Source organism: Motacilla alba, chromosome Z (assembly GCF_015832195.1).
Source record: "Motacilla alba alba isolate MOTALB_02 chromosome Z, Motacilla_alba_V1.0_pri, whole genome shotgun sequence".
Taxonomy (NCBI): domain Eukaryota; kingdom Metazoa; phylum Chordata; class Aves; order Passeriformes; family Motacillidae; genus Motacilla; species Motacilla alba.
Window position 1 is genome coordinate 49,056,907 of NC_052046.1, and position 72,089 is coordinate 49,128,995.

The 72,089-nt window shown below is 37.9% G+C and overlaps 3 protein-coding genes across 4 annotated transcripts in view; all 3 read left to right on the top strand.

The window, feature by feature from the left end:
* The first annotated feature begins 735 nt into the window (after positions 1-735).
* LOC119695798 (cryptic protein-like) lies at positions 736-4,923 on the top strand. Its single transcript, XM_038124933.1, has 6 exons — positions 736-986; positions 1,145-1,194; positions 1,309-1,485; positions 2,350-2,464; positions 2,607-2,716; positions 4,504-4,923. The coding sequence occupies exons 1-6, from the start codon at positions 964-966 to the stop codon at positions 4,614-4,616; spliced, it is 588 nt and encodes a 195-aa protein (XP_037980861.1). The 5' UTR covers positions 736-963; the 3' UTR covers positions 4,617-4,923.
* Positions 4,924-21,939: 17,016 nt separating this feature from the next.
* On the top strand, positions 21,940-33,981 carry LOC119696190 (protein FAM240B-like). The gene is made up of 3 exons (XM_038125882.1): positions 21,940-22,083; positions 29,325-29,469; positions 30,835-33,981. Exons 2-3 carry the CDS (start codon positions 29,330-29,332, stop codon positions 30,911-30,913), a joined length of 219 nt encoding a protein of 72 aa, XP_037981810.1. The 5' UTR covers positions 21,940-22,083; positions 29,325-29,329; the 3' UTR covers positions 30,914-33,981.
* A 29,140-nt stretch (positions 33,982-63,121) lies between these two features.
* LOC119695719 (protein FAM240B-like) overlaps positions 63,122-72,089 on the top strand; it is a 17,425-nt gene continuing 8,457 nt past the window's right edge. The window contains exon 1 of one of the 2 annotated variants that reach the window (XM_038124726.1): positions 63,122-63,162. The gene's annotated coding sequence lies outside the window, so the exon portion shown is untranslated. Of the gene's footprint in view, positions 63,163-70,476; positions 70,728-72,089 lie in introns of those variants that run through there. The other variant, XM_038124724.1, reaches the window with a different exon arrangement.

Below are 72,089 nucleotides of genomic sequence, written 5' to 3' on the forward strand. Positions count from 1 at the left end.
CAACTTAAGGCCATGCGTACTCGGTGGTACAAAATGTGGAAATGTGATGAGAAAAGCCTGCCCAGAGCTGCTTTTTTAGCACTGCCCAGCTGCAGGTCTTTTTGCTCACAATACTGAGCCATGGCAAAGCCATATGAGTGGTCCTAACCCATTTCAGTACACACAGGAAATTGTATCTAGCTATCTGTTGATACTGCATAAACTCAGACTAGGAATACCCATTAATGGGCCTAATTGTACTAGCAGTAAAAATTTTCAGAAAATATTTCAAAAGGTTATTAACAGCTCTGGTGAGACAACAATCCTCCCTCAAGGACCTTATACAGCTTTTTCCAGTACTTTTTGTAGAAATCTCAAAAGGTTTTAGGGATCTCCATCGCAAAGTAGTCTCATAAAGCAGATCCCTGGTGGAAAACCCTGGCAGAGACAAGGCGTGTAGGTAGAGCTGAGGCTTTTTAACCTTCCTTATGTATACCTGCTCCAGTTTATGATATACCTATTGCAATTCTGTATAATGTTGGCGGTTTTGTTTATTTGTTTTTCCTATGCACTATATGGTGGTACAAAGTTTTCTGTCTTGAGAAATACACTGGACCTGAGATCTTCCTGCCTTGGGCTTTTAGCTATGCTCATGGGCTCTTAAGTCTCCTCCCAGCATAGGTGTCCCCACCTTGCTCCACCCTTCAGCAGTGCATGTAAATCGGGGGCTGGCCAAGGAGTCCCAGCCCGGAGGGATAATCCCGGCGTCCGGCCAGGGCTCAGCCAGCGGTACGGCTGGCGACTAAGCCTTGCTGTAAACTGGGCAGCCGGAGGAAAGTTTCGTCAGTCCCGCTTTCTCTGTCCACCAGTGTCTGCGGTGTGGGGACTGCTGCGTGCAACAGCCTGAAGTGGAGGGCTCTGGACATCTTCCTTCTGGCTCAAACTCTCCCGGAGGACCTCAGGGCTATTTCAGACTGCAGAAAAATGCACTGGGGAAATCATCTTAGGTAAGTTTGCTTGAGATATGGGAGACCTTCTCTAGCCAGGGATGCTTATTCCTTTTAAAAGTTCACACACTCACCATTCGTTTCAGTGTTTGTGTCTTATTAGCACAAATTTATTTCTGGTTTGATTTTTTTTTTCTCTCTTTTTTATTTTTTTACAGAATTCTTTTCACTGTGACTCTGGTCTGGCAGGCTGTTCATTTAGAAAAAGGTAAGTGAAACTTCATGTTTCTCCCCACCCCGCTGTGTTTTTCTTCTACATTGACAGTATGCACTTCTTCATTGCAAACTACCCTTCCCTTACATATTTGCACTTCTTGTCCAGGCGCTGAAAAAGAAGAACGGAAAGAAGTTGTAAAAAGTCTCAATGCTACAGCACAAAAGCAGCAGCCCAAGAACGAAGGGACTTTTACAAATGCGCTCAGTGATATGAATCAGAGTTACGAAAGTAGAAAACAACAGAGTTCCAGGTCTTTAGTACCTTTCACTGGAATTACAGAGAGTAAGTAACATTATTTTTGTAAACCATGACATTAGATTACTTTTTAAAAATTTAATATAGTAACGCTTTAACTGTTGTCCTGGAAGATTCCAGCCTGTTGGTTTTCTGTGACCACCCATTTCAATTATACCCATGGACACTTAGCAAATAGTGATAACAATTTAAAGTAGAACGGAAGATCTCTCACTTGCAAAATTGTTAAGGAAAAACAAGGGAGAATACTAAGAATGAAGTGTTTGGCACTTCGTATTTAGAAGAGCATCTGTAAAATTTTATAACATTCTGTTCATTTTTTAGAATTCACGATATTTAATGACCATAAAAATGTTATGTTTATTAAAAAAGTTTGAGCAACCTGAAAGTAACAGTACTAACAGGGAAAAAAAAATTCTGTTTCCTCCCATATATATGAAGTTTTAGGTTGGTGCTCAAGCTCAGGACTCTGAGAAAGGCTTAAGGGAGCATTCCCCCCCACCTCAAAACCAAGAAATTTCCCAGTTTTTATTCAAAAATAAGTATCACTTCCCAATAAAAATGCTCCATTTCTTAGTGTGATTGAAACGTGCATCTGTCAAAGTGAAATATTTCACTTGGACACATCCTGCTGTTACAGAATTTGCCAGGCGTTGCTTCTTCACCAACCTGTAATCCCTAGTAGCTTGTTTCTAATCCTTAACTAAACAAACTGGGTTTAGCTGAACAAACACTCCTAACGGGCATATAATTTTATTGTCTCTAAAGACAATAAAACTAGATATCCTTAAGAGACTTTGGGAACTGGAAAGACCTTAAAGAACAAGTGAGGAAAAGGTGAGGTTCAGAGCCCCTGAGATGCTTGTTAACCTCTGTAATACTGTCTTGCAGGTAAAAAACTGAACAGACGCTGCTGCCAGAATGGAGGGACTTGTATCCTGGGGACCTTCTGTGCCTGCCTAAAGCACTTCACTGGCAGATACTGTGAATATGATGAGCGGCAAGGGTAAAAAAAAAAAAAAAAAAAAAAAAAAAAAAAAAAAAAAAAAAAACAGTCCAAAATCAAAGGAAATTAATGTGGTGTTCTGGATGGTAATTTTCTGTGGTCGAGTTAGGGATGTACCAAATGTCTCCCTTGTCGTTGACAGAAACTGCGGCAGCATTCCCCACGGCGTCTGGGTGCTGAAGGACTGTTGGCTTTGTAGGTGTGGCTATGGTACGCTGCACTGTCTCACAGAAATAACACAGAGTCACTGCGGTAAGAAATGGCATTAAATCAAACATTTGTATCCCGTGGGTGACAGAATTGCCTTCTGCAGTGGTGGGGTACTTGGAGAGCGCAGTATGTGCACTAGTTGGACTTCTACAGTGGGTTGCTTTGCTTTAGAAAATGCATTAGTGAGACAGTAAAAAGCACTGCTCTTGATTGTATAGTACAGCACATAAGACACTTTCAGATATTCATCATTCTGTACAGTAGGAAGCTTCCCACCGTTCTAGTTGAAGATTACAGAGGTTAAATGCTTCTCTGTTCTGCCAAATCTGTATGTTTATGACTTCCCACTTAACCAGGACAATTTCTACAATTAAACTAAATCCAAGCACAAAACATGTTTCTTAGGTAAAGACAAAAAGCAGTAGTATATACTGGTGTGAAGAAAGTAGAAAGTGGTATTTCACTAGAGAAAAAAGTTGTGTCTACTTAATACACAGAATCATCAATCATCAATCATCATGCTTACATGACATAAAACTAATCTGAATCTTTTTTTAAAGATCTGTATCTCAATCTTCAGAATATTGTATGGGGTTTAAGTCCAAACACATACCTCACTAAAAAATACGTAACCATTATCCTGATCGGTGTAAAGTAATGCTACCTAGTCTCCTCAGAAGCGCTATATCATTTTAAGTGAAGTCTTGCTATATCAGCCCTGAAATTCCCTGAATAAATGGTTGAATATTTTTGAAAACAGTATCAACTAGCATAAGGATTTAAAGAATTGCTATGCTGGTATTATTTTCCATGGAGAACTGACTGATCCAGACCGTTCTCAATACTCTTGAGATCATTAATAAGGATTTAATAATATTTTCTCTTCAGTGGCAAAATCACTGCAAAATATTCTTGGCCTTTCCATCCATAATATCTCAATCCCATCTTATGCTTTCCTTCAGTTGTGCCAACATCACTCCTTAGCAGGGTAGGAAAACAACAGACCTAAACGGTTTCAAGACTCATTTGCACCCCAAGCAGTCTCTTGTTTCCTGACCAGATTCCTACCTGAGTAGCAGTGCCTTGAAGCTGTGATTTCTGAGTTGTAGCACCAACTCAGATGTAAATCAAAACATTAAAAAGGTGGCATTCCTACCTTTGTAACCCTAGACAGGAAAAAAAAAATCCACCAGAACCACTTTTTCCTTGAAGTCTTCTGTACTGAGCAGTTACATGTGTCATACAATTTGCTTATTAAGCTCTTCACGTTTAGCATTGAATCAGCCCTATTGTTCCTTATTACTGAAGCAAAAGATATAATGGGTCTCCCTATGCTCTGCAAAAGCAGTCAACTGCTTACTACTTTTAAACTCAGGTTAATAAAGACAATAAAGGTCTTACGGAGAATCCTCTGAGCAGAGACTCCGTGGCTTTCACGTACAAGAGGGTATGGCTTCTCTGCTTTTGCTAAAAGCTAAATCCCTTGTTAAAGGAAGGGTTAAAAGCTGACATTCAGGCTTGAGTGCTTACCTCTTGTGAGGTTCTTCCTCTTGCTTTTGCTTGGTATTTACTTTTGATTATTCTGAGATTAATGCCTGCAAGAGCTGATAAGTGCTATCACTTGCTCCTCAAACGATCATTGATGGGACATCTATTTACATCTCTCCCCTGAGAATAGTCCCTTTGATTGGCTTTAACAGCTGATACCTTTAACTTAAGTACCTGTGAGATGTCAGAGGACTTTTCAAGTATGTTGAAAAACCTTATGTTTTCAAATTTACATATTTACTCATTAACCATTTTATTTTCTTGATTTTATTTCTTTTAAGAACTGACATCGGAAACAGAGGAAATTATCAGACTGTATTCTAATGGCTTAAGATTACAGCAAACAGTGTTTTCAGTCACTTGCCTGCTCACCATCCTCCTGGAGTTCTGCTAGCTGGCAGTTGAGAAACTGGACAAGGGGAAATACTCAGGGTTGATATAATCGTCACAATGAATCAAACATTTATTCTATGAGCTGCAGAAGACTCTTCTACCTGCATGTTGGAGGCAGATTAACATGTATTAGTAGATGTTGAAATACCTGGGTTATTATAAATTCAGATTATATGAATATGAAGTATTTATTATTATATTATTATATTAATACTGCTACCAATGTCTGATTCTAACGATTCTTTATTTTCAAAATACTGCTCTTCCAGTGGAAGCAAACCCCCCCAGTATTCTATGCCTGAAGTATTGTAAGTTATAGTAATTTCTTTTGTACACAGTACAACTCTTATAACAAATAAAACTGATTTAATTTCTGAAAACCTTTTGTTTAACTTTATTTAAACTTGAAAATTCTTATCTACCACTTGTCTTTTTTTATATTTTATCTTGTAAGAAAAGCTCAGGGTAGAATGAACAAACAGTAATTTGACACCATAAAGAGGGGTTTCAGAGTAGATAACTTTCAAGCCCTAGTATAGAGAATTGTAAAAGTTACATAGTCTTATTTATTACAAAAATTGTAAATTTACTATAAAAATTGTATATATGCATAATCTGCATGGCAGGAATCATGTCTATTAAGAACATGTAAGTGATGGTTATTTGTCTCTTGGGAGGTTACTTCATATCCTAGAAATACGAGTGTCTCTTTTTTAAAAATGACTGCAAAGAGCAACTTTGTTTAACATTTTCTACAGCAATGTTGTCTTGATTTATATATGATTTAAAAATTAGTATATCTAGGCTGTAAAATACAAAATTTTTGTAAGTGCATTTTAATGCAAGTTTATTAAGCAGAAACGGATTTGTTTTGAAAAAAATTGCAAAGATAAACCTAAAATGTATCTTCATCCTTTTGGAATGGAGGTACCACATAAAAACAATCAGATTCATAATTTTATTGACTAAAAATGCATTACTGATAAAGAAAATTCTTAATGTCTTTTAAAAATTCAATATATTTAATCCTTAAAATCTTCTCATTCTTCACAGAATATACACTACACTAGAAATGGTCCTTTCCACATTATTTCACACAAACTGGTCTATACCCATCAGCCTGTGTTTCCACAGACCATCTTAATTAAATTAGACCATAATTAAATATCAAAGACAACAGCTGGAGAAAAAGAACTGTGCCTTTATTTAACAGATGCTGAAATTTCAGGAATGCCATTGTGAAATCATCTTGGCTTGCCATAAAGCATATCTGAGAAGTCTGTAAGCAATACAGCTTGTAATGTCCTTCAAATAGTCTTTACTTTTTTAAGGAAAAATACACAGTACAGTAAAAATGCATCTGAAGTAATATTTATTTTTAATCCCCATAGAAAATATACAGAGCCATTAAAGATTGCAATTAACTAAAGAAAAAAGTGTTTTAATACTGGTTTTACAACAGAACAGCTATTTCTGTTTCTATAACACCCACAGCAGATTTAATAATGAAAAACTGAATTGGAATAACTCTGTATGTAGATGAGCCTATGTGCCTGCAAGAGTCACCCAGATTAAGCTATTCATTATTGCGTTGGGCTGATTTGCAGAATTAGACCAACTGAAATGTCTAGCAAAAAAATATTTTCCTGCCATACCAAAACATTAGTACAGGATATCAGATTAGATGCACACTTCTGTTTCTACAGTCTCAAAGCATTGCATGGGGAACTTGGATGCATAAGTAGTTTAATCATGTCAGTGCAATTTGTTAATGACTCAGAATGCCAGAATTTGAACATTTTCTCTGGATGAAAAAACAAAGTTTTTGTTTGATATTAAGGTAACAGTTCCCTTTCTCTCTTTTATCCTGTTGCATTCTGTTACTGGAAAATCTGAAAATTTTGCTTAAGGATGGTTTTATATCAACCATACTATGGCAAAACTACTCCCTAATGTCAGTTGTGGATGATATTCATCTTGTCTTTGTGTCAGAGCTCTGTAAGTTGGTGAGGCGTAGGTAGAAGTTCAGTCTGTGTTCCTCAGTTCTGAAGCAGAGGCAGCCACAGGGGTGGAGTTAGAAGAAAAACCTATCTCCTTAAGTAAAATAAAAACAAGAAGAGTTGAAAAAGAAAAAGCATGCAGAAGTTGTCCCATGCATAGTCTCATTTGCAAATAAAAATGTAACTTAGAGGGAAGAAAACAGAAAGCACTGGGGAACAAAGGAAAGAATACAGTCACAATCTTTGCTTATGTTAAAACTGACTCCGCTTTTATCTGTCTCCAGCTGTCTGCAAGAACAGATAAAAGAAAGCATTATATTCCTCCCCTGTTACCATCTAGGCCTGGCCAACCTTCTAACAATGCAATTACAGGCACTTTGCTAAGGTTTGTTTGTAGCAAACAGCAATGCTTACTCTTCAGCCTCATGCTAACTCACAGACCACGCTGTCAAACATGGCACATCCCAGCAAAGTAGTCGTCTGTCGCTGCAAGTTCATGCATGTGCCTTCTCTAGATGCAGCCACATTTGGGCAGGGGGAAGACCCTCAAAGAGAAGAATTTATCGGATGATCCACGGGGCCCCAGAGCCCAAGATCTTTTCCTCCTCACAGTTGACTCCAGAACTAAAACAAATGGTGCTCCCTGCAGCTGGCCTCAGTGGCTTCACCCTTGCAATTGCCCCAGCTTCCATCACTCCTAGGGGTATGCCACAGCTGATAAGAAACCAAACTGGGTAAGAATGTGGTGGAGAGGCTGCCTTCTCTGCGGCCAAGAGCCCTGGAGCTAGAGCTCTGCTGCTAGGCACAGACCTGCAGGGGGATGCTGTCATCTGCCCATAACAGGCTGCCCATTTAAAGCAAGGGATTCCTTTTGCATGAGGCCACGTGGTGCACACACAAAACCGTAAAAGCTAACTTTCAGGTACCAGATACTGAGGAAGTGTCACTTACGTGTCTTTCTGAGTATCTGATGGTTATCTCTTGAGATGACTTTATTCCCATCATGGAGATACTGGTTTATGTAGCCCCTGAGAAGTGTTAATGGTACCTGTAGGTGCCAATAGCCTTCTCTCACCTAGAAAGAAGCCAGCAGAAACAGAATTAGAAGCAATTTCCCACACTTGTTTATCCAGAGTTATTTGGGGGTCCTTTTTGTTTTTAATCGGCATATTTGAGATTGCTCAGGTTGTATTTTGCTATTCATCTTTCATTAACTCTCATAGTGTCAGGCTATACATCTCGATCATTACACCTACAATTTCATACACCTGAGCAAATATATACCAACTTTATATTTTGTCTTCCATCAGTTGGAAGGCTGGCTCACATGTTGAGCAGCCCTGTGAATTAGAATCACATAATAATAGAATATTCTGAGTTGGAAGGTACCCACAAAGATCATCAAGTCCAACTCCTGTATTCACACAGGAGAAGCTAAAAGTTACAGCATATATTTAGGAGCATTTTCCAAAGTTGTAGGTGTGTATCTCATGGAGGCCTATCTAGCTACCCGCAATCATCATCTGTAATTCACCATCTGCCTCATCTTTTACAGCACAGTCATGTACAGGCATGGGAGACTTAATGACAACACAGCAGCTGTATACTTGCCCTCTGCAAAATTACCCAGCTTTGTGAGTACTCCTTGTGATTGCAAAGCACCTTCTTGGCCAGAGAAGATATTAAAACCTGTAATTCCCTCTGCATTTGGCTGATTGACCTTGGCCTTGGCTTATGCTGCTGTGAGGGTGACCTCTTGATAAGGTCATGAAGCTGCCATATGTCACTGGAATAAAACCAGATGCCTTATGCGTGTTGGGTCTAGCATTTGTCTTCAGGTACCTGTGTGTACAGAAATAGCCTTCATTAGTAGCTGTCTTCATCTGCTGCAACCCAACCATATCTTTACAAAACTACAATTTATAATCCAACTGAAGTGAGGCTTCAGTTCAGATACTATTTGTTTGATAACATTTGGATGAAATGCTGGGAATGTACTATGAGGGCAGAAGCACTGGTAAAGTCTCAAAAGCAAACAACCAGAAAGGCACTGGCTTTACAGTTAAAGGAAGCATACTGTCCAGCTGAGCCTCCGGCAGCTGGTCCCAAGCACTGAGATCTCTTTCTCTGACAGCTGAGATATTTCTCTGAGCTGCACACTTTGTCTGGGGCATAGCTTGTCACCTTTCACTGGCTTTCTGTGAACAGAAATAGACATACAACCTGTGAGGCTCCAAATCAAAGAGTTAGGTCTGGCAGGACTGTTACAGTCATTTTCAACCCATCCACACAGAATTTTCTGCCACTGGACAGCAAACAGTGCTGAACATTAAATTCCTTTATAGCCATGGCACATAACATCCTGCATCTCTTGCCAGCAATGTGTCTTTCTGCCTGTTCTCTACAATACGATGTTTGTATCTTCCCAATAAACAGAAAGATTCCTGTGATCCATCCTAGTTATGAATCATTACAAAAGGTTATAAGCAAGAATAAATCTCATATACATATGAGAAAGAAACAAAAGAATAAAGAAACCTTTTTCTCACCAAAGAAACAAATAGCTCTGTCTCCTGTGCTGACATAAAAGCTCCTGTCAAATTCTATGAAGATTTGTGGGGAAAATTGTGCTTCATATTTTTGAATTACCAAGATTAAGTCCTTTAAAAAAGTATGAAAAGAAGTATTAGGAAAAAATTAATTAAAGATAAAGAAGTGGTATAATGCTGAAAAGACAATATTTGCAAGAGCATCTTTGTGCACAACAAGTAGAGAGTCAGGATCAAAAAGAAAAATTGGTGTAAAAGAACCTTCCCACCTCAGGCTGTACGTGAACTCTTTTAAAGAGTGTTTCTTGGACCAAAACTTTTAAAAACAAAAAAAACCCAAAAGATTATCAGACTTGTCAAGTCCTATGCTTACATGTCAGTCTTGTTCTTCCAGTCCCTACATTATGTTTCTTCACCTCAAATTGTTTAATACAGCACCAGTACTGAAGATACTTCTTGCACAACAAGGAAATCTCTCCTGGAAAACAATGTGCCTGTAAACCTAATTAGCTTTGAAGGTATGTTATGGAGGCCATGTAATGTTAAAATGGATTGAGCTCTGTTTTCCTGTCTGTTTGGCTCATGTCGGTTTGCTAAATCATGCCAATAAAATTTATGATGCATTTTGGTAACAGAGACAGAAATTTCTTATTGCTTTTAACGTCAGTCCTTAGTGGAAATAAGAAATACTGCAGCATGCTTCTTGTTCTGTATCTCTGCCTTCCACTGTTCTTCACAGAGGCTATACCCCAGCTCTCTCTGTGTGGACATTCTCTGTGTGGAAATAGACTTGTGCAGATACATTGTGCAGTATGTCTCCAGCAGTGCAATAACCTGAAACAAACCCAATTAAGTTTATTCTTATGTGAGTTCTTTTATCTGAGCACACATTATATGCCTGTCACTAGCTATGCTAATCAAAAACAACTGCAAAAGTTCAACTGTGCTAAAATATATGGAGGTCCAACTCCAGTCCAACAACCCAGGCAATCACTAAACAGGTTTTCACCCATGCAGGCAAAACTAAGTAGCAAATATGAATTCCAGGAGCCAAATATATATACCTAATGTTGCAACTTTCTTAAGTAGTTTGAGTAGACAACAAGACCACAGAGGCGTATGTCCACTGTCCTCTTTGTAGAAGCATCATCCACAGTCAGACACTCACTTATCCATCCAAAATGTTCTTTTCTAATTCTATTGGCTTAATTCCCAGATCCTTGCTGGCAGAAGGATGTAGCAGAGACATGGAGCAAAAGTGAAGGGGAGCCCACAGTTAGGCAAGCCAAAACTGGTTATGTAACCACTGTTCTAATGTTAACAGCTTAGTTAGAAAGACTGTCAGTCTTAACTTCAAAAGAAGACATCAACATGCAGAGACAATGTAAAAACTAAATGCCAATTGGCAAAAAATCTGTTCCTGAATTTCCATTATAGTATCTAAGCAGTACAAAATCCCATGGGAACAAGAGAAAAAGATCATTATTTACTTGGCAGTAGTGACACCATTAATGGAATATTACATAGCATTTTGTCATCTCTTTGTAAATGATACTGAAATGTGTAGAAGTTTCAGGAAACAACAATAGATAGGTATGATTTAACATATAAAAATAGGCACTCCAATGAAAAATGTAGCAAATTCAGTTAATTATGAAAACAAGAATTATTAGTAACTTGTTCTCCCAGAGGATCACATGGGAAGATATGAAGCTCATAAGCCATTTTTACTGTTTTACACAGAACTACCCCAGTGCAAACAGTGTAGCTTTCACTGGGAGACAAAAATGCCAGTGTTAACACCAGTGTTAAGAATTTAGATTCACTTAATATTTGCAGAAAGGCTGTTTGTTAAAAGTCTATCAAGCCAGTAAACTGGCACCGTGGCATGAATGTTGCAGGGTGTGTGTATGTGTCCAGCAAATGAGGGCAGCTCTGGAGCTGGCTTTGATGTCACAGTTGATGGAGGTTCCATAAGTGAAGAAAGAGAAATCCTGAAGAAAATGAGAGAAGAAGATGAGGCATTATTAGGTAGCTGTGGGCTGATTAATTGTAAACAGTAATATTAAAAGCCATGTACCTGAACTGCAACCAGCACCATTGTGTTAAAACACAGCCATATCATTTGCAGTATGTAGCCTCTAGTGTGCCTACAAGCCCTGACCACGGTTGAGATTTTTCTGTGCTGGGCACTGTACAAGTGCACAGGAAGAATGAACCTGTCCTCAGCAGCTGATGGATTTTTTTCTTGCAGATAACAGAGTAGCTGCCACTGCAGTCTAGCTCCATATTCCAAGACAAAATCCTTAGCGTGCAGATACACCTACTTCAGTCATGTTTCATGAGTCCTGTTGGTTTTACTGTTTATTTTCCATCTCCTCTATACTGCTCTTCAATAACAACATCAGCATAGGCACCAGTCACCAGGAGATGGCATCATTAGAAGTCAACAACATTCACTCTTTAAACTTTGCAGATGCAAGTCTGAGATTGAATATAGCACTAATGACTGAATTCCTGAGCCTCACAATACTGATAAAAACAAACACTCTCAAAGCAAACCATAGCGAGTATTCGAATGCAAGGTGTGGATTTCTCAAATATAATTTTCAAAAGAGGAAGCTGCTATATATCTGCTGCTATGTATCTGCTGCTTTGGCTACTAATCATGTATGTCTCTGTCTGAGCTAAGGCTGAACATATTGTCAACACTTAGCGAAGACTGTTCTTACTATGGAATCCATGAGAGACAGCTTTTCCTGGGCAATTAAGAAAAAGAAAAAACTTGGGCTGGTAAAAGTAGCATACAATTATACAAATGTTTTCACCGACAACATTTATAAAAGCTATGGAAAAGAATATATAATTGTTCAAGTGGTTTTCATATGATCATTCTACTCATGTTAAAGCAAACTTGCAGAAAGTGAATAAGCTTGATCTGACCTACTGCAGGGATGAGTAGTGATTCTTGCATCACTGTGCAAAGTCTTAGAGAAAGTGAAGTAATTGCCTTTAATGTTACTGTTCTTTCAAAGAGACTAAGGAACCCACTTGCTGGGTTAAGTGTGTCAGAAAGACAAATTATACCAGTTCTGTGTGCATGGAATCTGAGGTGTTGAATACTAATTTTGAAGGAATTTTATCAGATAGCCAGATGAAAAGAAGTAACAAGGACTTGTTACTTTTCAAGAGTATATGCTTTCCCTGGCTGCTGGCAATTAAAGTTTGACAGCTTTTCAAGATAAACATACAAAATAGGCTTGAAAATATTTGTTTGTAAAATATTCTGGTCTTAGGATATTTTATAGAGTGGAGGTAGAAAAAAAAAAACTATTGTATTTTGATAACATCATTTGGAGACACCATAAATAAGTACATGATGATAGCTTAATTAAAGTACTTCACAGAACTCAGTCTTATAGATTGATGATAAAGAGGAAAATGTGTCAGTGTGTGAAATAACATTCCCAAGAGATAAATTAGTTATCTGTGGCATTTATTGTTTTTCCTTAACATTCTCATGCACTGACCTTGATATTCTGTTTTTGTAATTATCTTAGATATAATAAAATATTTCTTCAATAATTCAAAATATACTGGAACAGGCACTGTCATATTGGCTGCCTGGTCTCTTTTACTGTATCTTTCTGCTCCTGAATACTGATGAGAACTGCTGCTAGGCAAACTAAAGGGTTGCTTTAGCCTTATAAAAAGCTATGAGTAAATAGCTCTGCCTGTGATAATACTTTCAGGAACTAAGAATAAAATAGACTAGTATGTCAGTTATGCCAGTGTATCTCAAATCACAGACTTATTAAGGTGAGGAAAAACAATATGATGCTCTGGGTGGCAAACTTTCTTTTAGTGAGTTGATGATAGGTCTGTACTGGATGTCCATTTTCCAACTTCATGCAATATCTTTAAGGGTTCAGCTAGGCTAACAGCATACCTGTACACCCATTTAGAAGCAGCACAAAAACCTTCAGGTTTTTATCTGTTCTTCCAAGAATCTTTCACATATTGGTATCATACAGTCTCACTACCTATTTGCTCTCTCCTTTTCACAGTCTACCTGCAAACCCACATACATCCCACAAGTGCTACCGATTCATTTACAAACAGCATAGTCAACTCATCTTCAATTTTGATAAGCAAAAGTGTTTTCTACCCAAAATGCATCCAGCTGTCACTAGAAGCTGGAGCTGACATGCTCACAGTCTGTGAAGGAACATCTCCCACAGAGTCTGTCCTCTCCTACAAATTTGGATTAAGCTCAAAAGATCCAAGATCTGATTTCTACTCCTTCAATGAAGAAAAGGCACCAAGAAGAGGCAAGGGAGCTGAGTTTCAGGAACAGCCTGAAGATAAAGTAGGCAAAGATCAGCTCTAAGAGCCAAAGAGCCAGCTCTAAGAATTGATCAAACAAGAAATTTGAGTAACTCTTCTTTGAAGGTCACATTTAAGAGGCAATTTAGGAAAGAAAAAGTGCAGAAGCAGTAATATACTTCTAAGCCTGGTAAGTGCTACTCCTCCTTATATCCTTACTCCTCATTACATCCTTAATCTAACCAACAGAAATGTAAAATAACAGAAAGGAATTTTTCAGTTATGGCTGAAAATTGCTACAGATTATTTTATAGATTGTGGGTAGGATGGATTCATTTTGGTTGAAAGGTCAATGCTCCCTCACAGACTGACTTGCAGGACATTTCTTTGGCCCCCTTTTTATTCTCCACCAGTGTTTATGTTTCAGGAAGGAATAACAACACAGAATATACAACTAATATGGTTTTAACCTTTTTTTGAGTAACCTGGTTAAAAAAATCACCCTAAATTTCTCTTTGCATAAGTGATTTTGGTGACCACTAGCGTGGAAATTCATTCCAAAGATAAATCTGGAAAGCAGAGGCCAGTTCCTTCACATGTACCTGGTACAAATAGTGTGTGGTGGAATACTGAAGCATTCCTTCTTCTTGTTTAGTGAAGCCTAAAAATACTGAGATATGTACAAAACACATAAAAATATAGGTACAGAGGTGAAGTCACAGGGAATAGAGCCTACGTTACTTGAAGAAGGAGTCATTAGCCTGTGTGTTAGGTTTGCACATTTTTTTAATTGCGTCATGGTCTTTTGCCTTGGTGCATGAAGTCACCTGCTGCAGCTAGTTAGAGGAGCTGCTCAAGGACACAGGCAGCTCCTCACAGGCTCACACAGCTGTTAGTAGGTAACTTCAGCCCCAGTTCATGGTGAAACCATGGCAGAAAAGGAGGAAGTGATCATATAAGAGTAGTCACTTTACAGATGTGTAATAGTAGCTAATCGTTGTAAAGAGGAGGTGCTGCCTTCCCCAAAAGGCTCAATGTCCTTGAAAATAAATGGTGAACTCTCTTAAAAATCTTAAAAAACTAAGTTTCAAAATAGTGACAGGACTACTGAAAAACAGCTACAAAGGATGAACATAAACAAGATCTGGTTTTATAATGAGAATCACAGATGTCTCCCAACTGCCTACACAAGATCATGAGTATGAAGTCAAATGGGGGAGTAGCAAGGGATTCAAGCTGCACTCTTGGAACTGGCAGCCTTCTTGTCAGGATCAGAGGAACCATTGGTACTGATTTCATGGGGCTTACTTTAGATTGAAGGAGGTTTCTATTTCAGGCCTATTTCTTTTATAGGGTTATTGGTTTATGTAGTTACCTTAACACCAGCATGTAAGAGGGATTTTTTGACTCTCTGCATCAACAGTCTCCTTGGTCCATATGGCTTTTCATTTTCAGAGCTGTTAAGCACTCGTGACTCACCAATGTGTGTTCTGGTTGCTGACCCCAAGGTCCCAAGAACATTTACACAACTTGTGGCACAATTTGGAAAAAGGGTAGACGCAACAGGAGAGCAACTTGCCTAAGGACTTCTCAGAGATTTCCACACTTTCTTGTTTTCACCCTACTAGTCCAAAACACTCAAGGTAATGCATTTCCACTAGGAATTTCTACAATTATTCAATACTTTCATCCATGAGGCAGCTCTCTGTCAAGAAATCAGTGACTGATTCAGATGCCTGAGATCTATATGAAAGACATGTACAGCATGTACAGAAAATGCCAGCATCAATGGTATTCCTAGCCAGAAGGCAACTGATACATAATACAGCCCAATAGGGTCAGGTTCTCTCATCCCATTAAAATAGGTATTTTCCCAGAAATTATTGATATGGTAAATTTTTATGTACATGTACAACGCAAGGGCTAGAAACTTTGAGCAGTCAGCCTATCGGAAGGACTAGAGAGAGGGAGGAAAAGAAAGAAAAACATACTTGCTTTGAACATAAAGTAGTACAGCAAACACATTTGCTGAGTGGTGAAGCCCCATGGGTACTGTGTTGTCCTGATCAGAACTGACAATGACACAAATACTGACAAGAATAATCTTCCCTTCAAGACAAAAAATTTCTAAACAGGGGTAGAAAGCAAAAAAAATATATTTCCTCCTGCTGCTTATAGGTCTTCTTTCAGACATTAAATGACCTTTAAATACTTAGAAGTTCCTAATTTTGCTGGTTCACACTTAAAGCTATTTATCATCTCATCTAGTTTGCATTAGCTGTATACATGAACACATAGGAAAATAAATAAAAACACCCCAGCGTTTCTATTGGCTTTCATCCCTCCTTAAAGTTTTCTGTTTCACACATGACAGATCTGTGTCTCCAAGCTGGTCGACTAAAGAAGCAGAACTTCAGCAGTGCTGGAGTTGCCAGAGTCTGCTACAGTGTAATGGCCCGGGCCACTCCTTGTTGTCATGCAGTTAAACGACCTTAATCTGTCATGATTTAGGTTTTGCTTAACACATACCTGGTGCCTTAGTAATCTTGCCACCAATCTTTGCTGGATGAGAACTGTATTAGCAAGAGACTTTTACAATGGAAACTTCTGGCAGCTAATGGTTGTTTTAGGTCTGTGTTTTAAAGAAACATTTTGGTGATAGCCTTTCATATCTGAATTGCTTTTCATTGCTGGATTGAGTGCAAGAGCTAAACCAGATTTCTTTCCAGGAAGCACACAAAAGGCAGAATGGGCCCTCAGATCCCACATTCATGCTCAAAATCTCAGGCCAACCAGAACAAAGTCTAGCTTGTTTTTTTAATGCAAATACAGTCTTAACTGGAGCCAAGAAGCAGCAAAAGATAGCCTGTTTATCATCTCGTTTAACTGACATGGTAAAGCTGTGAGACACAGATCTCTGATACATTGGTAGAAGCAAAGTAAGTACATCTGTGCTTGGTTCTGAATAGAGTTTGAGTTAAAACTGGAATTCAGCTGGTGCACAGCAAGGATACAGCTACACTATCCTTGAGGTATTCACAAAGAAACAGCAACCACAGATTTATCCACGACCATGAAAATCAGTTTTAAAAGCCTCTATAATCCTTCCTCTTAGCTTACCTTACCTTCTTCCCAAGTTAAATAGTTCAAACTCATCCAAAGATGGTTTGAGCTTCCATAGAGAAAATAGCAAAGTAGTATTTGCCTCTGTAAGAGGTACAGAGTGCTCAAATATTTAAGTTCTGTGGGATATTAAATGATAAAAAGTCATGCAATCAATACACTGCCCTAAATTTCTACTTCCCTATCATCAAAGTATCTGACATCATCACATGGAAATTAATACCAATAGCAAAATCCCTCTGAACCTTTGTTAATTTGTTAGCAGTAAGTTTGATGTCTTCAACAGCTCCAGTTCAACCCTTTCAAGTATTTCTAGCTGAAGCACCTAAAATTTGGCTGTATATGAACTATAACGCTATTAAAAAAAACCCCTTAAGATGCTGTTTACTCCACTGAGATTTGGTTTCTCACCACAATTTTTATGCCCCAACCCCAGCTCAAACAATACGTGCACTGGAACAGGATTTGTAGTGGCTGATTTTAACAGAGGATCAAAAATCTCTTTCCTACACTCATTAAACTGATGCCTGAGGGTGTCTAGAACAACTTTTTTCCTAACTCCCGTGTCATAGTAAGATGGAAAATCATCCATGTCAAAATTGCAGGGAAATTCAACACATCATAGCAGCATTTCTGGACAGGTCACTATAGAATTTCATTTGGACTGGAAGGTAGTGTCAAACACATAGAAATGCTAGGACAGAACAGGTGATGCCAGCAACCTTTTTCTTTCTTTGCAGTGAACTTCTCCCCTGCAGTGCACAGAGTCAGGCTAATTACACTTCCACAGGGAGCATCTGTGTATCTAGCAGCTCCAGTATCTAAATTTCAGCTTGATACAATTTAAACTGCTTGAAAACTTTACAATCCTGAAAAAAATAGAAGCGTGGAAAAGCTTCAGGTAGGCAACTAATAAGAGCATTACAAAAAGCCACTAGTGGATCTTACATATCTAATTTTTATGATTCCACAAAGGTAATATCATGATTACAATAAACACTAAGCAGCTTCAGTAAATGTTTCAGGTGTCATGTAAATGGTGCCAATAAGAAGTTTCATTCAGCTAATAAAACATGTAAGCTCTTCATTCTGCCACTTTACTGACCTTGAGATTATCCTATAAGAGGTATTTATAAAGAAAACAATTGTGTGTCATAGGCATGGATGATGTGGTGTATGCAGCATTGAGAATGCATTCAGAGGAAAAATTCTGTTTAGATGAAAGATATTATTGTATGCGAAGTGGAATTCCAGCTCCTACTTAATCCTGATTTTTCTGATGTTATTTAAAGTTCCAACCACCCAATCCAAGGCTAGACCCAAGAGATGAAAAATTAGTCTATAAACCCCAGTGAAATTAAGCGACATTTTCAGTTATCCAGTCATGACAATTTTTAGTCCAACACTGGGTGTCATACCCAGCAGGCAGAGCTGAAACCTTTTAAGCAGGTGTGTTTTCTCAAGATGTACTGTCAGAGATGCCAACACGACGTAGCAGGGTTCAAACCAATACATGTGCGAGAGGGGGACATGGAAACATCATGTCCCCAGCATGGTATTGACTACAGGGCAGTCTATCAATGATCATCACTCTGGAGTATTAGACCTGCTAAAGGACTAGTGGTGGTTTTCCACGGCAGGTTTTAATAAACTTACACTGCAAGTATTTACAGAAGTATGAAAATCAGTTAACAATCAGCTTTCTTGGGAAGGTACTGTGTTGGGTTTGTGTGGCCAGGTTTTAGTATCAGTGAGGGACACAAGGGTGGCTTCTATGAGAAATTCTTTACCCAGTAGAGCCAATCCCTGGCAGCTTCAAAGATGAATGTGTCACTGGCCAAAGCCGAGTCAATTAGAAATGGTGGTAACACCTCTGGAATAACATATTTAATGGAAAAAGAAGTTATTGTGCAGATGTAAGTGTGGCCAGAGAGGAGCAGAGTGAGAATACATAAGTGCAACCCTGTAGACATCAAGGTCAGCGCAGAAAAAGACAGAGGAGCTGCTCCAAGCACCACAGCTAAGATTCCCCTGCAGACCCTGGTGCAGCCCATGGTGAGGGAGCTGTGTCCCCGCAGCCCATGGAGGTCCATGGGGATGCTGCGATCCACCTGCAGCCTGTGAAGGAGACATATGTCAGGGCAGGTGGATGCCTGGGAGAAGGCTGTGAACCCTCAGGAGGCCCTTGCAGGAGCAGGCTTCTGGCAGACCTGTGGAGAGACCAGCTCAGACTGGAGCAGGTTTTCTGATAGGACCTGTGACCCTGTGGCCTGTCCTTGCAAGACTGCACCATGTGATTCAGGTTGGAGCAGTTTGTGGAGGACAGTTTCCCATGGAAGGAACTCATGTTGGAGAAGTTTGTGGAGACCTCTGTCCTGTGGTATGGACCCCACTCTGAAGCAGGGGAAGGACTACTCTCCCTGAACAGGGACACAAGCCTGTGATTAATTGACTGTAACCCCCATTGCCCATCTCCCCATGCTGCTGGAGGGGAGGAAGTAGAGTCCATGAAGAAGGGAGGAGTAGGGAAAAGGTGTTTATAAGATTTACTTTACTTCTCATTATCCTGCTCTGATTTTGTGGGTAATAAATTCAATTAATATCCCCTATTCAAGTTTGTTTTACCTGTGATGCTATTTGGTGAGTGATCTCTCCCAGTCTTTATCTCAGCTCATGAACCTTCATTATATTTTGTCTCCCCTGTCCTTTTGTGAAGGAGAGTGATAGAGAGGCTTTAATGGGTGTCTGGAATCCATACAGGGTCCAGCCACTAGTGAAAGGCACCTAAACTGATCAGACTCCTACTTTCCATTTAAGTAATCGGGTCCATTCTAGAACTTGTGAAGTTTGAAGAGGGCTGCTAAAATTTCTGTGACCTGTGCTGCTCCTGGATCAATGAAGACATAGTCTAGTAGTGACAGAAACACCTCTTCACAACTTTCTAGCTGCCATTGCATCAATCCAGAACAAGAAGGATGTGAATACCAGGTGCACAGTGAATACCAAAGGAAGCTACCCCAACAAAACAGTACAGTATCTGCTTAAAAATTTTACCTCTCCTGATTTTATTTCCTCTTGCATCAAAGAGAAAAGAAGCATGAGATGTTTACTTAATTGGCAAGATACTGTGAAATATCTTTTCCTTTCACCTCCTCTCCTTTAGCAATAGGTCTAAGAAGACCCATAGAGTGAAGGGTCCAGCGTGACAAAGTACAGACTAAATGTACCAGGATTACTTGTGCAAGAGTAAGAGCTGACTGCTTCTTTTATTTCCAACTCTCCCACACATGAACAACAGCACACAGTCAGAGCACTAAGAAAGGATTTGATTCATACAGATAAGTCACGCCTCAAGCATGCCAAAGGTCTACATTCCCTCCATTATTTTGTAGATTCTTCTGTGGTCTCTGCTAAGGACATTAAGCAGGTGCTTACAAGAACTTTTGCATACTAAAGATGAGAGCTGTTATCCAAGAAGTTTCTGGTAAGTAGCTGTGAGATATGCTTATGAAGTAAAAAAGGGCTGAGGTGCACAAACAGCCTGAATAGTTTTTGGGGTATATATAAAAGCTGCCCTGCTTTTGAGAGTGAGTCATGTTTTTCCAGTCACCTGTCACCTGAACTTTTTTCATATATGGGTAGCCCAGCAGAGTACTAGTTCTGTCCAGGATTTCTGGATGCACCATTTGTCTTTCACAAGAAGTCCCTGTGAATCCACAGATGAAATGTTCATTGTGAATACAATCAGCAAGTATAATAAACAATGTTCCTAATCTACTGCAGACGACCAGAGCATGTGCAATATCTTATCACATTTGGGCTGTCCTTTACACAGGGCATCTAAACTGCACAAATGTCCATGCTCCTAGAGAATATCTGATCAGAAACACATGTTCTGGTCTGATGAAGCCTGGACACTGCAGCTCCCCCCTGAAATTCGATCTTTGCAAATGTTTATGGAAGTTTTTGACTACATTATAACATTAGAAATGAAACAAACCATCAAATTAATTGCAAATTTAACAAGATGTGTTTAGCAAAAAGGAAATGTTACTCAAGCTCTGAGTCAAATGGCAAGGAAGTAGTTCTGTTGGTCTGCAGCACCTTGGTGGTTAGCACCACTTCTCCATCAAGCCTGGGCTTCAGCTTCTTTTTATAATGCCATATTATTTTAATATTCACCCAGCAGATTGCATTTGTTTGTGATTTCTAAAGCCAGCCAGAATTTGAGCTATTTTTCCAAAAATAGAGAAATCAGTGTTACCTATGATATGTTGTTGTTTTCTTTTTTCAATGCCACATATGTATAATGGTCCTAAAGCTCTGAGACCACACTACCATTGTTATCACATGTGTGGAGGGACAAGTTGATTTCTGTGTTCTCATATGATATGATGTGCAATTGGACACACTGGAGACAGCTAATAGGTACTGTTTCTTAGGAGTTAAATGTATTGACTGAGTTTTGGAAATAACTGAAATTTTCCTTTACAGAGAAAGGCTGTAGCTCCTAGGTTTTGCACAGGTGTTTTGTGCTGTAAAGGAAACTGCAGAAAAAGTAAATAAGTAAATATGAACTACAGAAAGCATCCATCTAATGGCTGCTGCTTTTGCCACTTGGGGTCTGAAAAATTACAACAAAGAAAGGTAAGGTTAAAATAATCAGCAGTTGTATAAGAACTACTTAAGCCAGTATCACATATGGTACATAAGCAATGTAGATGGATTTAATGAAAACTGAGATAAGTGCATGCATCTGTCATCAGCCAAACCTACAAAACCTTTTCCTCAGAAAATGAAATGTAATGATATGAGCATTCATCTGTAATAGGCTTATAACAACTCTAAATGGTAAAAGTAGTGCTGCTTTAATGCACTTCGTGAGCTAATGCTAAACATACAGACAATTCCTATGACAATTGCCTTGAAGAGAACAGATTTTATGATAGGTCATAGTCAAGCACACATCCTTAGATTAAGAAACACCAAGGTAGCGCATACTTCTGTAAGTCACCCTGTAATGCAAAACTGAGTGTGATTTGTCACACCATTTCAGCCTCCATTACAGCTTAGAAGGTAGTGTGGAATTTTTCAAGCTTCATAGGAAGATTATTAAAATGGATAACACTAGCAGGCATTTTAAAGAAAATTCTCATCACTTGCCAAGTCATGCTCTTTGAGGTATCTGCCAGTGTGGGAGGGATGCATGGTCTCAAGGGGGCCTGTGTTTCACAGTCATCTCAGGCAGGGGGCTGCAAAGTTCATTAAATGATCTTATCTCGCTGTTGGTTCTGTTCAAAATAGCCTTGATATGATGAAGGATTTATGTTACCCACACTTCAAATAAAAAGTACCGAGGGATGCATTTCATTACTGCCCTGTGACACTGGAGAAGCCACGGCTGCAGTGGTAATATTCCTCGTTTGTGTCACACAGAAAATTTATTTGCAAGAAGAGTTCTGCTCCAAAGGTAAGAAAGTATTTGTTTTTTGTAGTGAATTTTCCCTAATTATGTCCACATAAATGTGTTTGTTCTCTAACTTTAATTCTCACAAAAGTATATTCTAGGAAAGATGAGAGTGTGAGGAAAATGCCAGGGAAGAGTGCCCAGTTTAGCAGAATTCTAAGGAAGCTGAGTATCATTGATACAGAAAAAATATTTACAGATAATTTCCATGTCACAATCCTGAATAAAACACCAAGAGATATGGCTGTACGTTCTCAACTGATGGGCTAATGGTAGCCAAGGTTACACATGTACACGTACACACACACACACACACACACACACACATGCACTCACTCATCTCTCAAAGGTTTTTAACTGTGATCTGCTGCCTTGAGGCATTTTAATTCAATGGTAGACACCTTCACATGAATCAGGAAAGGTTTCTCTTGCATGTTTTCTCTGAACTGGATGATCTAATAAAGGACATGAGCCCTGGGCAAAATTTATCTTCTTTGATCCTGCACTGAGTCTTCCTGTACTCAAAAATAAAAAAACAAAGCAAAGTGTATTCAAGATCCTTGACCAATAAATATTAATTTATTCTATATGCTTGAAATTATTAATTCAGTAGTTTATAGGAGCAGGCTTCAAATGTATCCATATCCAGCAGTGGGGAAAGTCTAATGATCAGAAACAACATTTGATCTCATGAGCAAACCACAGCCACTTTAAATATGCTTTAGATACTTAAAATTAGAAGTCAATAAAAGTCAAATGAATATGTAGAAATCTCAGGAAAGGCACTTAGACATTTATTTATTGCATATCACTTTTGAATAACGTTTCACTTATTGCTCACCTCTATGCAACTGCCACCACAGCCTTGTTTGTGTGTGCTGGCGGCAGGATGTATGGGAACGCAGGCAACCACCACAGAGAGCCGGATATAGGGAGTAGAAAAACCTGGGTAGCAGAGGGATGAAGAAAAGGTTATCCAAGGATCATTTAGTAATACCTGCATGAGTGCAGTTTCAGGCATCACAATGTGAAAAATACATTAAATTATTAAAGAGCATCCAAAGGAGGGCAACAAGGATAGTGAAGGGTCTGAAGGAGAGGCAGCTGAGGTCACCTCATTTGTTCAGTTTGGAAAAGACACTGAGGACAGAATTCATTGCAGTTACAACTTCCTCATGAAGGGAGAAGGTGGGACAGACACTGATCTCTTCAGTCTTGCAACCAGTGACAGAACGCAAGAGAATGGTATGAAGCTGTGCCAGGAGAAGTTTAAATTGGGATCAGGAAAAGGTACTTTATACAGAGGGTGTTTGGGGACTGGAACAGGATCCCCGGGGAAGTGGTCAAAGTACCAGCCTGACAGAGTTAAAGAAGTATTTGTACAGTCCTCTCAGACACATGGTGTGACTCTTGGGGCTGGTCCTGTGCAGGGTTGGGAGTTGGACTTGATGATCCTTGTGCATCTCTTCCAACTCAACTTATTCTATCACTCTATCAAATGCAGCTCCAGCAAGAAGTGGAAAGAGATATTCCAGATGGAATAACAGAGGTGAAGAAACCAGCCAGAAAGGTGTTTGAAAGCACAGGTCCAAATCAGTCACGTTATGCAGGAGGTCTGGCATGCGAGGTGAAGAGGTTGTGACAAGGGACTCAATAGACATGATGCCAGAGAAGGGAAAATCAAAGGCACCTTTCACAGAATCCCTCAGCTGCAGGTTGAGGGAGAAGAGACAGTACAGAATGGAAGGCAGCAAGTAACAGAATATAAAAAAACCAGGCATGGGAGCAGAACTAGGATTGTAATAAATGAATGGGTTACCTGGAGGAAAATGAAAGTATTGATTCCTCAAATATTTTGTTCAAAATCTTTTAAGACTTTTAGTCTTCAGCCAGAGGACTGCTGAACCCTCTAGTACAGAAAATCAAGGCACAGAATCAGTTCCTTTCAGTTTGATAATTCCATTATTCAGGTGTCTGATATCCAGAGAAAAGTGAAAGCAGATGAAAAGAACAGAAGCCCATCAGATGAGAAGGACAGAATAAAACATAGTGCATGGCATTCAAAGGCATTGATATTGACACTGTGGCAGTATGAGATGCAAAACCCATGTAGCTACCACAAGTCTTGTCTTAATGTATGTATGTCCAAATTTTCTACAATTGTAAAACATTTGAAGAATAACTATTCTCGTTATTAAAAAAAATAGGCTCAGATCCATCACTTCTCACAGAAAAGCAATAAAGGATTGTGGGAATTAGGAGAAAGGATAATGTTTGAATAGAGATGGCTACATAGTACTTGAGTGAAAACATTTTCAAATATTAAAGCTGTTTAATGTATCTGTTAGAAATAATTTGCTAGATGCACACCTGTAACTCCTACTAGTATTGCTCAGTCATCTGTCAGTATGGTTGTTATTTTCATACACAGAAAATTCCCAATATAGGGAAAAATCCAATTAAATTGATTGAAATTTATACACGTAGAATAACTCCCTGACTGAACACACTCTGGTAAGAGCATGTATTTCAAACTCTGCCAAACTACGAAATACTGGTGACAGAATAAATAACTTACCTAGAATTCCCTCATTTCATAGCAAACTTCAGGCAATACTGTTTGCAAAGAAAAAGAACAGATTGGTAGTAATGATGAATTGCAAATGAATTGCAAGTGAAAATAAAATCATACAGTACACATGGAGTCACACATCTTTGCTGATGAGAAATACTGTGAATTTTTGGAAGACGCAGGGACAGTTAGGGACTTGTGTGCACTAGAAGACCATAGCAGCCTTCCCCATCCTCAGTCTGGTGCTCCAGATCATCTCATCCCATTACTGCTCATAAACAAGGCAGAAAGGAAGAGGAAGCTGTGAGAGCAAGCTGTGAGAAACCTCTCCCACAAGTTGCTCATGAGTGGCACTCATGAGAGAAACTGCACTGTGCTACATGCCACACAAACAAAAAGGTACAGGGCATTAAACTACAGGGGTCTCTTCTGTTTCTGAAGAGTTTTAACCAAGTTAGACTTGTAACCAGCATGCTTCCCTAGGCAGGATCTCAAAGGAAGCATCAGTCCGCCCTTTGAGATGTGAATTACTGCCAGCTGCAGAAACAGAAGATAAATGACATATCCTAGACCCAAGGAAAAAGAGAGGAATCATGAATATGATCACTAGTCCCCTTTTCCAAAATCAAAACAGATTTCTCATTGGTTTTACATCAAACAGTACCATTAGCATAGATGGTAGTCTCTCCTATATAAATAACCCAATTTTTATAATTCAATGAATATATAATAACCATAGTCACAAAGCATGATCCAAGTAAAGTCAGAACAATAAAATATTGTATTATTTCTAGGGAAATGCATAAGACCCTGAAAACTCTGACTGACTGTGCTTTGTAAGAAACACAAGAAGGAGGAAAAGTAGGTCTCCTGACTCATTAAAAGTTTTATAAATGTTAAAACTACATTTCATATAACAATGTGTTCTACTAGAGGAAGAAAATCCACACTTTTCTTTACATTCTTTCTTCTGCCTAAGAAACTTTTGACTCCCAATTCTCTACATGAAAAAGTGTTTCTGGCGGTGGTAGTATTTTCTCACAGAAACAGTGAATTTTACCCTCAAACTATTGATTTTTTTTTCTTTTACATAGAAGTCGAGATGTAATATCAAATTGATCTTCCATCCCTCTTTTGTTCTACCAATATAATTTCTGAGTTCCAGCTAATAGTACTAGTGTCACAGCTTCCCTAATTTTGTAAGACCTCCTTTGGCAAATTGAGGCTAGATAATACAACCTGCTCTAAAATTATTAAAACCAAAAATAAGCAGTCATCATTATCATGTGTTGGATAAAGCCTTCCTAGGGGTTATCATGTTATTCCTTTCATTTGAGAGTGCCTACATTTGTCCACTGTCTTGCAACCACACCTCTGTCAGATAAGATTACCAGAAAGAGCTTCTCATTATTGTTCTCTTGAAGGATTGTCACTAGAGGCTTAAAAAAGTTTATTTAGTCCTAGCTGTGGCAGGGCAGTTTAAGTCAGAACTAACTGCAAGGTCTATAAAAGTGCATCACAACTGCCTTTGTGCTTTAATAGTATATTTCTGCTCACTTGTCCCATCATACTGAGATTATTTGTTCAGGCTGCTTTGGAGGCTGCTTCCCTGAAATCTTTTCCATTCTTCTCTTTCCCTATTAAATGAGGCCCCTTATCCTAACTACTCTGAATGAGGCTTCAAGGCATGAAAATAAACTGTTTCCAGGTGATAAGTGCTGCTGCAAAGTCATGATACAGGCTTAAGTCCTGTTACACTCCTCTGAAAACAGCTGAAGTAGGAGAGAAAAATATGAGAGCTGGAGAAATAGTGATAGGCTAGGTCTGATATCCCTGACTGCTCACATGCACTGAAAGTTTATGGTTTATAAAATGGATGGCAGGGCAGAAGTGAAGTCAAACATCTATGCATGTGATGCATAAAGGCAAAAGAAACCATGTGAGTTATTTCAGTGGAGTTGTTGGGCAGTTCCTACAATCACCATGAACAGGCTGAAACAGATAATTCAAAATATGAGGTAATTTAGGATGAAGTGATTCTACAGTCCAGAGAAGCAAATGCTGGCATATTTACATCCTGTGCTTATCAACGACATATAAGGATTAGTAATGATGCAGAAATTCTGATGTGTTCAGTAACTTTGATCCTACTTGTATAGATTTGAGAGTTCTCCAGCCACAGGGGAAATGAAAACAAATATTAAGAACCAAGGAAGAGAAAATTTGGCGTCAAGATATCTGTATGTTAAGACAATATAAAAGGTTAGGAAAGAATGACTTGGACAATGGTGTGCCTGAGCAAACACACACAAAGAAAATACCACAGATCATAGGCAGAGAAAAGTACTAATTCCTGTTCCTGCCTCACCTCACAGACCGAAAAAAAAAAAAAAGGAAAAGAAAAAAAAATTTAAAAAAGGAAGAAAAAAGATGTCCCCAAAGCTGTAATGGGTAGTATTACACACACTTTGCAGTCTCAACAGAGTTCTAACATTCTTCTAAATACTGCCAGCACTAGAGGTAAAGTGAATAGCAATGGAAACTACTTCTGAATATCTCTTTTAGTGGCTTTAAATTTTTTCCTTGTGATTTTTTTTTTACTGTGGGGACAGGTGCTAGAAAGACACATCTACAAAATGCATTAAACCCAGTACCAAGAACATACACAATCAAATCAGGAGGCATAACATTAAAAACCAGTAAAGGACAAGTGCATTCTGAAACTATATGCTTGGGCTCATATAAATTATTTACTCATATATATATATATATATATATATATATATATATACACACATACATATACACATATATATATATACATATATATATATGTATATGTATATATGTGTATATATATATATATGTATGTATAAAAGATGCATCTGCAGTATATTAAAAAGGAATTCAGAATAACTCAGAAGGGTGAAGTTATTATGCTTTGCTATCTCATCTGACAAAGAAACCCGAAGACATTTTTTTCCCGGCAGTTTATGTTGGAGCCCCAGGTATATAGGGGAATTTTTTTTCCTGCACTTTAGAAAGAGTTATTCTTAGAGATTAACTCCTAGGGTGGAAAGTACATTAGTTTTACTTAGATGGCTTTTACCATATCTTTCTCATGCCTTTGAAGATTACTCTTAGTACACAAAAAGTTTAAAAGGGTAGTTACTGCTACCTGAGAAGAAATATTTGGGTTGGCATTGATATATATGTGGATATTTATAGAATACATAAATTTTATGAAAACATGCACATGTATTAAGTGAACTTTTTGACCTGAAATTGGTTATCCCCTAGCACAGCTGTAGCTGTTCAGCAATACTTGCAATTCACATTACAGACTAATGTCAACAGTTATACATCCAGCTATAATTTGTTCAGGACCAGAAAATATGCTCAGTAATTCTTTTTTTGCGAGAGTCAGGCTCAAGCATCACGCTTCTGTTATTTGAAAGCCATGAGCTGACATATGAAAGCTTTACAGGGAACCACAGGGGAGTTATAGGGAAATCCTAGCAAAAAGGGGACCTCTTCAAAAAGACTGATTTTGTCCTCTGCTCACAGAGTCTTCACAATGTGTCTGTCAATTTTTCACAAAACAGGCAATTATGTGAAGATTATCAGTTCCCAGTTTTGTGTTTTCTTATGATGCCTGGCAGGGGAATGGCAGGAGTTTCTTTAAGCTTTTCCAAGCTAGTCTTAAGGGGCTTGTTTACTATCTCTCTATGGCTCTGATTAAAATAAATTACAAATAATTTCCATGAATTCAAACAATGCATGAGAGGGCCCTAAATACTTGTTAAAAAATTAAATTATCTGGAAAATATTATAATGGCATGTTCACGCAAAAGCACATAGCAATTTGAAAGACAGCATGGATATACTAATTTCATATTTAATGAAGTTTTGAAAGTAAAGATACAATTTTCTGGCTGCAATGTGGCATACAAGGAATTTACTGTTAGTCCACAAAGAGTCATCCTGAGGCAAATGTTCTTTCCCTAGGATAAGATTCACTCCAGAATTTATTTTAAGATGACATTAACTAAAGCTGAAAATACAGAATCATTACAGATACAAGAATATATTCAATGAATTTGAATATATTTGAAGAAGAGGGGAAAATGATTAGTAAACAAGGTGGGTTTTGCAAGTCATCATCTTATTAAATTATGTACATACTTTTATATATATAAATTTTCTACATTTCCAAATAAAGCTAAGTGCGAGAACGATTAAAGGCAAATCATCAGAACATTAGTTACTTTAAAATTTTAGAGACATGAAAATAAAGGGGCCAAAAAATCCCCTTTGATATAGCAATTTTGTTTGTTTGTTTGTGAGTACAGTAAAAAGTATCCTAATTGGTAATTTACAGAGTACAAGTGCAGTGTGATCGTGAACATAAACATCACAGTCAGATGGAGGTGAGAGATATTTTAGGTGCACAAGTAAAAATTCAGATCACTGTAGACAGCATATCCTCAAGTGTCAGAGCTAGGAAAGAAAAGCTTAAATAATGAGTCATGCCCACATTTATCCTGATCCTACTAAAAAAAGGACTGTGTGACCCTAATGGTGAAAATCCAAAACAAGAATCTGCTTTAGCCATGAAAAGAGATGATGAACTAGTAACTTATCATACAGTTGTTTCAAATTTTTCCTTTAGAGAAAATGAATAGCCAATATATGCGTCATGAAGTGCGGGGTTGTGAAACCAGCGACCTGAGGAACTTCTGGGAAAAGACCATCGAACAACAAACTCAGTATCTGCAAAACGAAAAAGAACGTCAGCGAAGAAGTGCTCTGACAAAGTGGGTAATCTGCGTCCAGAAAGCTTACTTGAGTTTCCATTGTAATTTTTATTCTTTAAAAAGTAATACCAATATGTAAGTCATGCAATGAAATCTGAAAGTAATTTAGATTTACAGAAAATAATAAAGCTTCCCAAATTAGGATGTAATGTTTATGTGTTTAAGCTATGACTTCATAGGATAGGAGAATAATTTACTCTGGTTCAATAATGAGTCCAAAGCATAGAACTGTCTGAAATTACCAGGAGAATATTTAACAGTGCAGGCTTGTCTTGAACGTAAAGGCTTCTGTTCAGAGCAAAGCTAGCACAGATGTGTACCTGGCCCATATTCTTCCTCTGTAGCCTTGCTTTCACAAGCAAATAGTTTGAATGATTTAAGTTTGTTTAATTTGTGCACGGTAAATCCATTATAAAGCAGATGATCCAAGCATACTGACTGAGGCAACCACCATAGCCATAGCCATATCTACCTTATTCATCACATTCCCCTTGATCAGTCACTGTAAGAAAGAGCAGTCTGCAGCAAGATCAGCACAGTTTTACTTCACATCAACTCTCCATTAGTTGAAGGCATATGCAAAGATATACACTTTTGTTATTTATTATATTTTGTCTTGAGGTCATCCAGTGAGAAAGCAATTTTCCAAAGCCTTCCTCATAGCTCTTTTTGCATTGATACTTGAAAAATTAGGAGCAAGGACAGCCTTACATTAGTAACCTTGGATGATGGAACACTAGAATTAATCTCCCACGTTTTAACCATTTGTGACTAACCAAATCTCAGTGTTGCAACTCTTCAACTGGGAAATGCCTCTCTTTTCTGTTTGAGTAAGTCTTTCTGTGGTACCTAGATACTACCAAAAAGAAAATGAAGGGCCACATATTACTGAAAGCTAACTGTTACGTGTCTAACAGAAGCTTTAAGATGTGAAGTATCTCCAAGCTGAGCAGGACAGAGGAGGAAGGCTGGGGAAGTGCGAGGTGACGTGACCCAGGGAGGGAGGCTGGGGAAGTGCTGGGTGATGTAACCCAGGGTGAGAGGCTGGGGAAGTGCTGGGTGATGTGACCCAGCAGATGGCAGCAGGCAATCTCCAGTGCAGGTGACAAATCACTCTGGCAAACAGGCACTCGAGAGAGGGCACACTGGAGATGGAGATGAACCACAAAGCACAGGTGATCCCCCACTGGAATTTTAGAGCTTGTCCTGAAGTACCATCCATCAAAGAGTTCTAAAGTAGCAGGAAAATTTGCATGACAATTGGGAAAGAGCACCAAAGAATATCATCAGTGGAAAAGAAGAAGAGTATAAATCCATTCCGTGTCAAAATTATGGGGACAAGCTGATCCATATTTCTGTCCCTAGGCTCAGAAATGAATGGATGGAGAGGCTGGAAAAACGGATAAAGATGTTGAGGACCCAATCTGAAGACTCATCCAGCTGAAGAGCCCACACTCATTACACGTTTAGGTGGAAATAAATCTGTTTTGTAGGAAAGCATGATGTAAAATCTGAAGTCAGTTTTACTCTGTAGCTTAAATGAGCTATAATTAATTAGCTGTCATTGTTAGAAGTTTCATATGTGAAATGTCAATTGTTACTTTCAAGATTATGCATCTGTCCCTTCATTTGATAAATGGAGAATGTAGCACTCTGAAGTATTTAACCCTAATCAATCATGGTTCACTGAAATGTAGATGCCTGGAAAAAGAGTTTAGTTACACAGTTGTGCTCTGCAAAAGCATTTCCTCAATATTTTAAATTTCTGTATAGATTGACAGTAATATAATGAATTTAGATGGTTTAATGAACAGTAGAGATTTTAAGTTTTTACACAACACAGCCCAGTGTAGACTAAGGAATATAGGACATACACAATGCTGCCACATCCCACACCAGTAGTGAAGCCCAAACTGGTGGGAGCTACAGATCCTAGCTGCCATGTTGGAAGTCACCTGTTAACTTGCAACCATATATGTATTGATAAACAGCCTCTGTGAGACAACTACAAGAGCTGCCTGATTAACCCACATTAACTTAGTCAACCCATATTAGCTAATTTGAGACACTATATCAGCATTGGTAGAACAACTTAAAGCTCTGACACTGTTTCTGGTACATAATCTGGCTTGTCTAGAGGTGCATTGATACCTCTGTTTCACAGAATAGCTTGGTGCACTCTCACAGCTGTCTGTCATCATGAGAGACAAGCAGGTTTTTTCTTCTAGCACCTTTTCCTCTAAGACCCAATATTTATTCCTTAAAGACTCGTACTTTCAGAATTTATCCGTTTTCCTCTTCCATATTTGTCATTAGTCAAAAACGTTTCTTGTTCCCCTCCTAATGCTTCATTAGAAAATGTGGCATTTCTTCCAACAATATGAAAACATTTCAGTTGGCTGTCATAATCAAATCACTTCCTTTTTAAGGTGACTGCTTTGTTGCCACCAAATGATTAGGGTAATGTACTTCAAGACAGGTTGTTTTGAGCATGCTAGAAAACTCTTCCCTGAATCACTTAACCTTTTAGTCCCTTTTTATAAGACTTTTCATTACCACTCTGATAATTCGTATTGCTTCAAAGCAAAGATTATTTGAATTGCCAGTGAGGCAAGAAGAGAGCAATAGAAGGGCTTGGAGTTTTAAAATATGTAGAAAATCTGCTCTTCTTAAATCAAAACAAAAATTTGAAGTGTTATTTTTTCCGTCTTTATTTATCACCTTTTAAATCCATTTTTGTGCATCCCAAGGACAAAAAAAAAATTATTGTGTGAATTACAACATGTAAATAATGCTTAGAAAGCCTGAGGAAGAGTTAATAAAATCATGGAAAAAATTATGGCTTTGGAGCACTGATTCAGAAATCAAGGTGCCAGCAGGTATGTCCTCGAACTTAAGTGCAGAGTTTGCCAAACACCAGAGAAAAGCTGCTAAGCCCATGTTCTTTGGTTTATTTTTATTCTTAAGCAATTTTAAAAGTAACATCAACTGTGAATATGAAGGATCACAGCATAATTGCAATAAAGCCGTGCTTAAGAAAACAATCACCAGATAGCACCACAACTTAATATTGGGCTTTAGCAAAAAAGTCTCTTTGAGTTTCTTTAAAAATGTCAGTTAAGATGTTTCAATTCCCCCATCCCTTGTCTATGCCTATGTCTATGGTGCTTACTGAAGCTCTAGTCCAACTCCATCATTAAACAGTTTGGGGGTTTATATCATTTTGGCTGAAATTAGAGCTTGAACTGAGCTAAGGGAAACATTTCCCAGTCTCTCATTCATTGCGTAAGTTATGGCACAAACAGGAAGGTGCAAAATAGGGAGTCAGAGTTGGCATATTTTAAAAATTAAAGTCATAGCCCTGGAATAAGCTTTTGTTTGTGTCTCACATAGTTAAGATCCTTCTTACTATTCCTCTCATAAAGTAAATCAGAATGAGGAAAAACCACAGAGAGCTGGGAAGAAAATGTGCCAGGAAGTGACTTCCATCCCAGTTCCTCATTGTGTATGCATGGTTATGTGGTCACTTAAGAATGCTCTCGAGTAAGTCCCTATCAAGCTAGAACACCCTAAAATCATCTCTTTAAAAAGGCAAAAGGGGCCTTATTTTTTACAGAACACATCTATTCCAGCACAAAGCCAAGAGAAGTTCTGAAAATATGTTTCCAGAATTAAGCCACTTTCCTTTGAGCTATATAAATCGACCTCCAGCGTTTAATTATTTGAGGCTCAGTTTCCACAGTGCTAGATTCAGGGCTTTGGGCCATGGAATCTTCATTTATTTGAATAGTAACAACATGTTTTGATACAAAATCCACCAGGGTAATGCAGGGGTAATCTACTTAAGAATTTTGTAAGTTACCATACAAAAAATCATACATGTTCAGGAAATAAAGATAATCTAGATTTAATGAGCAAAAATAAAGAATGTGAAAGCATGGAAATTTAAATCTAAGTGTCAAGTAACAATCTTAGCAGAAGTTGGAGCAGACTCCAGGAAAAAAGTGATTCTGGCAATTTCAAAACAAAAATATTAATCTTTTCTCTACCTTGAAGTCACAAGAGAAATTAAAAGGAGGCAAAAAACAAAACAAAACAAAACCCCCCAAACCACTGTAACATCTGTGAGACACAGAAATAAGCCATGACATAATAAAAAGGACTAGAGAAACATTAATGTAGGACTGGAAAAGTCATCAACTGAAACCTGATAAAATCAGCTGGGTTTTATAAAATCATCATGGCTAGAGAGGATGCTTAGGTGCTTTTCAGACAATTTTCCACCAACATGCAATTTCAGAGCAGTGCATTATTCAACTAAACAGTTCAAATTTAACTCAAATGTTTATAAAATAGCTTCTTGAATACACACTTAATGTCTTTTGATTTTGTGGGTATTTTTTCTATCCAGATTTTCTCATTGCTTGAGTGTAACAGCAAGAAATTTTAAGTCATGCCAACCTGATTTTACTCGCTTTGCAATTAAAATGTGGTAGATATTTGCTTGTCTTCCTAGTTTTCATTATTTTGCCACTCCTTTGCCTCATCCTGACACTGAGTAGCAAGAAAATGCATGTCACTTTCTCATTACAAATGCATGATACAGAATATTTTGGTAAAGCTTGCAACAGTGACAAAAGTTAAATGTAGTAAAACTTTACCATTCTCTGAAGCAAACACTAAACACTCACCACCCAGTTCCCTTTAAATAGAATTTATGGTAAGTATGCTCCATGTTAGCACAAGAGTGACAGATGCTCCCTTTTAGTCATATTAATGATCCTCCTAGTGTATGGATAAGGGCTGACAGCTGTGAAGAATGACTCTGTCAGTAACTTAACAGACTTCTTTGCAGTTTAGCTCAAACTGAGATAGCTTAAATACAGTTCTTTATTCAGGAATCCTTTCTGCTCAATGTCTTTCCTTAACCACGGATCTCCTCTCTGTAGGTCTCTAATTAAGGAGCAAATAAGCATAACACAGCCACTGCAGCCAGATTTTGATTTTGAACAATTGTCACAGGATGGGCAAATGGGAGATGGTCCTGCAGACCAATGCAGTATCACCCAGCAGGCTGTCTTCAGCATGACACCCAAAGGTTTGGTGCTTCCTATTATACAGCCACTTCCCATCTGCGCAGCTGTGCTTCTTTGGGCTTCTAGCCACATTCATTAGAGAGGAAACTGATGTATTGGCCAGTTCTGAGGTGCCTGAAGTGACCAGCAGTAAAATAAATCCACCATACAATACCAAGTTCACCTCCAATGTTCTATGTTTAGTGTAAATTAATTTCAACCAAGCTGTTTTGCACTCTAGAAAAGTGGACAGGCTACCTCAGCCTTTGATCCTATACACAAGCAATGTGAAAGACAATCCCAGGCACATAGAGCTCACTGTGTAAACAGTACAGAAACAGTGGAGGGGGAGTGGAAAGATGGGTCAGAGCCAGGGGTCAGGAAAGAGCCATGGTACCTGTGTTGAGTACAAATTCAAGGCCCAGTTGCTCAACATAGATAACATGATCCACCATGCAGCACAGTAGCCCAGAGATTCAGCTAGAACTGAAAATCCATAGATAATTTCTTCTAAGAAACAGATCTGAAAAATAAAAGGAACCTTCACTGGTCCAGGAAAGGTGCCAGAGCTGTGGTAAAATATCATGCATGTCAAGAGAATCACTATTGATGTAACTGGATTCTCATCTCAAAAGTTTGGAGTAGCAAGATAACTTTGAGAAGGGAAGTTTAAGACTAAGAGGTAATGTCTTAAAACAAAGATTTTTGAGGAGAATTGGCTGTTGGCCTAATGTTGATTACAGCTCTTATTGCTTGGAATTCATCTCTCACTTTTCCAGGTTACACATGGAGCCTCTCCAGGCATGACTGCTGGTGTCAGCCAACCCATGTGCATGTTAACCACGCATGATCTGCAGTCACTGCTCCACAGAAGTTACTTTAGAGATGGGTCTGGACTCTTAAGTCAGAGCATTGTGTGAGTTTCCCTACACTCACACAAGACATTCCTGTATGATAAAAACTGCAGCCACCCTCTTCTTGCATGAAGACAACACAGTTTGGGTCAAAATGACTTACCAGCCTACATGCAGGACTGGTTAAGGAGTCCTGAAGTTTCAAGGCTGATGAGAAATACTCATATCCATTACAATATATGTCAAAATACAGATAGCTTTTTGAACAGCCTTCAGATTTATGGGTCTGACTTGAATGCCCCTTCAGATGAGAATCCCATCATTCTGAGAATAGACTTGTGTGTCAAGGCAATCCCTGCATCGATACAGGCTGGGCATTGTCATGCTTGAGAGAGGCCCTGCCAAGAGGAATTCCGGGATACTGGAGGATGGAAAAATGGACATGAGTCAGCAATGTGCATTTGCAATCCAGCAAGTCAGCTGTACCAAAAGCAGCATGGTCAGCAGGGTGACTGAGGGGATTCTGCCACTCTCCTCATTCTCCAGTGCGAGCCTACCTGGAACACTCCATCCAGGTCTGGGGCCCCAGTACAGGAAAATATGTTAGAGTGGGTCACAAAGATGGTCAGAGGAGAGGAGCACCTTTCCTATGAAAAGAGACTGAGAGAGTTGAGACTGTTCAGCCTGGAGAACACTCCAGAAAGAACATGTTAACAGCTTTTTAGTATTTAAAGGGGACTTACTTACGAGAAAGATGGAAGGATACTTCCTACCATGGTCTGTAGTGACAGGACAAGGGGCAACAGTATCAAACTGAAAGAAGATAGATTTGGATTGTACATGATAATGATTTTTTTTAGTGAGGGTCATGAGGTACTGAAACACATTGCCCAGAGTGGTAGTGGATACCCCATCACAGAAAGCATTCAAGGTTAGGTTAAACAGGGCTTTGAGTAAGTGGAAGATGTCCTGCCTGTGAGAAAGGGATTGGAGCAGATGATGCTTAGAGATAAATCCAGCCAATCTATGCATCTATGATTCTGTGATTTTCTGATTCTATAATTAGAGCAAAGACAGCCCAGTGCCCGCAGTAAGAAGGGAAAATCAAATTACAGTACCCAAAGACATGCTCTGTTGGTGAGCCTCCAGAAAAGACATCTGTGCTACACTTACCTCACAGCTCTTTATGTTTAAGCCCTGCATTTGCAGGGCCATTCTCTGTTGACAACCTGATGTGTATAGCTTCTGGTAGCCATTTGGAGAGTTAGCCCTTTACAGGAAGGGTTTATAAAATGCTGTCACAGGATACCCTACTTACATTTCGTAACTTACTCTTCTACCAATACAATTATTTTCTAATGAATAAGCATGATATCCTCAACCAACCCTACACAATTCACCCTAGAAAATTCATCCAACTTTTAGAATACATGTTACTAATGTGAGCTACTAGAGCATTATTCACAAGTGAAAAACTCCCTCAGCCTCTCGTCCTCCTCTTGTAACCATTTTCTTTTAGTGAACACAGTGCGCAAGATCTATGTAGCTGCATTGAACCTTTCCCAGAGGCTTGTTTTTATTCCCATCTTGCTCCTTGCACATATTCCTTTTTACAATCTCACCACTGTTCTGTGTCAGAGGATTCAGCACAGTAGCCCTGATGTCAGAGGTCACTGGTGAAGTTTACTCTGAGATTTGAGTGCTTTGTATTTGTGACCCTTTGTCCCTTCTCTGCTTCAGGAAGAATGAACAAATCCAGCAAGCAGACTAATAGCAGCCTGCCAACATTCACTGTAGGAAATAGAGCTGGTTTTGAATTGCAAAACTGATAGAGACTTTTCAGGCACTTGACTGACTGCTTTAAAATGCACATACTATCTCTAAAAGCAGGAAGCAGACACCAAGTGTTTAAACGCTTTTTTTCTTCTCTTTATCCCAGGATGAAAGTTTAATACCAGAACAAATTTTTATGGAGGAGTAATAAAATCTTTTGAAATGATAGGATTATAATAGAAATGCTGACTCAGCCTTACCTATGGACAGGAAAGAACACTGCTGGTGTAATTATTGAATGCAACCTATCATCTTCGCGGTGCTCTAAGTCAAAAGGAAAATGAGAGGTTTTGCATAATGCTGAAAATCTATATGGGCTTTGATGTTATTCTAATCCTACACTAACTAATAGTTCATTTAATGTCCAAGTGATGTAAATGAAACTTCATAAGGTGCTTAAGGTTATTATAATTAGGAAGTTGAGAGCAGAAGCCAGGTAGGAAAAAATGCTATCTCTATTTGACTTGATTTACCTAGATTAAATCCTGTTGACAGAATATTTAAGCAGTGTTTCATGATTTACATCATCTTTTAAAGTAGAGGTATGGGTAGTCTATTGAAAAAGAAATGTGAGCTGAAATCAGCCTATAAAATCCTCATATTGTTTGCAGGTTGTTAATAGGCAGTGCAACACTGAAGGACAAATCTTGGGATAATGTCTTTGCCCACAGTGGGCAGCTTCAAAGATGAGGATCAGCTGAGTCAAAAGCAAGAGCAGTGGGATTATGTGGATTGTGGAATGGTCCCATGAACTGTATCATCTGCTCTCCCCCAAAAAGGAACTCTGCAAAGGGCTCTTCAGTGTTCACTAGAGCTACACATGTACATGTTTGCATACTGAAATGGTAACAAAAGCCCTAGGCACCTGCATTTGCAATTCATATATAACACAACAGCCCAAAGTCTGTCAGATTAACAAGGATAGGTGAGTTAGAAATACAAAGGCTTTTTTACAGCTCTTGGGGACCTCTTGACCTGAGAGAGTACTGAGACTTTATATCCGAACCAATATACAGTGTGAAAAGGAGCTGGACTCATGAGGATGCTGCACAGCACAGCCCCTCAACAAGAGAGCCTATGTGCTCCATGAATGTCTCTCAATCCCCAGTCATTTGTTTATTGCAGGATTCTCAAGGAGAGCTTTGCTTTGATTCTTAAGGTTTCACTTCACTGAATGGAAATCTTGGAGAGCCAGAAGACCAGTCTTTTCCTGAAAATTCCTCAAAGCAAATTCACAGGGTGATCCATAGACTGCAATTTAACAAGTAAGTGAGCAGGCAACCACTACTTGACATGAGTCTTGCCCTCCCCTCTAGTCTATTCACTTCCCTCCTTGTGCTGGCAGAGCTGCTGAGGAGGCTGTGCACTGAAGCAAGCAACAGAACACATCCTGCTGAAACAAACAGATATATATATATATTTTTGCTCAGGGGGCTTATGACAGATCTGCTCCTTGATATTATTCTCTCCCTGGTCACACACTTGCACAGGAGACAAAAGCGTGCCAACAGCATGGCTGATGAAGACCAGAGCTGAAAAGGAAATCCTGGCTAGTCAACACAGACTCTGATCTGCCCATGCCCAAACTGTTTAATATGCTAACTCTCCAATCTGTCTCAATAAAAAGTACTTCACTAATAACTGTTTCAGATGCTCAAAAACAACCAAAAAAATCATGCTACCAAACAGTGACATGCCTATAGTTCAGATAGTGATTTGTAATTACGGGTCCCAAAGTATTTACAAATGAGAATTGTTACCTCATTCTTTCACTGACAGGGAAAATGAGGCAGGGAATAGTTGTGTTTTAGGGCACATGACCAGTCAGTGATGTAGCTTGGTTATAGTTGAAGCGCTGCACGGCACACTAGCCTTCTATCCACCAGGAAACAGAGACTGTTTGCTAAACACAATCAAAATGCATGCAAAATGGCCAAAACATTGCAAACTCATAGCAGGTGTGGCTTTGGCTCATTTCTAAATCACATGTCCCAGAACTACGGTTTACTCCTTTCATTGTTTCCCAGCAAATCTGTCCTGGACAAGTTCTTCAGTTCTCTTTAAACCCATGTTTCATTCCTATGATCAGATGGGGAAAAGCAGGATTTTCCCATTATTGCTTTTGCAATCTGAGCCCTCCAGATTTTGGGGAGCAAAACAACTAAAAAAAATAAAATCCAGTATATATACAACACAGAGCTAACAATCCTTTGTGAAAATTGATACAGGGTGAATTTTTTGAAGACTGTCCATAGAACAGCTTAGTTAGAAGCTCATAGTTTTGGGCACCTCTAAACGAAGCATTTATTCATCCAATATCTGCTCACAACAAAATTCAAGAAAGGAGACATCAAGTCACAGACTATTTTATTAAAACAAATAATCCTTCTTTACATAAAAGTTATGAACACCACAAATTACTTTTACTATTATGATGACATTGATCTCTTCTTCTATAATTTATTTTGGTTCAAGAGCAATATTTTTTCAAGAAAATGGAAATAAAGCTTCTCAACTTCACAGCAGAAATTATCTGAAATAGTCTTTGCTTTACCTGAGTAGATTGGCTCTCAGGAGCAAAAGATTGCCTCGTAGTGCAATATTGACGTAAGGGTTTTCTACTTTTGTAGCTTTAGCTGAGCTGGAAAAATGATTTAGCTAAGTATGGTGCTACTAGTTTTTCCTCAGAGCACCAAATGCTGAAACTCATCTTGGACTTGTGTCTCATTTAATTTGATCTTTTTTCTTCCAAAGGCTCAGGAGACCCAACATGCTGAACCAAAAAAGATTAGATTAAGACATGTGAGATCAAAACACAGCAGTTACATGACCTGAGATGTTTCCACGACCTCTGTCATTTTAGCCTAAGTGTTCCCCTAGATGTCCAAAGCACTTCTACTAGACTGCTCAAAACTGGCCTAGCCTAAGCCATCAGGCACTTCACTCATGCCTCAGTCAGGCATGAATATAGGCAATGCAGTAAACAGGACCAGCGTGGGCAGCATATTTCTGACAGGTGCCAGAAAGAGCCCCTCTCCTGAAGAATATAGTGGAAACACAATACCAGCTTGGACAGAAAGGATTATGAACAAACATACAAAGAAAAACCTGTCCATTTCATTAGTTGAGGGACTATGCCTAACAGTTATGGTGAATACTCAGATATGAGAAGATACAGATTTTTCTCAGCAGATTCCTGACTATCTCCCTGTGGGAAAAAAAAAAAACAACAAAGCTCAGCTGTTTCATGCCATTTAATTTCACTTTTGAAAAATTGATTTACTGCCATGAAACTGAGCATGAGTATATATGAGCAATATGTGAAAGGAAACAAGCTTTCCTAAACCAATCAGTTGCATTAAAAAATCTTTGCATACTAGGAAATCGATGGAAGAGGACTTCCAGGATCTCCTAGAAGTCTCACACCTTCATTTTGAAATGGGGTACAGCAGTTTTATGTCCCTTACAGGCAAGAATCCACCCTATCCTTCTTACCTTCCAAGCACAATCCTGCTGATGGTGGTATGACAAAATCCCAAAGAGAGGTTTAAGCTGTTTCAAAAGTCCAGGATGAGATCACAAAGTATTAGTATTAAGAATTTATGACTGCGGTGTCTCATGCTTCAGAGGCCATTTGCTTTAATTTTATCCCCTCTTCATACAAGCTTTCAGCTCACTAGTCAGAGCTGTTTTTCATTAATGGGTAAACAGCAACTTTTAATCAAACAATGAAGGTACAATGTACTACTCCCCATGATAGCTTAGTAATAAGGATGGCGACCCAGTGCAACGTTCTGACATAAATATCTTCCTTAGAAGACTCTAATCCACATTAATTGCCATGTTTAAAAATTACTCTAAACTCACTCTGAAGCAATTAGTAAAGAACACCACAAATGAATGGCTAGAATCTTCCTAATATTACTGTCCAAATTACACTAACATGCCACTACTATAAGTTTCTCCTCAGAGAAAGGACCTGTTTGTGATGGAGGATGAAGATTAAACTGATTAAACTGAAATGATGAACAAGATCCTGATTAATGCAAAAACAAGACAGAGAAATGTAAATGTGGCTTATGCATTTGAGTCATTGAGCCTCTTACCCCATTTCTTTTTGTGAGTTTCTGCACAGTTGTCTCCTTTAGCTCGTGACTACCTGGCCGTCCTTACTAAATCACAGTCCTTCTTTTTTTCATCTTCATGAGAGGTCATGGACCTAGTCCCATCTTTCAGCAAGTCTTTGAACAACAACTTTCTGAATTTGAGACAAAAATTACATGAAATCCTCACCAAGGTCAAGCTCACCCTGCCTCAGTCCTTTAGTGGCTATCCTCTCTCCTTTATACTTCTGAAAGTTTATACTGCGTACAGACAGGATGATGATTTACAAATCCGTTCAATACTGAGATAGTGTCATTAAGGCCATGGCTCCATGGCAATAGTATATAAATATACTTTCCTCACTTGAAGGAAATTATTGAATGATTAAGCATAGTAGCATCCACCATACCTTATCTTACTCTTACAAAGTGCTCCTAGTAAATTCTTCGCCTCTTTGAAGGTCTACCTTTGTTCGTATTAACTAGTTTGGACTACAGGCAGAATTCTCAGGTGAGAAAGCCATCTCTTACCATCTCTCTCCTCATGATTGTAGCACATCTACAAAAAAAATTAAAATTTTATGAGAAGTAAAACTAACATATTCCTCTGATTAGCTTCTTGGGATTCATTATTTTTCCAGTGCCATTTCTGCACAGCTTCTTTGGCAGCAAAGTCCCAGTTCTAGATGATGTAAATTTGACAATCTTTAATAAGAAACAGATGGTAAATGTATTTGCAGTGATGCAGGTGGCTGGCTTTGACTCAGCTCTTTCATAAGGATGCAGATGCTACTCTAACTCAACTAATGGAAGAAGAAGAGGAGCAGGGGATTTAAATTTAATATTTAGTTTGGCAAACTATATATCTGGATCAATCTAATTTGGAAAGTGACACATCAGAACACTGTCATCTAGAACCCATTTACACAAGAGGGTAGGGTAGTGATGAAGAGCTGGAAGAGCTGCAGAAACAGAAGAACTTCTAGGTTACAAAGGCCAAATGGAAACATACACCAGAGATGTAGCAGCAGGACACTTGTCATGAAACCTCTCCTTAAATGAAACAAACAGAAGGATAACCTTCTGCCTGTGAGTCAAAGTAGTGCAAACTGGCTGCAGCTGCGCTACAAAGAGCTCAGTCTCTTTGTCATGTACTGTTGGTCTTAAGATATAATAATTGTTGTAAGGTGGGGGATGGGAGGGAGGGATTGAGCCCCTCGTTTCTCTGTTAATGAGGGATAACTCCTAGCAGCCAATTGAAGGGAGGTTTTCCTCATTTGGTGGAACTCATGTCTTTGCATGCTCTGGATAGGGCATGAGAGTAGTGTGGGAGTATCTGGAGAACACAAAGTCTTTATGAATATTGCTGGAAAATTTTAACCTTAAAAGAGACAAATTTACAGACACCTTGTCAAAACATTGAAAAATCCTGAAGATGGATAAGATTGCTCTGAAAGAGTAGCAAGTGTCCTCAGTATGGGTAAGAAGAGCAGAAGAAATAGTGGCGGCATGTTCAGTCCCAAAGAAAAGATTTTCCTTTCACAGTTATGAAAATATAGACCACTGCTATCCGCATTTATAAGCAGAATTCCTTGACCATTTTTCAAAGCTGAAAATATCTGTAACGATATTGATTTCAGAATTTTTTCATGGAATATTAACCACTCTTAAACACTCTCTGCATTAGTGATATTTGGGTACTTTTGATGGCATTATTAGCATTTAAGATCTTTCTCTATGTCTGCATGTTCTTTAAAGATAATGCCGAGAGATATATTTCATTGTCAGGCCCACTAATACACATTTTCTGCACACAAGTGGTCAGGGATTCAGTGCATAGAGTGGAGGGGTCAGAACAGGAAAGACAAGAAAGAGCAAGCAAAGGCCGCAAGTATAAACAAGGCCAATTAAATATACTGGGGAAATAGGTATAAAACTTCAAGACAATGATGGAGATTCTACTGAGGTTTATACAGTGAGAATCAGACAAACGTTCTTACTTCCATCTCTTATAGCAGAGAATAATTAATCCCTGAAGGAAAAGTCTGAACACCTCGATTTTAGTTGAACTGTAAGATTGCAAAAAGCACTTGGAGGAAAAAGTTCCCACTGTAATACTTTCACACAGGCTGTTAGTGAGACCTTCTCTACATTCTCTTCTTTCAGAGTATGAGTAAGATTTTTGTGCATGATCACTGTGTCACATCCTATAGCCCTGGAAAGATACATTTACATGTTTCTGCCAGTCACCCTCACAGGCAGAGGTGAAGGTGGCAGCAGCTTATATTAGACATGTAGATATTCTTCTGCATTCTGCTGTGCTTCCTGTATATTTGTGAGAAAAGACACTGCTTAGGGAGGCAAAGGCTGTGCATCAGGAGGGGCCACTTACAGTGTGGAGCTGCAGAGAATGGGGTAGTGTCTGGATCTTTTCAGATTACCAATACAAACATTTGTGGGATCAAATGTTAACACAGATCACAGAAAAAAAATCTGTATTAAAACATTTTAAAAAAAGTCCTTTAATCTAAATTTTCAAATAACAAATTATTTGTTCTAGAAACAGCATGTGTGAGCACAAAAGACTTCAAAAAGAGGAATTCATTGACATTTCTGTGATAAAACATGACTGGATAGAGAAAAATCTTAACTGATTGCTCTTCACTCTCATCTGCTTCCACAGAGACATAATTGAGCCCTAAAGTTTTGTCTGTTTGACATTTTTGACAAGAAATTAACTCTCACTTTACTTGTATCAGTATCATGCATGACCTCTCCTTGAAATAGGAAGCTCTTGCAAAATAAGGCATTATATTCCCATTCTGAACGCGACCAGGAAATTGATTTTTCTAAACACCAGCTAGTAAGTTTCAACTCATATTTGTTTGAATGGACAATGCCATTAACCTACTGTAGTAGTGTACAAAATAAAGAAACATCTGGGTTTTACCTGCATTTAGAACAGATTTACTCCAAGAAGAAATCACAGAAGCACCCATGTTCAGTTTTACAAAGTGAGGCCATGTACAGGCTGAATGTATCAGTTCTTTTCATTGGATCTGTTCTTTGGTCTAATAATAAAATCCTGTTGGATCAAACAAAATGACTGGCTGAGCAATGTTGATAGAAACTTGCAATATGAGCCAAACCTGAAAAAGGTGTGAGATTCCTAAGTATGCACCAAAAGAATCTCTCCTTAATTAACCCCACTGAAGGGACATTTTTCCAGTTCATCTAAAAAAGTTTACAACAGGAAGTGTCATAAGAATATATCTAAAGTATTCGTAATTTCCACATACAATTTTACCTTTACCTGTCAATTTTAACCTTAACATTTTCGGGGTTTATTGTTATTTTCTTTTGCTTACCTTCACCATGAACTTACCCAGCACAAAGAACTTGCATTTAGACAACTCCAGCCTTATAGAATTTTTTCTTCTTCTTCTCTTGAGCCCCAAATGATTCCAGCATCCAAGGAGCCTACATTGCCTTCAAAAAACACATGTAGAAATGCCTAGATAATGGTGCCATTGGGCTGCACAAAATGCACTGCAGGTCTGTAAATTATCTCTAACCAAATGTAGAATATGAATTGGTATTTGACATCAGAGACACAGGTAAAATTTCCAGCTTATGGAAGAGAGAATTATGCATGATTTTTACAAGGCCCAGATGGACGCATTTTCCTGATATAATATGTGTATTAAAAAGATGAAAAACATAATACTAGCAACTGTTTTGAAAATGGTTTTATCCATTACGTAGCAGTCCTATTATCGTGAAGCCATTTATAACACTACTTTCTCAGCAATATGTTTGCGAACATCTTTATGTAACTCATCGTGTTTATGAATGAATATAGGTTCATAACATTTTTCTGTTGCAAGGGAACATTTTCATCTCTTTTTCATAAAAGGTGAACTGAACCACAGATAGAAGTACGGAACAACGTGCAGGTAAGAGAACATCAGCACTTTCTGAACTATGTATTTGGAAGAGGTGCAATTTACTAGCGTTTCTCACCTCACTTATGCTGTTGTGGTTAGAATGCAGCTGAGGGGTTTTAATCACTACTACACTACAGGAACACCAGATTTGGTCATACCCTTGGCATACAAATGCACCAACAGCAGAGAAGCTGCAAAATTCATGTAAGAATGAAGCAAGTTAAGGAAATTCGTGATTTATACGGATAAAACTGGAAAAATAATGTGTTTACCCTATGTTCTAAAGTTACAAATATTTAATCTATGGTCCTGAGAAACTATGCTGATGAAGCTCAAAATAAACTTTATTTTAAAATAAATCTTAATTGCACCTATCCAAAAGCATAGCCTTTCTATTTTGCCTTGCGGGAAAAATAAAAAACAATCAAAAGAGTGAGCAGGAAATAATTCTTTTTTATTTTAACATGAAATCAGAAAAAAAAATCTTTGAGATTTGCTGCTACTTTTTGTTTATGAAAAAAGAAAAAAAATTATAAAGAGTTTAAGATAGTGGTTAATATTTTGAAACAGTGTTCAATATCCTGATTTTACATTAAATTTTCTAAGAAAATAGCTGGTCAATACAAATTTCTTACTAACAGACTTTAGAAAAAAATCAAACTTAAAAGAAATTATAGATAGTAGAGAAAAATTTAATTCAATCAGTGTATCAAGGGCTTTGAACTTCTTCATAATGGCTGGTAACTACACAAGCTCATTTTGCACTTAGTATTCCTGTGGTATCCATAAACTCCTCAGGGCTCACTGCAACAACTGCATATTTATCCTAACTTTTAATTAAATATTAAAAATAGACAGATGTTGCAAAGAATCAAATAAAGGAAATTTAAGGGTTTGAAATTATTCGTCTATCAAACGCGCTGCCAGAATTTCCATCTTGAGAGGTGAAATGGTGAAACAGTAATTCACACAAGAGAAATGTGATAAGAGGACACTGAATCACTTTCAGGGATTATTCAAGGCATGCAAAAGGCCCTGGATTTCAGCCACAAATCCTGCTCATTTGCCTTGGAATAGGTGACGCTGTTCATCTAAACTACCGAGATGTACTGTTATGACTGGGGAGTTTTCAATGATAATGTGTTCAAATACCAACTACTAATTGTTATTGGCAATCATTGAACTAAATCAAAGTTGATAGAAATGACCACTATTTCAATTTGCAAGCCCTATTCTGTTTAAATTGTTCCAGGATGTTAAGGATGGTAATTGCTTCAAAGACCTTTGTATGTGAGTATGCAGAAGGTATGGTGTGAAGAGATAGCATCAGTTTTGGAGAGTAAACCCTTAGAGGAACAAGGAATTGCTCAGGGAGATTATTCCAGTAGAACAAAGATAGTTTGTGCTCATTATGTGTCTTAAATAGGTGGTCTTTCCCTGTTGAACTCCAACTGCAAAATCAAACAATCAGTAGGGCTGTTATCTCTGTAGGGTTCCCTCTGTGATCAAGTTTCTAGAGTCCATCCAAAAAGAATGTCTTTTTTACGTATTTCATAAAAACCTGTATGTAAAGCCCATGGGCCTTCTTCCTGGGTATGTCAATAGGCTGTTAATCTAAACTTCTGGTATCACACGGTGACGTAACAATCCTGTTCTTCACTGACTAATAATTCAGCGACTGGTTTTTCTGTGAGTACAGAGTAATATTTAGAAAAGTGAAAAAGAAAAGAAAAAAAAAAGCAGTATCAAGAATCAGAATTCAAACAAAGGTAAGATGGACGCTCAGGCCTCACTCAGCTGCTTGAAGAAGGTTTTTGGCTTCAGAAAGAGATTTTTCATTAATGCAGGTAACACATGAAAGACATGCACTTTGAGGCATGAAGCTATCCAGAAAGGTAACAGTTTTCATTGTGTTCCTATTCACAAAAACGTTCAGAGGCTTAGAGACATTTGTTTAGCAAAAGCATAGCAAGTCCTGGGACATATTAATGTCATTTTAATTTAGATTAGATCACAATAGACTAGGTTCAAAATTCCTTTTCAAATCTCCCAGGATAGTAATATTCAGACCCTAATTTTATCAAACAAAAACAAATGCATCTTAAAAATACTGCAGTAACATAAAAAAATATACTCTAAACCCAGAAGCCATAAGGAAAATAGAAATTTTCAAAATAGAACCTAGTGTAAAATATTACCTTTCAAATCGATTTATTATTTATTCTAGATATCATAGTACGTTGACCATCTAGCGATGTTATTAACCAGATCTGAGTCATGACAATGATATTACATTTTTAGACAAGAGAATACAAAAAAGGGAAGAAAGAAAAAGAGACTTTCACACGAGAAATTCAATTTACTTTAGGCTCTGTTGCCGCCAGAGACCAATTTGGAGCAGGTCCTGTGATAAATCCACCACCCAATGCCATTGCAAATTGCTGGGTTAATGAAGGGAGTTCAAGTAGGGAAATGAGAGGCGAGAGTAGCAAGGTGCTGATCATCTGTAAATTACTTGCCGCAGGGCGTACGATGTTAAAGCTCAGAGAATGAAACACACCATTTTTTTCTTAGATGATAAGCAAAGGATTTGCTTCACTTTCATTACTATATTTCACCAAAACTTCCCCGTCAAACTAATTCATTTTTGTGTACCCAGCAGTGTAAGGTTATGGCTGAAGAATTTTATGTGCAAAAAAGGAGTGAAATACAGGCAGATCAGAAAGAAAACATATGAAGCTTTTTAGGTAAGGAAATACTTTTCTAAGATAATGAAACTGCAGTTTTTGAAATGTTTGGTAATTTTTTTTAGTAAATGCTTGTATATTGTACCTTCACATTTCCTTTCCTAGTAGTAATTTAAAAATGAGGGAGGGAATCACTTTTCCCACAATACTTATGCCATCTATAGAGAATGGTTTACTTCCCTTCCCCAAGTGACCCAAAGAAATCAGAATTAAATTATCTTTCACCAACTTCATCAGGTAATTTCATAGGTTTTTGTGAATTCATTTTTCCTATAATTTTATCTTTGCAGTGTAGAGTTTTATAAAGTACACCAATATCTTTTCAAGTGCACCAATTTGAAAATAGTGAGACATAATCTTTATTTCTTTATTTGTTTTCGTGTAGGGGGGTAGTTTCTTTTGTTTGTTGTTGTTTTTTGTTACTGTTTTTCATAAGTGATAGTTCTATCAAACAAAGAAAATACTAAAGACTGTTCCTTCACCTCCTCTTAATATCAAGCATTAAATTTACTACTGTTTTATAGCCTCAACTTTCAGGCACCTTCATGAATTAACGCAGTTACTTTTGTGAATGGCATTACTCTCATGTTCATAGGGTTACTATTTTCTCTAATGTTGCTCTCTGAATTTTTCAGGGAGCCAAGCTCCTTCACATGAAGAAGGATGCAGGATTTCCACATTAAGCTTCAGAGTGAGCAGAATCTGTTTATGGCATCTCTCTGTTGCCTGTTTAGGACCCACAGTGTGTGCCTTGATCCCTTGAGACTCTTCTTGCAAACAAAAAAATGTAAGAATCTAAACGTTTCAGTGTTTTTTATTTTACCCTTCCACCTTCTGAACTAATATAACAGTGCTGGTTTGAATTGTGAAGCAGAAAGAAAAAAGTTAACATGAGAAATAAACAGCTATAAGCTTCTCTATCACTTTCTAAAATTTCAGCTTTGATGCTCATGACTTTTTGGAAATAGTTTTATATTGTCAGTTTTTCTAAGTAGTGTCATATGTGAATTTTGAGTCTTAGCTGTTCCCAAGAATGTTGCTGTACTCCTTTAATTCATATATTTAAAGGATGCAAAGGGAAAACTGTAACAATTCCCCAAACCAAGAAAATCAGAGCACACCTTTAAACAATCCTAAGGAAAATTCCTCTGTTCCAAGACGAAAAGAAGAAATCCTTCTGACATCTTACATTTTATTGAGTTAACCATAGTAAATTGTTCATCATATGAGTATATAAGTTGATTTTTCACGTCCACTGTGAACGTGTTTCTAGCAGGAGAAAAGGGCTTGAAGGCCACGATAGACTGGCGCTGGCATACTATATATCAGCTATATTAGCCAAAACTCAATAGGCAAAGACAAGCCATACACGTTTACGAAAGCATGCAGACCCCGTGCAAAGGACCTTGACACCACAGTGAGGCTTCTTTAGCAAATAGCAGAGAGCTCTTGAAGCCTGATAAGAGTGCAAGCCGCCATCGGCATCACAGTTAGCAAGTCCTTCCACGAACAGAAGGGCACTCTTCTGCGCCCTTGATGTCATTGCTAATGCCGGCTAAAGCATCCACCGAATTACTCGTAATGTCCTATGAAAAAGATAGGAGATGAAACGTCATTATTTTTTTATTTTTGAAAATTGGTGGAGAAAGTTAGAATAGGCTGACGATTTTGTTAAAAAACAGGATGCAAAAGCAGAGTTCAGAAACTTGTGCCAAATGCCCCCCCACTTCAACAGCTTCAGGTTGTACAGCCAACAAAACCTGATCAGAAAATATGTACCTGATCAAAAAACCACTTTTAACCTCTTGCATCTGATTTGAGATGTGAGGGCAGCTTCAGACTCAAGAGGCTGCTAAGGAACGATTGCTTGTGTTTCATACACAGGACCCAAAATGCCAGTTTCAGAAACCCCCTGGTAAGTGCCTATTGCCTGGGTAAGTGGGCCGGCAGGATTGATTATTGCCACCTATAAAATCTCCTCTTGCCCTCACCTGGAGAGAAGACAATTTCTAAAATTCTAAGGTTTTGATTCTAAATTTCCAGAGGAAAAGAGAAAATTGCATAGAGATTTTCCCATGCCTGCTCTCTGTACTATTACCATAGGTGAGCCCTTTACTTACCATTGGACTATGAAAGGATCGATGCTGAAAGCTATTGCCCTGCTTCAGAGAGAGCTATTTAATTTCATTTTTCCTAACATTTTGCCCAGCTCCCATGGAGAGTGTAAAGAACTGATGCTTTTATACCTGAAGTAAGATGTGTGTTATCAGCTTTAGTTGCACACCTATGTGCAGTGCCTGTTCCCTAGATGCATGTGACTTTTGTCTCTCTTCACTATCTGGAAGCATCTTCCAGAACATTTTTGAAAAGACACACTAGTGGAGTTGGTGTGACTTTTCTGCTAGCCCAGAATGAATATAACTGAGTGCTGTAGCCATCTGTTCAGACACCAGGGTTTGCATGTCTTTTCCAGACTTGGTAGCCAGAAAACTGGATCAAAGGAAGTAACACCTTCTGTGTTTTTAGAGAACATATGAAAGGTCAGGTCTTTGAATGAGTGCCTCTACAAGCTTTAATCCCTGATTAAGCACAGGAACAACAAAAGCCTGAAGGCAATTGTATTTCTTACTGAAAGATTAATTAAAACTTATCAGAATGCTGGTTAATTTAGTCTTTGACCTTTTGAATGTGCTAACAAGTCAGAATAACTGTGTAGAATCTTTGCAATAGACAACCAAAACAAATTGTAAAAGCATCAAGCTTAAATTGCTGGCATGTCTGTCTGCAGCTTAAGTGGGTACCTTATTTGCTTAGAAAATTTTCTGCAATAACTTCTGATTTTTGGCTGTAGCCCTTAAGCAAGGACTGCTGCCAAAATGCGGAAACCAGTTTCCTGGGGACTTTAAGCAAACGTCCAAAGTATTTTACTGGTAGTCATTGGGAACATAATAAATATTTGAAGTGAGCAAAATGTGGAGGTTTTTTTTTTTTTTTTCCTCAGAAATAGTATCAGGCTTACTTTCTAGACATGTAATTCCACTTCCTAGGCTGTTATTATTACTCTCATCTTCATTATTATTGTTATTGCTCTAACTTCTTAACTCTGTAGATTCTGGCATGATGAGGCTTGGGGAGTAGACCAAAGGCAGCTGCCTCCTCTGTAAGTGTGTCCGAGGGGTGTTTTCTGTTTTCTTCATAGTATGAGATATGGTCATGGTGAGAGACACAGAACACCCATGTATGATGGAAATTCTTAAACCAGCACCCAGCAGTCCATTCATATTATTCATGACTGAGTACCTCTGAGTCAATTTATCTGCCTAAAACAATGACAGACTGTTTGTGGAGATTTCTTCACATCAAAGCATTAAATGGCTTTAAACACCTTCTACCCCTACCCAATACCCAAGTGCCCCTGACACTGACAGGCAAAACAATGGAAAGCTATAATTCCTACAAAAGTGGCACTTACTTCTCCCCACAAAAGAGTGTGGATGTGGCCTGGGGCAAATTAGAGCAGGGCAGATGGGCTTTGGGGCTTTTGAGTGTGGGTGGCAGAGAGCTTCTCAAGGGTGTGAGGACAGGCTCTTCTAGCCAGCATCAGTCGCATTAAAGGCCAGCTTGTCACTAGTTACTTCAGGTTTTACAAGTTGCCAAAACTTTTCTACAATGAGCTTATTTGACCCATCACAGTAGTGTTGAGATTCTGAAAAACAAGGGCAATCTCTTCCACCCAACAGTGACCTCTTTAGACCCAGATTTGAGGCATATGCAGGACATTGATTATATAGTTCCTATTTATTGTGGCAATTTCAAAAGAAGTGGAGGTTTTGAGGATTTTTAGCAGATTGTTTCCACATTAAATTCACTGTGAAGTTTGAAAGGCTTGGGTAAATCATATCAAGAGTTTGCGGATTTGTCCAGAGTTTGAAACTTTTAATCCTTTGTTGGAAAGAAAGTGGAAAACACTTCCATTTTCCCATGTTCATTAGTGAATAATTCTAATTTATCTGGCCTAGCAGAAATTTAAGAATGAGATCTGATGAGTATATGTTTGTGTTCATACAAACACATATAAATATGAAAAAGAAACATACATATGCAGACACATGCATACAAAGTTAATTTGTATTGACTTCCATAGATAGTGTATATATATACACAATATACTGAAACACAAAACCACTGATTTACATCCCAACAGAGTGATGTTGAACAAATTTGATTCATGACCACCATGGTGAGCTTCTTTCAGAGGCTCTTCAATTTAAACAAAAGTCCTCTAAATGCATTAACTTATTGAAGTGTGACAAAGAGGGCTCTTTGTTGAACATTTACCATGTTAAGCTATTAATGCAAGAATTAAGCAAACAAAAAATCCCAACAACATTCCGATTACTAAATTTGCTATTTTTTTAATGGTTTTACCAGATTAATTGTATTTTGTTAATCTCTCTAGAATTAATTTTTCTATCCACGTTCCCTTGAGAATTTTCCTTGCAAAAGAAGAAAAATAGCCTGAGAGCTTTAGTACTCTGACATTTTTGTTTCACATTAAAACAAATTTCAGTCTCTAGAGGGAAGATTACCTCCAGCTACTTACTCCATATGCACTTGCAGAGAAAAATACGGCAGTACTTAAAATGCAACATTCTAGTGAATATCTGAGATTTACATATGAATACTCAGATATTTTCTCTCCTAAGCATCATAAAATCTCATCAGTCATTTCTAAAACGTTCTGAGTGCTGCTGTTTGCTGCTCTTTCAAAATTGTGAACACTGTGTTTAAGGACCCTCCATCACTGCCTGTTCTGCTGAAGTATTTTTTGTGAGGCCTGAAAGGAAGTCGTTTAGAGCAATGAAGAACTTGAAACAACACAGGCAAATCATTTGTGTTTCTGCTTAATTTAAGCTATTTAAATTGGGTTGGTTTTTTTTGTTTGTTTGTTTGTTTGTTTTTTGTTTGTTCAGGTCTCACAAAAAGAACCTTCTTGACTGGATGCAGGTTGGAAACAAGTCTGAAGGACTGAGCCTTCAGCAGAAAGCCTGTCTCCTGCTGCACCAACTCCCACCTCTTCGGCAGCCCCTCTAAGGAGGGACGGACAGAAACAGGACCCTGGCCCTTGACCTGCAGAACACTTTGTATACGGAGCCTCAGAGTGTTGGCTGGTCCAAACCTGACTGATTATCTGTCTGTGGTGGGAGGATTGCAGGACACGTCCACGTCCATCTGCGCACTAACGGCAGGGCGGCAATACCGGAGGGCGCGTTCCCTGGAAATTGAAAGAAAGGCGCAAACGGCAATGCCCACCCCCCCACCCCCCCCCCGCCCCCACTTCTGTGCGCCTTGAAATGGCCTTATTTCATCCAGCAGCTGGCATATTGTTCGGTATTGAAAGATCAGCTCTTCCAGTGGAAGTAAAAAATTTCACATACTATTTAATATACTACAAAATTTCACATACTAAAAAAAAATTCACTATTTGTTTTTATAATTTAGCTTTAACTGTTGCCTATTTCAGCCTCTGAAAAGATGAACTTGAAGATGTTTCCATAGTGTTAGTGTAAAGTTTTTGTTGTTAACGATTATTGGCTCCTTTAGTGGGGAGTTTTGTGGTTGATTTTTTAAATTTTATTTTCCCAGAGAAAACTTTTCTTTTGGGTCATGGTTTTTAAAGTTTGTATCTTAAATATTTGTCAGGGTTTTAGGTCTGTATTTCACCTTTCTAGTTACTTTTGACTTGTGCAAGGAAATTTTTAATTCAAAACTAATTCTAAGATTTAGCATATTCTATTTCTTAAAAATTAAAAGCATCATGTCCTTGTCAGAACATTTAAAATTCATTTTAAAAATGTGAATCATGGAAAAGCCCAGCTTGTTTAAGTAGACAATTCAGATTAGAGAGATTCTGAGCTACCAGAACTTTCTTTCAAAAACAAAAATATCATTATTGATTTTCTTGCCTTGAACATTTTTCTCTTGGGGTGTCTTCTCAGTAACACTTATTTTATTTCTTCAGAGCTAGAAAATTCACAAAATAAGTACTTACACCTTAAGATAAAGATGTATTTATTCTTACTGTGCACAAAGAGACTTTTCAGTTCTGGTAAGTAATTAAATTATCAAATTGTCTACCTTCTACCTTAAAGAGTTTCATTATCAAATAAAAACAGGACAGGAAGAATCACAAAATTAAATCTCATTTCCACTTTTTGTATTATTTTCATCTAGGGAAGAGTCAGTATTTATTGCAGAGTAGATTTATACCTATGCCCATCACAACAGAGCTAGCACATGATTGATGTCAAACGCTAAAATATATGCCCAATGACAGTATATTATAATTTAGTTATTAAGTCTGATGTCTTCAAAACTGGCACCAAGTGAATGAAAACCTGATCTTTCCATAAATCTTAGGAATGTGTCCTTGTTGACACATAGTTAGTATGTAGGATTCATAGTATTAATATTTATCTAGACCACGCACAATATCCTTGAGTCCTGGTTGTTTCATTAATTCTCAACATACTCAGTGACTGATTTATTTACTTCCAAGAGCAGACTTTTTTGGAGGTTGGGGTTTGTTGCTTTGGTGTTTTTTTTTTTTTTTTCTTTTTTTCCCAGAAAGGAATCAAAGAAATAATAAGATATCTTTGCCAATCCTAACAGAGATAGTTCAACGTACCTAAAACTGTACCGTATTCCTCAATACAACTTCTACACAAAATAGAGTCTCATATTTGACAGCCTCACAGTCAGTGAGGGAGGTATGTGAAAAACAGGTTATGCTCCTACTCAGGAGACATTGTTGCATAAACAATGGTTTCTCTTCCAAAACTCTTCCCTATATGCGAAGTTTAGTCATATAACTGCTCTTGTACAGACCACCAGTAACATAGGTACAGCCCACAGCTGGGAAAATGGATTCATGCAGAGTTCTATCAAGCACAGCAACAGTCCTAATGTGAACTATAGAAATCTTGTTTAAGAACCTGTTAGATGATCTTGATAGAGTCGATGTAAAGAAATGAGGTCACAGATATCTTAACCGACATTTTCATCAAAGGTTGTCGGCCTCCCCATAGGGCTTAAGAGTTTTTGTCTTTTCCTCCATTAAGGCAGTGGATTCAGAAATTGATTCTGTCCTCTCCAACCCAGCCTAATGTAAGATAAGTTTTGTGTTTTGCGGGACAAGTTCTGTTTTAAGCTTGATTTTCAGACACATATATACAGTTGCACTCAACTAACTTTGCCAACAGTTTCTGGCTCTACACTCCCCATCCCCAGCCACACAAACATGTAGCAATATTCTCAATCTTATGAATCTAATAACTGATTTACATTGCTTCAGGCTAAACAAAACAAGCCAGCACCACATGAGGCATCCCATAAAACCCCAGCTGTCCATCCACATCTTACCTTGTTATAAGATAGCAAACACTGACATGTACTTAATATAACAGCAGAAAGTTGTGTTAACCCTTTTTCCACCCTTTTCTCCCCATTCCTTCTAGTAAGGTTATATTTTATGTATATTTTTCCTCATTGTTGTATAAATAAGCCAAAATGTGAAAGGAACTAGAACAGTTAATTCTCCACCCATAGTTCATTAGGGTTCAAATTTGGGAAGGGCAGTTCAATGCAGTGCAGTGTCTGATATTTTTTCTCATCACAAACAGATAATCACAGTTACCAGAGAGAAAAAATGTTTTTTAACTTAGTCACAATTAAATTAATTTCTACACTGTACATTATACAATATTCCATCATGGAAGTGATCATTAGTTTTTATTAGACAACAGAAGGGGGTGGGACAGAAGTTCACAGGATTAGGGAAGTGTTAGTCAAAAGACAGGAATTAATGTACTTTGACTTTTCTCAAGAAATCTATTCATTACAACTGGTATTCCTTAACTTTTCTGTTACCAAGGCCATTTTCCTTATTCGTTTGAAATACACCTATTTTTCCATTCATTACCTTATTTAAGGTATTAGCTATATTGAAATAATGGGCCTTTTTCAATGTCTATTATTCTTGTATTTTTTTCTCTCTGTACTTCTCTCTTGACTGTGAGAAAAGGCAAATTTCACTACAACAGTCACAACAAAGGTTTGTGTCCTCAGCAGGAAACCCATCGTTCTATTCTTTCAGCGAAGCACAGAGCCCATTTTGTCTGTGCAGCTTATCATTCTCCTGCACAAGTTTAGAAAACTAACAGGCTCAGATCTGCGTTTACACCACAGAAACATCTGTGTGCGTCTTGCCAACCACACAGACTTATGCCAGCTCTTGCATTCTCTAGCAGAGAATGTTACCCTAATATTTGGCCACAAAGGTATCCCAAAGCTCCTGGTTTGCTCAGTGAGCCTGGAACAGACACATCAATAAATTAATCTGTGATTTTACAGAATTTAGAAGACACCAAATAGCCCTGCTCAGTGTTGTCTGCTGAGACAGCATCAGAGACACAGTCTGTGGTTAGGAAGGCAGTGTGAGCAGTGGTACACAAGATCTGTGTGCTGCTGATGTGCGTAGAGAGTGTCCATCTCCCAGACAGACACAGGAATGGCTGCCTGGCAACTACGAAATCCTGAATGGGGACCCAGTGTTTCTGTCTGACTTATGCTTTTCTCCCAATTTTGTAAAAATACGGATTTGTAAGAGAACACAGATTGGATCTCTCATCGAAAAGCTATTGAGTGAACATCTCTCTTACCTGACACATCAGGAACAGCAGAAATTTCAACAAAAAAAAATTAGTGTCACCACATGAAGAAATCCAGGACATTTCTTCTGAAATGGGGTCATGAACTAACAGGACTTGGGTTTCTTGATGTCCTTTATGAACATTTAAAACAACCTGTGAAAGTTATTTGAGAAGTCACCCTTAGGACTGAGGTCTCCTATCAAATTTTTATTGTGCAGTTGACAGCTGCCAAGTGTTGCAGACATCACATTTCAAACCCCCGTCCTTTGAAATGCCCATCTTTGAAGAGGACAGCTAATTCCCTGTACCAGGATTTACTAACTCTTGGTGTTTCTCTTTGTATATCTGCATGTCTGATTTCACGCTGTACTTACATATGGTTGCCATGAAGGTCAAGCAGGATACTGATTTTATTATAGGTCTAAAGACACAGCCCAGCTTCACAAAATTTGCCTGTTCAAAACTCCACGTCCTTCAGCAGGACTTTTGCAAAACATACAGTTGTAGGTTTAAACCTCAATAAATGGTACTGTCATAATTATTTATACTATATCTGCACTGTTGGACACTGCAATAGCCAGAATGAACAGATGCTCAGGAAATTATTCAGTGGCATATGGCTGACCTTGTCATCTCATAGAAGGTTTTGTAACACTGCTTATATTTCTTTTTTATATAATTATAGAAAACTACTTCATGTTTGCTCATGCTTGCTGAAAGTAAGGAGGGCAATAAATCTGGATTACAGAGGAACATGAGTACAGCAACAATGTGGTTTAAATGAAATGTCTTCTCATTTGACTTGAAATTACATTATTGTAACATTTTGGAGGCTTGAGTGAGCAATTATAGAAGTAATATATCTGCAGCACTACAGAAACACAAGTACTTACAGAAAACTAAAACTGAAAACCAGTTTTACTGAAAATGAAAATTTTCCTGAAAATCTTGCCCTGGAAGTATTGCATGTATTTTCAATCACCTCATAAAACCTGCTGTTTCTTACAGTTGAACTGGGTCCCAAAGATCACCTTAAATGATATATCAGGTTGGACTAGATGAGAAAACTATCTCAGCTTTAAGCAAGGGCAAGAAATTACAGTGGCAGAAATCACAAAATGTAATATAAAAGTCTCTTCAGAGAAAGGGTAATAATCTATATTACTGGTATGCAGTTTTTGGATACCCATGAAGATACTTTGTCTTCATAGATGCAGGAAAAATGGGTTATTTCTCAATCACAGAAATGTTACTATTTTTATACCAATTATCTTTGACTATTAGCCTTCAAGTCATTCATCATTTTTCTGTTCCTCTGTCAAGCTTTGGTCATTTCATCAAGGAATAGATAAAGAGTTTGGGAAATTAGATCCCTAATTAAATGACAGTAATTAACAAATTAAAACTAACAGTAATATTTCATATATAAAGGGCTGAAAATTATTCACATTAATAGTTTGGATCTCTTCTTAAAAATTGGCAACAGAGCTGGCCACTTTTTCATGGTTATTATTTCTGCTTGAAAATTGGCACATTCTGAGATGGTGATGAGTGACTATGAAATGTGAAGGTTGCCAGCTGTAGAGAGATCAAAGATCTCTTTCCCTGCCTGTAAATTGCCACCATAAATGTACTGTCACAAACCACGATGCTATAAGACATGTGTTGGCATTTCTCTGGTCAAGAAATTATATAACCTCATATTGGTTTTCAACACCTGCACTATTTACAAGCATTTGAGTCCCTGCCGGCTCAATCCCTGAGGACAGCAATGCAGTCTTATGATCTGTTAACCGTGAGGATTCATTTCTGTTGTCATGTTTTGCTATAATTAAAACTGCCTCTTCAGTCATTTATAGTAAGCCTAAAAACCCAACTCAAAACAGAGGAGCTGGGGACATGCATTTTCCAAGCCACACATGGGCTACTCGGGGTATATAAATAAAACACTCTCTTCACTTTTTCCACTGTCATAGTTTTGTTTTCTTCCATGTCTGTGTCCCATTCTTTTCCATCCCCACTGCTCAAATACCTTCCAGCATGTATGGCTTTCTAACCTTGTTTCTAAACCCTAGAAATTCCTCTTCGAAAGAAAGAAAAGGAGGATGAGTATCTCCTGCCTATGGTGAGAAGTGAGACAGGATTTGGACTGGTCCAGGAAATCCATAAGAGATAGTTTCTTGTTTTTAAAACATTCAGACCAAATTCGTTCACATGTTCACATAGTACTGTGCATTGAATCTGGATTGAACAATGAAATTCAATTATAATAAAATCTACTGTTGGATTCACCTACTTCTAGAGTTTTAAGGCTGGGTCTTTAAGAAGCCCTTGTTTGCTCAGGAGAGGCCTCGTGGAGATTTATTTAGAATGAGAACCAAGCAAAAGAAAGTAGACAAGAATTGCAGATTTGTGGACATCAGACAGATAAAAAACTGTCACAAAAAGAATAAAAAATGTGCAGATTTCATCTAGAATTAAACCAGGTGCCATCAGGAATATCTAAAAGGTTAAGTGAATTTCTTTCACTGGGTTATTTCAATTAAGATCATTAAGACTGCCTAGAGATAAAGGAGAGGAAAAAAAAAAAGGAGAGTAAGAACATAAGAGCACACTGAGAAAAAACTACAGAAGAAGACAGTAACTTCTCATGCTATGTCTGTAGAAGATATAGAGTGACAATAATATGTTGGTTCTTCCACGTCCTGACTATTGTTGGTAGAGCAGAATAAGGTTGCTTTAAAATACACATAACCATTCTCTAAAATACACATTGAAGTTGAAGCAGTAGTCATTGGAGGCAGTCAGATATTAAGTTGACAGGGTTTGTGGTTTTGTTCTCTCTAAAATAGATGATCAACATCTAATTATGGAAATTCATAAAATGATAGACGGAATAAGATCAAAAAATAAAAGAAGAAATAGAGAAAAATGTCGTTACTCACTAGTGGCACAGCCACATTAGCCTTTTTTTATGGGGATATTGAACGTCTACGGCAAAAGCAGAACATTAAAGATCTCTGATGTTTCCTGATTTCTCCTTCATTAGAAACATCACAAAAACATATTTTTTCCTGGTATTTGTTCATGCCCAACAGTGGCTCAGAGAAAGCACATAAAGATGAAAAAGAAGATGCAACTCAGAAAAAGTTTATCTCAATCTCCAGTATAAGCATAGCATAATGCAGGCTCATTGCAGATATATAATAAATGGATTCCTGGATCAGCTATAGAACTGCTTTGAACAAATTACATTACTTCTCAAAGTCTCGTTCTTTCCATCTATAAAATGAAAATATTAACACTTAATTCCACATAAAGCGCTGCTAGATTTGTAAGTAAAAAGCATTCCTTCTGTTTTCACTACTGATGCGTCAGCCTTGTGTTCTGCAAACTTCTCAAAAAAAGCCAGATCTCTTCTGGTATCATCTCAGCAGTGTTAGCTTATCTCTTTTCCTAGCTTTATTGCTTGAGTTGTGAATGTGAAGGGCAAGTTTTGACTTGATGTACAGTACTGTGCTTTCCAGGTCATCTGGTTATATGTGCTCAACATTCTTTCAACACTGACAATTTCACAGGATGGTCTTGGTGAATTTGTTCACATTCAGCTTGCAATTATTAAGTAGACTAGTAATCACAGTCCTAGCAATGGAATAAAATGACAATAAGAGTTATGCCGATGCCAGGTTTTCTCAGCTAAAACTCAAAATTATTGTTTTTCAATAAAATAAATATACATGCCATAAATACGAGCTAATAAGCAAGCAGAAGTCCACTGCTTTTCCAACAGAAGCAAAAGGTGATTTTATTTCTTTTTTCTTTTTCCTTTTTCTCTTCTTGCTTGAGAATCCCTTATTTATAGGCTTCAGCTAGTGACATCCAAGATGTTACAAAAAACGTTTCGTAGTCATTTCATTCCAAGACATAACTTGACTGAAAGAAAAAAAACAGTTAAGAAATTGAATTGTACTCCATATTTTACTACTGAAGAAGCTGAAATCTGAAAGGAGAAAAATGTCTCTTTTACTATAAACAAATTATGTATAATCTACAGCATGCTTAAAACAAACTTCCCTTTGTGTCCACTTAGATATGAGAGGACATGTGTCTCTGTCATACACTTTTCACCAACTTAGTGCAGTTATCTTTGATTTATGCTGGTTTAGTGAAAATTAAAATCTGATCCTTTTCTTGTATTTGTTTATGTAAGACATGAAAAATGACATGTTTTTCAAGTAATTAATAACTGAGAGACCAAACTAATAATAAAGAGCTTGTAAATTAAAATGCCAAGGAAACTAACGTAATATTTGATAAATTACTATGTTGTTTCTGAGGATTACATTTTAATGTCATTCTAATAGCTTGATTATAAAGGGCAATTATTGCATTTAAAGTAGGCTGGGCAGAGCATAACCAGAGTCAGACCTAATTTTAAATTAACCTGGATGTATCATCTCAGCACAAATATATTTCTTATCCAACCAAAATTGAACTTAATTACCAGAATGTGAGATTTTATTCTCCTCTTTTCCCCCATATATCTACTAATGTTATTTCCTTTGATTTTTTTAATGTGTTTTTTTTTCTCACTGTGTTTCCCAATAGACCTGTAACCTTTCTCTTCCAAGGCAGTTTACTAATTACTTGGCCACCTCTATGGAAATTAGTTAGAAAAACTGACAGTCATTGGCACCTGATGAGCCCTTTTGCTGTGAAGCAGGAGTCCCTAACGTCCACACCCCTGCCTGCAACCTTGCACCCATATTCCAAAGATGTAGGAAAGCATTAAAAGTATGATAAATGAAGAATAGATCAAAAGTTTAAATGACCTCTTTTGTGGAAAACATATTTTCTAGAAAATCTCTTATAAAAAACTATTTGTCCTCTTTTGTGGCAACTTTTTTTCCTCACAACAAAAACTTAAGGAAACAGATTCTTTAAAATAGCCATAGGGTACCCAAAAAAAACCCACTGGATTTAAAACCCAAGAGCCATTTCATAAGACTAGTAAAGTTGAATCAATTTTCACTCACCTGCTGGCAGACTGAAGGCAGTTCATTGGACTGTCTGTTCAGGACTCTGGAGCTTCCTAAGTCTAAGGTCAACATTGATTTTTATTTCTGTAATTACCAAAATATTTTTATTTCTCAAAAAAATCCTTACTTTTTCAAATCATCTCTCCTATACTCGTGAAGACATAATTTCTTTCTAGCAATTTGTGCCTTGAAAGAGAATTCATGGATGGTAATACTTAAATATGTTGTTAGGCAGCATCTGTACTTTTAGAAAGCGTGCTCAACTGTGTGAGTTCATCTTTATTATCAGTCTTTAGGCTATCACTCCTTTTAAACTAAAGATAGTTTGGCAACAGGATGGTCATCATCTTTTCAGATCAATGGGCACAAACCCTAGTGAAGTAAATGCTCTTACCCATAGCTTTTTTCCCATCTAAAATGTCCATCACAATGATGGACGTTTGTTGTTTCTAAATGTCTGTGAACAGTTTTATTTCTGCCCCCTTCAGATGTTGTTTTTCTCATTTAAAAAATATTTGCCACTTTTACCATTTTGCCCAGTTCCCTGGAGTTAAATATTTTCTAAAATAAATTTTAACTGGGACAAAAGACAAATATTTGAATAGAGAAGCATGGCATGTAGTTCACCAGTGTAACCAGAGACAGCAAATGAGAGCATTAGTGAAAGCTAGGCTTTCCTTCATGTCTGAGATAACACAGGATAAAACTGGTGTGTTTTGGCTACAGTGAGGTGTGAGAGTCCTCATCATTCCTGCCACCTAAGTTTCTCTGGCAATCTCTCCCCAAACCATTTCCACCAAAACATCTGTATGAGCAAGGACCCTTATACTCTTCTGACTCTTTAAACCTCTGGTGTGCATTGGATGCAGAGCTCAGGAAATTCCTTCAGCATTGCATCTGGCAGAGCAGAGGAGCAGCAGGTAGCTGCTAGCATGGCAGAGGTGATAATTAGCTGAGGCAAGAGTTGCTGGCCACTGCCTCAGCCTGTGCAGCTGCATCCAGGGTCTGGAAGTGGTGAATGTTCATAACAGGGTGTCAGAAGGACCTCTGATATTGATGGATAACATTAAATCAAATCAGAAAGGAGCAGTACAGTAAAAAATGAAGCCCAGGAGCTATTGAGTATGTTCATAGGAAGCTCTAGAATGAAACATTCTATTTTAAAGTGAGCCAAAACAAAGGCATGGTAGAAAATTTAATCCTCTGCTGGCAGCAAAATGCCTTCTAACTTGAGATACCTAATGCTTATTTAGAAAGGGATAGAAAGCTATTCTGGTATATTTTGTTACTTGCATGGCAGACAAAAGCAAGAGTCCCTACTGTGACATGCCTCTCTTTATGGTGCTGCCATAAAGGAAGACAGGATCCTGGTCCCTGATAAAAGGTGAGAAAATGAGCTTTGTTTCCACCAGAAATTTCAACATTGTTAGTATCCGTTTTTAAAATAATTAGGACCGAGGTACCCAGACAATATTCAGTAAGATGGGTCTTATTTGCAAGAAGAAGTATTCATTAGGCCTCATAAATAAATTATTCAAATTATGGCAACTGGCGGAGTTACTGTACAGCTGTGCAATATGGTTATAGAAAGTACAGCAGCTTCACTTAGGAGGCCTGCTTTTTGAAAGTAGCACATTTCACCCACAATTTCTGAGTTTTGATTAGTTTGTTTTCAGTCTTACTGTTGCCATTATTTAAGGTCAGAGATTTCCTTCATCAAATCTTGCACCAAGATTCAAGATCAAAAACAACTAAAAAGTGTATTTTTCATATGCCCAGTTGTGAAATACTGTAGCTGGTAAAAAGCCTAAGCTGGTGATCCTTCCATTACTGAGTTTTGGGCCTCATGGAATGGCTTTTGTCTCTTTCACATGAGCCTATTTGTCATTAAATAAAAGGTAAAAGGAAGCATATATAGGGGTACAGAAGCATAAAAATGATGAATGGAAAAAACTAATCGGGTAATTTAATACATTTTTCTGCCATTTTACTCTGATTCCTCGGTGCACTTGGTGATGCTTTGTCCAGTCTAACTTAAAATGTCTGAGGCGATGAGGTTTTCATCCTAGGTTTCCATAAGAAAAGAAATAATTCCCAGGAAAAGTAAACATTAATTGTAAGTCAGAAGACTATATTCTTGCATAATTTGTGTTCTTATATATTTTCATTAACCCAGTTTACTATGAAAAAAAGGAAGAAAATGTTTCAATACCTTGGATACATAAACATACTGCTATGGGTTGCAATTTATTATACATCTTCTCGTTCATGTTGTGTGAGTCAACTTTCTTAGCCCACAACAAACAGTAATTCAAATACACTCAGGTTCCTTATACTTCAGCGCTGGTGCTTGACATTAAAGGGCACTTATGAAGAACTTACTTTCAGGTAAGAGTAAACAAAAGGCATGCTCTAAGAACCCATCCAGTACGCATCAAACAAATGCTGAGAGAATTTCAGACCAGAATAGAACTAGTCTTTCATAGAGATACAAGCCTGCTAAAGACCCTGAAATTCACAGACTGAACTTCAGGGCCTCACCACCGATTGCTTTCCCTTGATGACTTTTTTTATTATGCATTCCTTGTTACAGTAGAAATTGACTTAAACTGCCTTCTGCTCATTAAGCAACATTGTGGCTCTTCATTCTTGCAGCAGATTAAAATAAGAAGTAGAAAAAATTACTAGAGATCATGGGTGATTTGTCTGTGTGTTTAAACTCTAAGATACTTCTCGACAATAGTCAGTGATTTAGCCAGGTTAATATTTAAGTACTATTTAAAGGAAATAAAGCTTTTATACAGAAACATTGCTTATTACAGTATCCAGCACCAAGCAGCCTATTAGGACTAAGGATGGATTTTGCTACATTCTCTGATTTAAAAAATAGTTTGAGTCCTGAACAACTTGGTGCCCTAATAATATAGGTAGGATATGATAAATCATTAGAGGAACAAATCAAAGTAACAGCTCAGTACAAGTCATATGGAGTTGGGAATACCTCAGTTATTTATTAGAAAGTATTTAAAATTTAAATGTTCAAGTCCATGAAGTGACTATCATGCTATTAGAACATTAAAAGGTTGCAAATACCATGAAGCAAAGTTGTGTTAAAATTCCATAAAGTACTAACAGAATTTTTTATTAATAAATTAATTAAAAGTACAAGGAAAACACTGCACTACTTCCTTAGCAAATCACAATGTAACTAGTGGATATGAACAGGTTAATATGAATAAAACTTCAACTTGTTCTTATACAAATCCTTTCTCACTGTCAGCTGAAATATACCAGCTCTTTTTCCAGACTTTATGGGTATAATAACCTGCTTCTTTACTTTGGATAGTTATTAAGAGTGTATCTTGAACAAACTGGGTATCCTGATACAATCTCTTGGGCAAAGCATTTCCAAACTCCTTTTCCTTAGGATAGTGAAGTCAACTTTTCAGTTCTAGTAATACAATTCCACAGTACATAGCACTGACTAGCTGTAAACACATATTGCAAAATCAGACTAATTTGAAGGAATTTGACAGGTTAATTTCCTACCCCAAGTAGATTTTATATTGGTCCCCTGATGTTTGTTCATGCCAAATTTCAATTTGCTTTGTCACAAATATTGATTTTCTAGTATTACATCTTTTTCACTCCCCTATGGACCCTCTAATCTCCACCACATAGGACCACTGTGTTGCCTTCCATTCTGGACTTCTGTTCCTAAACTTTTGCTGCACATTTCACAGACAAGCCTTTCTTTAAGTTGTAGATCAAGTAGTATTACACCATACAACCATAGTGTTCAAGATATCAGCGTTCTACAATTGCTTATCTTGTACTGTATCTTGTAATATGCTGTATCTTGTAATTTTACATTTCTTCAGGAAATGTGATGTAATATGAGACCTGTGACAGACTACAACTGACTTCATTAGAGATAAATACTTGCCAGCTTGGAGTGATACATACAAAATAATATCACATCTTCTAGCATGATGTCTGTTTACATGAGCTTAGCGATATCATCCACAGGGCCAGCTGCAGTGCTTTCACCTTAACCCCCCCCCCTACTTTTTCAGTGTTTCTGGCATGTTATCCCACAAATTATTCATACTATGTCTCCCTATCTGGTGCAGACAGAGAGCATTCAAATAAACCCTACCAGTAGCAGCATTGTCCCCAGACAAAACCCTAGTGGGTTGTTTTTCTGTCTTCAAGACATCTTTTTCTGGATGTCTTGAAGATCATCCTGATTTTCAAGCTTAAAGAACCCTGACTCTTCAGGTTAAAGTCGGACAACTAAAGAAAATTAGCACAGCATAGGTGAAAGTGTGCAAGACAAGATCCAGCAAGTGACCACCACAGAAATTTCCTGAATATGTAATTGGTGGCTGCATTTGCTGAGTAGTAAAGATAAAAGAAAAATGTTGAAACAGTACATTGAATACTAAAATATTATAGTTTATGACTTAAACATCTTCATGAAGGACTTTTGCCTATTATGGCAAAACTGCATTACAGAAGCTGCAGAGAAGACCCCCACACCCTGAATGGGGTCTTGACTGAGGCCCTACACCGCTCACTGATGAAGATAAATAAAGTAACAACTCGGGGCTGGGGGAGAAGAGTAAATTCACAGAGCACAAGCTCTACACCTCCGGAGGGGGGCAGCCCCAGGGCATTCAGCTGCCAGGCCCGCACAGGCCTCGCACAAAGGTGGGGAGAGGCTTTGGGGTGCGGGGAAAAGGCCTCTGGTGAGAGGCAGTGACCGCCCATCCCGGCTGTGCAGAGGGCTCAGCTGAGGGGCCCCTTCGCCCCGGAGAAGCTGCGGCCACACGAAGGACCCGGGGGTGCCGTGGCCTGCCACAGGATCCCCCGAGGGGTCCCAGACCCCGCTCCAGGGCACGGCAGCACGGTGCGACAGACCCGCAGTGCTGCAAGGGACGGTGCCAAACTGGGTCCCTGCAAGGGAGGCACCTGGGCCTTCCCACCTGCCCACAGGTACATCCATCCATGGGATTCCATACATTTCGGTGTGGCGTGGTGGCACGGCAGCCTCAGGGGAGCCTCTAGAAGACCAGACGGATGGGAGCAACAAGACGGCATTGGGACCCTCAGAAGGGTTTCTACCTAACACTCATCACCCTTTCCCTGTCCTGCCACCCCCCACCCGCCCCCCACTCTCTTCTTTCTCTGTTTCTCTGTTTCTTTTTTTTCTTTCTTTCTCTCTTACTACTAAACAAAACTTACCAATTTTTTGGCCGCGACATCTAACCTCATTTGGGTTTAACCACATTTTTCAAGTATATTTCAAGCTTTTCTGGGTCTGATCCATTTAATTCACAGAAGCTTAGCTTTCTTTGGTCTTCTGTCTTAAACCTTCTGTGTTAAACCAGTTCATAACACAGGAAGAACTCTTTCCCAGAGCCTACAAAAACTGCAGTACTATCTACATACACTTCAGCATGACCTCCCACATTGACCTGTTTCATGCACCTTGAATTAGTTACGGAGCCCTTCCATGAGGGAGCCTAAATCATGTACTACAGGCTCTGCAAGCTGGCAGTAGCTTTATGCCAGTGAAAATCAGGAATCAGATGCTGTAGCACAATTTAGCCTTCATTTCTTTTGATGTCTGCTTCCCTTTATGCTTAAAAATAATGTGCAATAGACAAAATACAAACAGTCCTGATAACGAAATGAAAGTAAAAAAATATCTGAGAGTAGGCCACCTCCTTTTCTGGTAGTTAAGTGCATATGACCAAGCAAAACAGGGCGAAAGAAATTCATATTTAGTAGAGGGTTAGACTATATGGACATCACTGTAGTTAAGTGCCCACTGAAATCTTCAATGGACTTAAAAAAATTAATTTTCTTCCTTTTAATGAAGGATAAGTTTTGGTTACCTAATGCAAACAAGCATTTTATTGACAGCATCAACAGCTCACATAAAGCAAAAGAAAGTTCCATATAAATGGCTATATCTGCACCAAGTGGCAAAACAATACAAGGTGGTGAAAGGGTAGCAAAGTGAATTACTGTAATACAATACAACATCCAAAACACAGTCATTTATAACAAAAGCTATGTCAGTGCAAGACAATATTATCTGAGACCTATAGATTTAAATCATTACAAATGAGCAGAAGCAACTGTCAGAACCTTATTGTGAGAGCTACACTGCAGACTTGTCAAATTCTTAGGTGAAACTGTCAAGTTAGGCTGTAAAATTTTGAACATATAGTGGTGTCTATGTGCTTTATAAACTTGAAATAATTTACTCAAAATATTGATTTGTCTGACAAGTCTATAGAGAAAAATCTATGCTACTTCTGAATTCACATAACATTGTTTCAACTGACGCCAAACAACAAGAAGGCTGGAGTAGACTATACTGCTGATCTCTACATGGTATCAGACTGATATTACAGTGATCAGTCTTGCTTCCAATGTCTCGGTCACTTTATTTACAATGATCAAAAATCTCTGATTATTTCTGTGTGCCTTGTTGCAGCCTCATCCTCTCCCTAGTGCTTCTTAGGCTTTCTTACCACTAGGCACCACCGACATTACACAGTGGAACTATGTGTGAGTTCTCAGAGATGTTGAATTGGGGCAGTTTCAGCACAAGAATCTAAGCAGGATCTCAAGATCTGTTTTATGTCTGGGCTGTAATGAAATTCAGATTTTTCAAAAAAAATTCCATAACTTTCTTGCCATGAAAAAGTAGGCCTTAGGGTACCTAGTAGACAAAATATGAGCAATATATTTGATAGTCTGGGAAAGTGCAAAACGCACCTCTGAGACATACAGGAGATCAAACAAGCAGGCTGTTGGTACTGCCTCTCAAGCTCAGAATTCTGCATTATTTATATGAAAAGAAGCAGCTCCAAGATGAGAAACTGTAAGAGTCCAACAGCATCATCAGCAATTTGGGCATTTGTCTAGGGTTCAGGATCAGCCATAGTCAGAGCAATCTGTCCTGGAGTGGTGATTTACCAGCTTCATGTTATGTTTCATGGCTCACCTACACTAACAGTAGTAATGCTGAGGTTTTACTGATTGATTAGTAGAAAAATTAATTTAGTTGTTCGTCTGAACTAATTATGGATTCTATAAGGATACTTAATGATACATTGCAATCTCCCTCTCTCTTCCTCTCTCACTGTCTACTAATCACATCCAGCAGACAATAAATAACCTGTTACTCTTTATGTTAGGAGATAAGTTGGACTACATGCCTCTTCTTTTCTTCTCTTCCCTATGGAGAAACCAGCTTTTATTTCTTATGATCTCACCAGGGTGTATCTCTTTAAACTTAGAAATTGTTAAAATGAGCTAACATCTGTTAGTGAAAGCTCCCTAACTGCAAGAAGTTTAAAAAAGGAATTCATCCAGAGCTGTCTTACAAACAATGTTTTAAGCAGCAGCATTTGGCACAAAATAAAGCAGTGAGTTAAAGAAATTTTCTAGAGAACAGAAAGGTTGTCATAAGCATAGGGAACTGAATTTCAAAAATGAAAGAAGTTACTGGAAGGATTGAAATAGAGAAAAGGGCACAAGAAGCAGTTTGTGAACTTGAGATCTAATTAAAATTTCTGTCATAAGTTGAGCCTTGTAAGTTGCAAAAAATAAGAGGAGAACTAGATGAGTGCATGAATCAATTTGAAGTTGTAATGAGCCTTGTACTTCTCTGGAAAAGATTAAAGTAATTCTAGATTCCAATTGTTCTAGCCAAACAAAATAAGGAGGCATACAAGGGACTAATATTTAGCTGGAATGTGACATACAGTTCTCATTGCTTGTGTTTAATGAGACCACAGAAAAGAGTCATGATACCTATCTCTCTATCCATAGAATGAGTACGAGAAGACTCCAAAGTCCTTAAATGCTATAATACCAAAACAAGGAAGGAGAGGGGAAGACATTTCTGCCCTACATAGTTTGAAGACATGAGAAGAGTAACTTGTCTCTTGAATACATACAGATTTTAGATTTAAAGAAAACTTACAGTATTTGGCACAAAGAAGTCTGGATAAAGCTTTTGCTAGAAATACCTGGAGTAAGAAATATAATTAAATTCAAGGTGGAACTTGCAAAACTACCAAAAGGTTATGCAGTCAGGTTGCCAATAAAAGCTGAGAGCAGAAAGTCTGTCGCCATCTGCTCTCCCTGTGTCAGAGTAAGTAGCACCTTACTTGAATGTGTTTCTCTGTTCACCTAGGAGTACCAGTGGAGGGAGGAAGAATCTGTCCAAGTGGAAGTGCTAAGTTCTGTAACAAATTATATACGCTATGTTTCAGCTTGCCGCTGGTCAGATTCCTGCACTATTGAGTGTATTAACAGCTTAGCTGGAATCCTGTCATGTAGTCTACCAGGTGCTTTTACAGACCAACACTTCAAAAGAGGTGAAAAAGAAACCTATTTATCTGTCAGTCACTCGGAAGCACAAATGTGAGACAAGATGTGTTATTCAACATGTTCTTTTCAGATCTATCCTTTTTCTTGGAGGGGATGGTGCTGAATTCTTGCAAGTCATATAGAGGTTATGCTACAGTGATCCACACTTGTGGGTTCTTACTTGAGTAACTGTTTCTCCAGAGCCAAGTTATGACATCAGTGGCACCTGCCAAAATTTATTGCACAGATCAAATGTGGCATTCAGAGTTTGTGCCCTGTAACTGTCTGGTCATTCCTCATGGTGTGTTGCAGGCTTTACAAAATGAGACTGTGGGTTTGGGGTTTTTTTCCCCCCTGCCATTAAGCTAATTCATAATAGCAGATGTCATCACTCCCAAATAAAAATGAGTGACGGATGAATAGATTTCATCTGTTATTCCTGGCAGTTGGAGTTCTCTTGAAAAGGGGAACCCAGGGGTAAAACTGACATGATTCAGTAATCACTCAAGAAAACCATACTTTGACAGAAGAGGAAGCTACTATACAATTAAAGTAAGCATTTCTATTCTTGTATTTTGGCCAAAATAAGATTTTCTCTTCCTGTCTTGATTATTAAACCTGCCTAGATATACATGGGTATACATTAATTTTATGTTTTGCTAAATCATGCAAATTTGAACAATGTTTTCTTCTTGTTCCCTTGATGACCTGGTATTCTGTATATTTCAGTATACTTTTATGAAAATTATTCTGATCCTATGTGATTTATAAAATATAAGACGTATCCTTCCACTGTTTCATTTTACTATAGTAATACCTTCTGTTATTAAGGTATTATTTGTTACTATCTTTTTGGTATCACTAGAGCTTCTTTATTACACACACACTTCAACTGAAAGGAAAACCACCAGAAAAGGAACATGTAAGGGGATACTCATCAAAATTATGCATTCTTTATGTGTAATTTAAAACTTTTTAAAGCTTTGAGCTTTTTTTTTTTTTTTTTTCTTTTTTAAGGAGCACTAAAAACAGGCTTTGAACTGTACTCTAGTAGATATATAATGCTGGAAAACATTCTGTGCTTAGGCAAACAAACCCTGGTGAAGGGCAAAAGGAATAGGATATTAATTAGTGTCCTGACAAAGATAAACCAGCTCATGGTGATGATATGACCCAAGGGACTGAGTCTAGTTAAAATCAAAGATAATCTTTCCATTGTTTACAACTGTCACCAAAAAACTTCTGAAGTGACTGTGGAAATTCTTCCAGGAATATGCTTATGTTCCATATTAAAATTGGTTGAATCATCAAATTCATATAAAGAGCTAAAATTAGACTTCTCTCCAACTGTTAGAAAGGAAATATTTTAAAGATAAGTATATATAAATATAGAAAATAAAATTCTTGTTAAAGATTGTCTTTCAGCAAAAAAATTTGGAAATAAACTTTGGAAATATTCAAACATTGTTTTACATTACTAGCTAAAATATTTTCCAGTAAGGAAAAAGCATAAAGTGGTTTTCTTATTGTTAGCCAAACCAATTATTCTTTAAATTAGGCATAATTTATACCAAAAATCACATTGATATTTTTCTCCAAATATGTTCAACTAACAGTTTTACTGAATATATTGAAATACTTCTCACTAAAAAGCAAAACCACAAATATTTTGCCTACAAATCTGTCTGTATAAAACACTGAATTTTTAAGACTATGGCTATCTAAAAACATATGTTAAATAGAAAGACTGAAAAGAGGTAAAAAATGGCTCCTTAGACTTTAGAAAATATTTTCTTCTCCTGCTTATTTCACATAAAGATAACTCAGAATAGCAATTTTGTTCAAAACATCAAGAGCCATTTCTGGCTCTTAGAATTTCTCCAGAAAGGGTCTAAAGTAAAAATTACAAAGTGT

What these genes read in the sequence shown, in the direction of transcription:
- LOC119695798 (XM_038124933.1), top strand. Translation starts at nt 964, where the DNA reads ATGCACTGGGGAAATCATCTTAG. An exon ending in CACTGGGGAAATCATCTTAG is followed by an intron (nt 987 to 1,144) that starts GTAAGTTTGCTT and finishes ATTTTTTTACAG; the next exon opens with AATTCTTTTCACTGTGACTC. An exon ending in GGCTGTTCATTTAGAAAAAG is followed by an intron (nt 1,195 to 1,308) that starts GTAAGTGAAACT and finishes CTTCTTGTCCAG; the next exon opens with GCGCTGAAAAAGAAGAACGG.
- LOC119696190 (XM_038125882.1), top strand. Translation starts at nt 29,330, where the DNA reads ATGAATAGCCAATATATGCGTCATGAAGTGCGGGGTTGTGAAACCAGC. An exon ending in CGAAGAAGTGCTCTGACAAA is followed by an intron (nt 29,470 to 30,834) that starts GTGGGTAATCTG and finishes TTCTGTCCCTAG; the next exon opens with GCTCAGAAATGAATGGATGG.